General features: G+C 40.5%; 5 protein-coding genes and 1 pseudogene across 7 annotated transcripts; 3 read left to right on the forward strand and 3 right to left on the reverse strand.

Annotated features, from left to right (window-relative positions):
• Window positions 1–1,128: 1,128 nt before the first annotated feature.
• On the reverse strand, window positions 1,129–10,605 carry patz1 (POZ/BTB and AT hook containing zinc finger 1). Of its 3 annotated transcripts, none has more exons than XM_085354413.1 (5): window positions 9,247–10,605; window positions 8,064–8,127; window positions 7,788–7,959; window positions 2,107–2,319; window positions 1,129–1,711 (listed from the first exon to the last, which is right to left on the reverse strand). In XM_085354413.1, exons 1-5 carry the CDS (start codon window positions 10,482–10,484, stop codon window positions 1,233–1,235), a joined length of 2,166 nt encoding a protein of 721 aa, XP_085210539.1. In that variant the 5' UTR covers window positions 10,485–10,605; the 3' UTR covers window positions 1,129–1,232. The 3 variants fall into 3 exon arrangements, with proteins under 3 accessions (XP_085210539.1, XP_085210541.1, XP_085210540.1); XM_085354415.1 differs by lacking the exon at window positions 2,107–2,319 and adding an exon at window positions 5,350–5,508; XM_085354414.1 differs by lacking the exon at window positions 2,107–2,319.
• A 1,740-nt stretch (window positions 10,606–12,345) lies between these two features.
• eif4enif1 (eukaryotic translation initiation factor 4E nuclear import factor 1) lies at window positions 12,346–27,747 on the reverse strand. Its single transcript, XM_085354416.1, has 19 exons — window positions 27,426–27,747; window positions 26,636–26,779; window positions 26,481–26,554; window positions 24,160–24,287; window positions 22,570–22,838; window positions 22,110–22,308; window positions 21,800–21,963; window positions 20,930–21,065; window positions 17,876–18,052; window positions 17,081–17,352; window positions 16,496–16,573; window positions 16,181–16,361; window positions 15,953–16,065; window positions 15,615–15,748; window positions 15,261–15,342; window positions 15,002–15,125; window positions 13,653–13,964; window positions 13,360–13,530; window positions 12,346–13,217 (listed from the first exon to the last, which is right to left on the reverse strand). The coding sequence occupies exons 2-19, from the start codon at window positions 26,726–26,728 to the stop codon at window positions 13,030–13,032; spliced, it is 2,895 nt and encodes a 964-aa protein (XP_085210542.1). The 5' UTR covers window positions 26,729–26,779; window positions 27,426–27,747; the 3' UTR covers window positions 12,346–13,029.
• A 378-nt stretch (window positions 27,748–28,125) lies between these two features.
• sfi1 (SFI1 centrin binding protein) lies at window positions 28,126–39,257 on the forward strand. Its single transcript, XM_085354417.1, has 30 exons — window positions 28,126–28,652; window positions 28,735–28,806; window positions 28,907–29,017; window positions 29,108–29,202; window positions 29,311–29,428; window positions 29,513–29,615; window positions 31,427–31,583; window positions 31,681–31,842; window positions 31,958–32,028; window positions 32,118–32,210; window positions 32,301–32,398; window positions 32,493–32,559; window positions 32,661–32,791; window positions 33,356–33,437; window positions 33,511–33,689; window positions 33,789–33,864; window positions 34,159–34,254; window positions 34,353–34,429; window positions 34,538–34,640; window positions 34,734–34,830; window positions 35,149–35,309; window positions 35,397–35,471; window positions 35,939–36,013; window positions 36,123–36,299; window positions 36,375–36,565; window positions 36,894–37,158; window positions 37,251–37,335; window positions 37,450–37,594; window positions 37,672–37,771; window positions 38,613–39,257. Exons 1-30 carry the CDS (start codon window positions 28,489–28,491, stop codon window positions 38,784–38,786), a joined length of 3,600 nt encoding a protein of 1,199 aa, XP_085210543.1. The 5' UTR covers window positions 28,126–28,488; the 3' UTR covers window positions 38,787–39,257.
• Window positions 39,258–39,305: 48 nt separating this feature from the next.
• On the forward strand, window positions 39,306–46,881 carry sxph (saxiphilin). Its single transcript, XM_085354418.1, has 17 exons — window positions 39,306–39,360; window positions 39,621–39,784; window positions 40,760–40,859; window positions 41,626–41,802; window positions 41,915–42,077; window positions 42,152–42,216; window positions 43,293–43,450; window positions 43,549–43,735; window positions 43,821–43,969; window positions 44,059–44,149; window positions 44,596–44,643; window positions 44,729–44,911; window positions 45,123–45,270; window positions 45,843–45,925; window positions 46,020–46,204; window positions 46,518–46,704; window positions 46,788–46,881. Exons 1-17 carry the CDS (start codon window positions 39,306–39,308, stop codon window positions 46,829–46,831), a joined length of 2,187 nt encoding a protein of 728 aa, XP_085210544.1. The 3' UTR covers window positions 46,832–46,881.
• Window positions 46,882–51,576: 4,695 nt separating this feature from the next.
• On the reverse strand, window positions 51,577–53,658 carry LOC146632479 (tumor necrosis factor ligand superfamily member 14-like). The gene is made up of 3 exons (XM_085353514.1): window positions 53,482–53,658; window positions 53,067–53,094; window positions 51,577–51,974 (listed from the first exon to the last, which is right to left on the reverse strand). Exons 1-3 carry the CDS (start codon window positions 53,656–53,658, stop codon window positions 51,577–51,579), a joined length of 603 nt encoding a protein of 200 aa, XP_085209640.1.
• Window positions 53,659–54,788: 1,130 nt separating this feature from the next.
• LOC146632480 (zinc-binding protein A33-like) lies at window positions 54,789–56,203 on the forward strand (annotated as a pseudogene).
• Window positions 56,204–57,290: the final 1,087 nt, after the last annotated feature.

Genomic DNA, 57,290 nt, shown 5'->3' on the forward strand with positions numbered 1-57,290 from the left:
GCATTCAGGTACACTGTGAAGATCACAACAATAAATGGCTTCCCTCTCCTTAAAGGAACATTTCACAAATAATTCAACTCAACACATAACAAAGGGCTTTTTAAGTGCTTCCTAACACCTACCAGTCCTACTCACTGGCATAAGAACTGACACTTGACACACTGGAAGCAAAAAAAAAAAAAGGAAAAGAAACAGCATGAAATGCACATCAAGCCTGTTATTAATATTTCTTCTTTAGCATTTAACAGATTAAAAAAAGCCCTGCTAGCAAACTTTAAGCCAAATTAAATCTCTTTACTTAAGAAAAAAAAAGTCCTCTCTTAAAGGTAGTAAGTAAGGTAATGAATACAGAATTTAGCCCTCTTGTTGCTCTGAGGTAAAGACATCTGTTTAAAGACTTAAGGGGAGCGTAAGGATATAAAGCATTAAAAATTCACTGTGATGGCCATGGGTCTATTAACCAAGTACACCAGAGTAGGTGAAGTGAGCAAAAGGACAAAGATTACTTTACGTTTTAACAATGCAGTAGAGAATTCATCTCAAACATGGGGATTTAACTGTGATTGGTAAATCACACATAAAAGCTGAAAGCCCTTTTCAGACGTGCGCTCCTTTGACTGAATGTCTTGGTCACTTTTCTTTAACAATTACCAAACTCGTTAGGTCAGACCTACAAGCGTTTATCCATCATGAATTCCACAAGAGAGACCTTGCTTCTAATAAGGAGTGTGGTTAATTACTCAATAACAGCAATACTTAATGCCACAAGCACAAAAATCTACTTACGGGAAACAGTGGGCTGAGTCTTTACACCAAATGGCTCTCTGTCATAGGAACATTAATGTTAAAGTGACCCATGTCTGAATTGTCTGATTGCCATCACTTTAACAAACTGATAAATATAATCAGGGTCTGAAAAGGGCTTTAAAGAAAACAGAACTTCGACACATCCCTAGCGGTTAAAGGAAATAAAGCCTTCACGTAATTTCTTTATAAAGCAAAATGCCAGACACATACATAATCTGGAAAAGTAGAAAAGGTAGGAATTATATGGCAGTCTTTCACAAAAATATTGGATACACATTAACCAACATGACAAAAAAAGAAAAAGAAAAAAAAGTAGTCTTGAGGCAAAGATATTCCCAAATACAGAGTATCTTCTGTGGGCAACCCAGCTTTGTCCTAAGAAAAAGTGGCTTTCCTGCAACTTGTAAAGCCTCAAGCAAAAAAGGTCACTTTCCTCCAAAATCAATTCCACTTTGACCCACCTCAGCGTCCACCAGTGAAGAGGCAAAAGCTGATTGAACTATCTGAAAGCCAAAGGACTCGAGCAGAGACATGTTTTGTTGAGGGGAGAAGGGAGACGTCAGGGAAGGGGCTATATCACTCAAGCTGGACCCCGAAACGCCCTGGACCTTCTGGGCTTTGTGAACTCTGTGCTGGTGCTTGTTGAGGTAGGACTTTGTGCGGAAAGCCTGACCACAGATCCCGCAGATAAATTTCTTCTCAGGGTCTGTCTTGGCTTTAGATGCCTCTGGAGAGACCAAAGCCCCCGCAGAGGCGCCATTGCAGGGCAAAGAGGGCATCTCGAGTTCTGGTCCGTCGGTTTTGTGTGGAGATTTAAGCTCTTCGCTGTTGGACAAATCCCCGAATGAAGGATCTGATTCTTCCGATTCCAGGTGAGGACATTTACCAGCGTTTTCCTGCCCGTCTGAGGTAGATACAGCATGGACATGAAGAGGGAGGTGAGGCAAAAGAAAGGGGGGGGGGACAAATGGGAGAAAAAGAGAGGCATGAATTAGGCTTTAGGCTTTCTCAAAAAACATCTTTAATCCATTTGTTGGCTGGCACCTGAAAAGAAATAAAATGTAAACTTCGGGGGTCACATGAGAAAGCACCAAGCACGGGCAGAACCAGTTACGATGACTGAAAGACATGAATAATTAAATACAGTTCTTTCCAAAATGTGGCTACAGCATTTAACTACACAGTCATCTAGCTCAGTCCATTTGCCCGGTGTCCACTGAGAATTCTGCTGTGCTCATCCAACCAATAGGCCATGCTAGCACCATGCCCCCACCCACCCTCCTGCTGGACTGTACTGACCTGTGACAGGCCCATGGACGGGGAAGCCAGGCACCCCGCCAGAGCGACACTCCCAGAAATATGGAGCCCCACCTGGCTTCCCCATGAGCAGCTCAGGCTGCAAGCAGAGGGTTGAATGGCCAGGCTGGGGAAGAACTGGGTGTCCAGAGAGCCCATGAAAGCGCCCCTCTGCCTCAGACGAGGTGAGAAGCAGCTGGCGACTGGCGCACAGGTCTACACAGCACCCAGCCAGGGAGAAAGGAAGGGGGAGGGACAGATATAACAGGCCGGTGGAAACCATACGGACAAAAATACCTTTACTTCATCACTAGTGTTAATGCTGTTTGTACACAGTATACTAGACATGTACAGTACTGAAAATGAGCCCATGCTGAGTGAGTCCCTTCACTAAAGCTGGCGTTGATGAATGAATTAACCTTTTCCTCAGCTCACAGTCAACAAACAATAAATCCCTGGCTGCCTGACTGCTTTAATCAAACTGTGCCATTTCATTATAATCCTTGCTGAAACTTGATTTGTTAAACACAGGTGCAATTAAAAAACTACACGGGATCCTTTGATTGCACATGCTGGCTCACTAAAGCAGCTAAAGAATGGAGCCAGCAATTAATGTCACCAGATGCATCTGCGAATCCAGCTGTATCTTGTCACAATGCCCCCCCAGGGAGAGAAGTGTAACGTTCACACGTCTCACTGGTCCTGTGACACGAAGTGAAGGTTACAGGTAAAAGAACAAAAAAGAAGTAGAGGGGAAAAAAAAAAAAAAGGGGGGGGGGGGGGGGGACGTGTGCTTGTCAGTGGTGTCGGTAAATGTCTGTATAACCAGGGGCGCACATAAGTGGTCCGCAGGTGCGCATTCGCTGTCAAAATAAAAGATGCACACCAGATAAGAAGTAGCAACGCGCGTTTGCGCACATAAAATTTTCTGGAGGACAGACATTTGTTTAGAACTCTTAAAGATGTCGAAGAAGCTCCTTTAAGCAATTACTTTGGTGTTCCTCCACCTCCAAAGAAATGTCAGAAGGAGTCCGAACCGCAAAAGAAGAGCGTATTCTCGGAAAAGTGGTTGCAGGAGGTGAGCTGGCTTCAAACAAATGATGAACGCACAGAGCTCTAGCGGACAAAAACAGCGCCTTTTATAAGTACGCGAACGCGCGTTGCAACTTCTTATCTGGTGCGCAGCGCGTCTTTTATTTTGACAGCGAATGCGCACCTGCGGACCACTTATGTGCACCCCTGTGTGTGTAACTGTATTTCCCTGTATTTAAGTTTTACAGCCTTTTCTGCTGATGAAAACCTCCCGCATTCATTCTATACTGAAGTTGTGAAGAACTAGAGAAATTGAAAAGTTCATGTCTTCCTATTATGTATTATTGAAATTTCTAGGTTTTTTGTTTTGTTTAAAACAACAACAACAACAACAACAACAACAAAACCCAAAAAACCTTGTTTATAAATAAAGGACAGTCTGACCAAATACCTAACAGAACTTGTTCTTTAATTTTACACATTTAGCAAGTAGAAAAACTGAGACCTACAGTCGAAACTGCACTTCTCCATATTATATGTTAATATCTAATTGCTTAAATGTTTAAATGTCTTTACACCGACAGAAAGGAGAGTTTTGCTGGTCCAGTACACTTAAAGATCAAATTGGCTGTATGTGGCCTATGAGGTAAAACAAGTTTAACTTATCTGGTATAAACATGCTTTTTTTGTGTCATTTCAACAGAAGCTCACTTTCCTTTATAAGGTTTAGAAGTTTAAAAAAAGAAAGAAGACCAGCTATCCCCCAAACTAGATCCTGACCAATATTATCAGTTAATATTGTCCAATCACAGATATATAATCAATAACGGTGGGCAACTTTTCAGATATATATATGGAAGGCTTCTTTTAATGAAATATAGTAAATATAGTGCTGCAAGTTTGTGACATATATTGCTGGAAAAAAAATTAAATTTTTAAAGTAAGAACATCATTTTCCCTTTTTAGTATCAGAGCTTAATATATAGTGTAGTAATAGTGCTTTCTAATAGCTCTTTGACTAAAAGGTATGCATTTTCTGAAAAGACAGTTTGAAGTTGCTATTATAATTGTGACTGCTGCACTTAATTTTACAAATGCCACATATAATTTCAAAGCATCCTGCAGTGGTTCTTGGGATTCTCATGCTTAATTTGCACCTGTGACAGGTAAGAGGTGTGAATTTTAGAACCCTGTTGATGTTTCCACTGACATATTATGTGTAGTTGTTAATGTAATCCATTATTTTAAAAGCCCAAGTCATTAAATTGTAAATCAACAGAAGACAGCATTTTCTTTGATATTACATTTAACCACTTGTGGGTTCGGTTCACAGTTTCTCCAACAGAAATGGCACAACTACGAAAATTTCAATGAATCCAGGGCAAATGGAGCACACGTTAGGACGATCATGCAACACTGTGCATAGCCCAACAACAGTTGATGAACCAGCCAAGCAGATACAGACACTGTTAACCATACGGCCATGGCCATGCTGGACAGACACACGCGTACAAATAAAAGAAATGTGAATTAGTATGCGACCTGCTAACATGGTTGAGAGTAAAAAAAAAAAAAAAAAAAAAAAAAAAAAAAAAAAAAATGGTCAGCTTAAGAATTACAAAAAAAAGGATAGATCTTCAGTTATTCCAAGTGGCAACAGGAATATGTAGGCAGTTTTCAAAACAAAACAGGGTTTAAAAGAATAGTTGTACGTACACATCACATTAGAAATAAAGCCTAAAGTTTGAGATGAGTCCAGGATGTTAAAAGATAAATTAGTTCTCCAACTACCAAACAGATTTAATGCTCTAGGGTGTGACAATAGTTTCCCGCAGCCCTACCACCCCGACCTTTGGCATGAGTCACGAAGCTGGCCTGAGCTCACTGGCATTTCCAGCTTTTTATGTAACACTGACCGCATGCCTAATTAACCTGGATATCATTAATAAAAAAATAAAAAAATTGGTGCCACAGTTAGAGAATAATTACAGCAACTGTCGTCACAGAGACGTGCAATACTTGACAAATGAAGGTGCAATAGTAAATGTTTCAGCAAAAAGCTTGGAAGCAGGAGCTGATGTATGCGTGTGTTAACATATACAGAGATGCAGCAGCATGTTTCTCCCCCCCCAAAGAAAATAAATAAATAAACGGCCGCAGAACAAATGAAAGCCAGAAACATGAAAGTTTGGGATGGGGCGGGCGGCTGCTTGCCTTCCACTGAGCACTGGCGTCCCATGTGGTAAGGGTTGCCGTTGTGCATCTGCAGTTCCCCCCTTGGCTCAGGGAAGGTGTGCATTGTGGCAGAGGGGGGCAGTGGAGAACCGTGGTGTGTCTTTATATGCACCTTAAGGTAGGATGCGGTGGAGAAACCTGGGACCAAAGGAACAAAGAAGAAGGAAGTTGCTTGACACACTGACATCCCCGCCTGTGAGAGAGGTGTCCTGAAACAAAGGCGTACTGTTCGAGTTTGCTCCCACTCCATGATTCATTTCTGGATGTGTGGTGAACTGAGAATTGTACTGCTCCACAATGTCAAACAACAGAGCTTCAAACAGTTTTTTTTGTATTGTCTGGACTTGTAAAAATAAAGACAACATAATAATACTACAGTTTTACTAAGCCCCTGGGAGGAGAAAGGGCTTTTCCCATGGATCACAGTTCTTACAGATGGAATGACTCCTTTAAAAACACACTGAAATCAGTCTAAATATAATTAGATTTCTCCAATAAATTTTCAACAGTACTGAAGACACACGTCAGAACAGTAAATAATCAGGTCAGCCAGAGGAGTCCAACCTGCATGATCACTACTGGCCTGTTAGAGACTCTACTGAGTCTCACTCTCTGTAAAGGCCTAAAGATGCAAAAACCAGACACGTGAAGAAACCTTCAACACGTATGACTGAGACTGTAAGCACCATATGAAATTCAATGTTCAGACATGCAATTGCAAAAAACTAAAATCTGAACCCTCAGCAATTTCCAGGATACCTGAAATGACCGTCGTGACTTTAGTAGATCATTATAGCAACTTTTGCTGAACACCTGATGAGGACAAGGTTATGTTCAGAGTTTTGATTTAAAATCGACTGCAAGAGTAATTTTTTTGTCATTTCTTTTATTTAAGTGTGACACACGCACACCATCTGCTGAAGAACTGCATTTCATACATGCAACATGTTGAGCTGCACATGACTAATAACACTAAAAGAAGCCGTGAAGTTACAGCAACCCAAACTGTATGCGTCACCATTGCTGCAGGACTTTGCATGCATTCAGTTGGAGATGTCGAAAATGTGAAAACCTGCCCTTTATGTTCGGTCCCCAACCAGCTGCCAAGTCAGTTTTACAATACTGGAACCGCAGCTAATAAAACAGACTGACCAGTTCACTAATTTAGTCACAGGCTCTTAATCACCAGGAATAATCGAGTGATAAAATCCACTTTGTTTTGATCTGGCCACATCTCGCATCAGGCTGTGAAAAAGTATGAGGCGTGAATGCACAGAGTAGTCTTTAATATTTAAGTGCGTCGAGCTTAGTTTCACACCAGTTCTGTGCTGCTGTCGCATTAGAAATGAACTGCGTCGCTGAGAGCACACGGAGCGCTTAAATAAGATCAAACAGATCACACATTTTTGGCAGCATTGCCAAATTCCCTCATTTGCAGCAGAGTGGACTTCCAAACTTTTTTATATTCTTTATCACCCATTTATCTGACAGTGTCTTCGACTGATATGAAATGACGCATCAAACACCCTCTTATACGAGTGCACGGCCTGGAGCAGAAAGTTGGTCAGCACTGTTCTGAACCCCCCCAAGTCTGAGATCAAGTTTTAGGTTTTTCAATCTAGCCAATGATAAGAAAAACTCGCTTACTTAACTGGAATTACAGTACGCACTTCTGGGCTGTGAGTGATTAATGAAGCCTCCCCAATATAGGATTTTTAGGACAGAGAGATATTTGGCGATTTAAAAATCTGATATTCCAATATGCTATTCCTTCTTTTTTTAGACAAACGGATTTTGCCCAACAGTTATAGTTGCTGCTGTTGTTATCAGGGAACATTCAGAGTAATGGAGGAACAACTGATGGACGTTTTTCCCCACTTGTCTTCTTATTTCCATTTATTCACCATTATAAATGCTGATACTGGCTGATAATATTGGACCACCAATAAATCGGTCAGGCTTGTTTGTAAATCAGACTGATCTGTCTATGACTGTGATTCAGATGAAGATCACAGCAGATTTTATGGATAATCAACAGAGAAAAATTTGAGATGTAATTTTACATCCATGTAGTGAAGTTAATCTTCACAAACAGATTCACTGCCAGATTATGTTATTCAACTTCAACCCACAAGCTACAAGAGCAACCAACTAAAAAAAACAACTAAAATCTCTTATATAATCAAAATCTTACTTTTAAATATCACAAGATCACAAGGCAGTACATCAACCATAACTCTAGACTCGTGTCTTATTTTTCCTAAAAGCACATTTACCAATATATCAAATAATATCAGTCTGTATATTGTGAACATCCAGGACGTCAGCACCCTCTGGATATTGATCAAGATAGGGGGTAGAAAGGTTTCAGATTTCGAACCCGAGTACAACGCTGTTTTGTTTTTTGAAGGAATTACCTTTGTTGCAAATGCCACAGTAGTTATGAGTTCCTTCACTGTGTTTCTTGAGATGGTCTGTCATGTAGGCAGCTCGCAGGAACTTGCCGCAAACTTTGCAGGGGATTTTGTCCTCGTGGCATGCAAGGTGAGAGCGGAGACGATCTCTTGTGGCAAAAGAGGCATTACAAATCTGAAAGACAGAAATCACTAAGCTAATGCCTCTCACAGTAGAAAAAAAAAAGAAACTCATTAGATGCGGCTATTCACTAAGTAAGACAGACATATTGATCCTACCTGGCACTTGTGAGGTCTCTCTGTTGTGTGTACTTGTTTGATATGTCCATTCAGGTGGTCTGGTCTGAAAGAAAACAGTGCAAATTAAAGTCTGTGCATCATGAACTGATATGCCTGAAATCAGAACTCCCTGTTAACCTGTATGGAACTCTGTATATTAGTACTATATTAATTTCTCAATTGCATGAAAATCAATCACGAGAAGGAAGCTACTCAAATTAATTACATTCATTCATGTCTCAGAGAGCTGTCCTCCCACAGTGTGCAAGCTGGCAACGAGGTACAGGTGAGCTGTATGACATTAATATAACAAAGGAGTCCTTAAGAGGCTCCTTTGTTTTAAAAACAAAATAATCAAATCAAGGCTGAAGGTAAAGCAGCCTTTTCCTCAAAAGAGGGTTTACTAATAACATTAACAGTGTCACTGTTCTATTGAGGGGCTCTAGGAAGCCAGACTGGTGACCCTGTATGCTCACCAACCTGAAGCCAAAGTAGCTTAAGAGAAAACATAAAAGTATGTCTTCACAAAGGCGGCCAGTAAGAACTCTTCAGTCATACCTGTGCTGAGACACACAAGATTTCTGGAAAATTTGTGGAGAAAAAAAAACAAAAAAAAACTGCTGCTTTCTTCATCATGTCAGAAACATTAACCTCCAAAGCAGTAGGTGGAGGCAGTGAGCTAAAACCCAACCTTCAACTGGTTTGAGTATCTGAAAACAAAACATAGTGGTGATACTTTAACGATTACTTACACTGGTTATCCTGAATTTGACAGCTGTGGCAGGACGCATAGTGGGAGGTAAAGTAGTGATAATGTTATATGAAAGGTGCATGCATGGCTGCACGGCAGTAGTTAGAAACCATGGACAAGATCCTTAGCTGTTGGAAAGATGGTGGCGTCTGTGCATCTCTAAAAGCTGCTTTGACTGTTATATATAGAAGCACTCACTTGATACCGTCACATAATGGACTAAATTACATGTGCTGATTTACACATGTACCTTTAATTATATTAAGGAACAACAAAGCACATTTCTGTCTGGGATGATCTGGAAATTTAGGGCATTAAGACCCAGTAACAGCACTGTGTGTGGTTTTTGTTTTGTTTTTTACAACTCCCAACAGATTCTGACCAATTATCATCATCATCATCATCATTATTTATACATCTCATTCAACTCACCTTGAAAACCCTTTACCGCAGCTTTGGCACACATAGGGTTTGCCAACTGAGCCGTCGTGGGAGCGCACATGGTACGACATCCTGTCCTTGCGTTTGAACCGGAGCCCGCACACATGGCAGGCGTATGGCTTCTCCCCGGAGTGGGAGAGCTTGTGTCGGTTCAGGTGGTACACGTCGCGGAAAACTTTCCCGCAAATGTCACAGCCGACGTGCCGCCTGGTCCTCTCTCTCTTGCGGCCGTTGTCCAAGGCGAGGCCTCCGTGTAACTGCACGCCGTTTTCCAGCAGCCCGGGCTGAGATAGAAGAGAAATTCCGGCCGGGGCTGACAGGCTGTCGCTGAGGTTGTTTACAGCCCCGCTGGAGGCTCCGTGCTGCGCTTCGTGGTTCTTCAAGCGGGAAGCCTCGGTGAAAGCTTTGCCACAGGTCCCACAGGGAAACAGTCCGTTGTCTTTCTGGGGGCTGTTGTTAAAGTGAACAGCCTCCACGGCTCCGCCAGCTTTCTTTGGTCTCCCCCTGCACCGTTTCGACCCCGGGGAGCCAGCGTCGTGAGGAAACGCGTTCCCCGTTATTTCCGCGGATGGGGAGACTGGCAGTCCCTCAACGGGCTCCAACATTGGCACCGACGACTCGCCGCCGTCCTCCAGAATCGCGGCCGCGTCTTCACCTCCGTCCACATGCATCTGCATGCTGTTAGCAAAGCTCTGACCGTTCACCAGCATTCCCGTTCCGTTTACCAGACCCTGGTGAGCCACCGGGAAACCGAGCTCCGTGGCCCCCGTGGCCTGGAATAGACTGGCATCTCCTCCCCGAGAGGTCGGGACGAGGATTTGTACGTTAGACTGTTTGATAACCTCCTGACATATCTCAATAACCGAGCGCATCAAAAGAAATTTGGCAGCTGTCATCAACTCCGGGAAACACTCCAGTCGGACCACGATCCTAGACGTGTACGCGAAGTCCAGGATGTCTTTAAAAACTTTCGGGCTGATCGTATGCATCTCCAGCTCCTTGCCGTCGCCCTCAGTCTGACGGCTGAAGACCGACTCGAAGTACTCGCTGCAGGCGGCTAATACTGCTTTATGGGCAGGGAAGCTTTCCTCGCCGACGCGCAGGATCACATCGCAGAACCTGCCTCCATCTTTCCTCTGAATGTTGAGGTTGTGTAGCATCTCCGCACTGTGCTTGCTCACCTGGTAGGTGTACGAAGAAGTCCAAGACGGCTCTGCTACTTTCTCCATGCCGAATTCATCCAATAACAATGGTTGTTGGCGACAAAGGTCGGAGAAATGGCAGATTATGCGTGAGGATTTCGATCAACCGAAAGCAGCTAGCTACAAAATCCAAAACCAGCCGCCCCTCCCGTCGTTTTAGCATCTAACGTTAAAGGCTAGCAGTAGCAGCAGCAGGGAAAAATGGCAGCCCCCCAGCTTCCTGTGAACTTTGACCCTGCTTTCTTCAGGGTGGGGGTCGCTCGCTTTGTAATAATAAAAAATATATATCGATATCAGTGCTTTGACAATGAATGTGTATTTTTTATTTTTCTCTGGTGGGATCGGCGCTGCAGCAGTACTCCGGCGCTGCAGAGGTCTTTCATTTCTTCATGCCTTATGTTTGTACGCAGGTCTCTTCCTGCCTGCTGTCTGTGAAAACCCCTCCCCCAACCAGCCAACCACAACCCCCTCCTCCCGTCACTCTTTATGAGCGCTGTCTGTGAGCCTATTCAAAACACATGCAGAGCACAACGCACCAGTCACTTCAGGTAAGGGTCGAGCTGCACAAGGCAATACAACTGTACTTATTAAATATACATCTCCACTGATGAACTGTAGCAATAATTTGGCTGTTTACCAGTTTTAGAAAGGGGGGGTTAGTTAATATTCCTCAAGTGGAAAAAAAAAATCACTAAATTACCGAGGTTGTCCACTCATCTGCTGACACAGAACACTGCAGGCTATTTACCACAACTCACTGGGCGACTTCAATAGTTACACTTTGCTAGAACCAGATTGGACCCCTTTTACTTGTAGAATAGCCATAATTATTCATAACAGACTTCAACAAGGTGCAGGAAACAGATGTTGGGTCATCATGCACCACGTAGTTGCTGCAGATTGACATCCATGATGTTGGAGCTGGTGACTGGAGTCCACTAGAGTAACATGGCAGTGATTCTGGTGTCAAGTTTGAGAATGAGCTTTGTGTATATCATCCTGCTGGAAGCGGCCATCAGAGCACTGGCACACAGTGGTCTATAAAGGGATGGACATCAGGAAGAATACTTGTGTAAGAAGACCCAAGTAGATCAGCAGTTTCTGAAATGTTCAGTGCAGCCCATTTAGCATGACATGTTCAAAGTTCAACCCCAATCTGATGCTCCATTTAAACTTCAGGTGATCTTCTTGATTACATCTACATGTCCAAATTAGGATGTTGCCATGTGACTGAAACCAGTATCTAATCAGACAGCAGCTGAATAAATGTACCTAATAAAATGTTTAAGTGTATATACCCACAAAGACTGAGTGCAACGATCAATCCACACACCACCACCTTAAATATTTCACAAGTACTCAGGATAAAATAAATTTAAAAAGCAACCTCAGTTTCTCATAATTAAAGATCAGATTTACACTGAACATTTAAGGAGATCTTGTAAATACAATCTTTTGCAATCTAAAGTTTACCTTTAAAAAGTTTAAACTTTGACCATTTTAGTAATTTCTAAACTAACAGTTTGTACTGAAATTGTGTTTGAATTACGAGTTCGTGACCCTTAGCCATGTTAAGGTGAACAAAAACAAACATCTCAGACCAGTGTGAAGTACTGCTTCTGAATTAGACTCATAATAAAACAATTATTTTCTGTTTCACAAAAGTACAAGTTACTGCAACCATGTGTCTTGTTAGTGTGGAAAGTTTTACAACTGAACTCTTAGTGGCAGGTGTAAGCATTCAACCACGTAAACATTTAATTGCATTAAAGAGGAAATACAAAAATGTTTAATCAAGATTTTATTTATTAATTCTATTTGTGCTTTTTATAACTTAATAGCACACAAACTGAATCCCAACCACCCTCAAAAAGAAAAATGACTGCGAGCAGTGCTGCCCCCATTAGTGACCAGTAGGATTGGAGAGGATACAGTTCAAAAAAGAAAAAACCCACAAAGGCACAAACAGCTTGCTGCATCCCTCAGAGGCATCTTTAATGCTCCACTTCTAGGGGAAAGGGCCACTATCTATGCCATGAAAGGGAAGATGTATGCGCTAAAATTATGCCAACATTTTTCACCGTGTGACCCTCTCAGTACGATTCGGGTGATGCAAGATTATGTGGCTGCGACGCGACAAAGGAATGCTACTAGCTTTTGCTGACTTTGTCGCAGTTTTCAGTCGAACTGCAAGATTGGTACAGCTCCCCTTTACTAAGAAAAGGGGGGGGGTAACAAAACAAAACAAAAAAACAAAAACAAAAAAAAACCTTATCTATATACACTGAGAATAAGATTTTTTCCCATGTCTGTACAATTGGGCCTATACATTATTTACGGTGCAGTCTCGTACAAAAAAATATATTCACTCAGCTGGCAAAACGGATCTCCATCACTTGCCTCTTCAAAAGCAGTAACTTCAATACTGAAGTTAAAGCATGGTTTAGTTACATCATCCTGTTCTGTGCACTGTCTTTCAAATTAAAGTTCACATTTTCACAGTAAACAAGTGGAGATGGACAAAGAGGGGGGGGGGAAGAAAGAAAAAAATTCCAGCACAGTGTTTATTTTCTTATGGCCGGAACTCTAATTCATCTACACTTATGACCTTGGCTGGCATAGAGGGGAGTGGCTGCTCTAGTACATCTGATCCAAACCACTTGGCGAGGCCTAGAGGGGGGCTGCCGCCGTGTCGCTGGGAGCCATTCGTCCGGTGGGGGCCTTGGCTCTGTGACTGAGTGCCAGGGACACTGGGATGTACTGCAAGACAAAAGTATTCAATCGACAAGTCTTCAAACAAGATAATTAAATACACCACATTTTAATAACATTTGTGAGGATAATTCTGCCATAGCCACATAGTCCCACTGAATTTGAATATTTGAAATTTTCCTCCACTCACTTGGTCGTTGCTGTTGTTGAAGTTGCTGTTGCATTGCTGCTAACTGCATTTGAGTACTGGCTCTGGAAGGTAGAAGTGGATGCCCAGTTGTACTTAGTGGGTACAGTGGTTGTCCAAGCAGGGCAGGAGGCAAGCCTTGAAGTTGTGCAAGGTCATGTGGCGGAAACATACCTTGAGAGTACAATTAAAGATCAGAAACAATTAGGTTTAATGTTCAGAACACTTTAATACAGTTTTTAGTGTTTTTATAAAGCAAAAGGATTTGAAAGAAAAAAAAAAAAAAAGCCAGCAACCTGCTTGCACAAGAGCAGGTCCTAACTGCTGGGGCTGGATACCCTGTGCCAGCATACGTTGCACCACAGGGTGGAGCTGGGGAGGAGGGCGCACCATAGGTACGTGGGATAGCAGCGGTACTGGGTAGACAGGACGAGGGAAAGATGAGGATGGTCCTTGAGGTACCATGGCAGGTGGATGGTGTCCAGTAGAGCCAGGCCTGAGGCGCTCTTGTTCTTTGCTAGACAACGTCTGTGAGCTGGTCTTTACTCCCCCTGACTGAGCTACATTACCATCCACTGCTTCCAGGTATAGATTTGGGGAGCTGCTGCCTGTAATCATACAACCGAGATCTCAGTGTTACAGGGTATGTGTTCACTCACAGGTATGAAAGTGAAAGTTAAATATCAAACTAGTTCTGGGTACCGTATTTTTCGGCCCATAAGGCGCACCGGATTACTAAGCGAAACAAAACAGTCAGATAACTCAAATTTTACTCGACTCATTCTTCTTGCTTCCTCCACTTCTTTACCATTGATTCATCAATATTGAATTCTCTCGCAGCTGCTCCATTCCCATGTTGTTGCAGTATATTAATGACTAACCTCATAATGTGGATGGATTATCTCAGTTGTTCTGACAGAAATTTACAGCATCCTGCCATGCAATTGCATTTGTCCCCAACCATCAAGAACCCTCATGTTAACTTTTGAGTGGAAAAAAGTTAGCATTCATCCTCCAGCTTCACTGTGTTTATGTTATGCTAACATAGCTATGTCGCTAGCGATCATGTAGCACATCATATACCAGCTAGCCCAACTTCAGTAACCCTACAAATGCTACTGATGTTTAGTTTTCTGTCTTCATTTCAGTCAGAACATGGTACATCATGTTTAGGTGGAAACTAGCGAGCTAACTTCCTGCTAACTTCTAACTTTTAAATTTAATAAAAAAAATTCTGTTTTCATGGATGCCTGGATGTTAAACTTAATTGTTACACCTGGTGAAGCAGCAACACTGATCATTTTACAAAAGGTGAAAGAACAGTTTTTAACTCTCAGTGATGCCGCAGAGTTTTGGACCTAAAGAGGACTTTGTTTTGGGCCCAGATTACTCCGTGAGGCTCCTGACTGGTAGCTGTAACGCTCCGACAATCCATCAAGCAGTCCGGCTTCGTAGCTTACCAAAGTCGTACTAAAACATTTGACAAATTTTTGTGCGCCGTATACCACATAAAATTGGTTCGAGGTAAGTAAGCACAACCAGCATTCATACATAAAGTGCACTGGATTATATGTCGATTTTGAGAAAATTGAAGGATTTTAAGTGCGCCTTCTAGTCCGGAAAATACGGTAAATTAATACTGCACCATCGTGAGAATGTGCTGCTGAGTCGTCCTTTGTCTCTGAGCGATTTGAAGGTTCATCTTTGCTCTTCTCTTTTGTTGCGTACATTTTGCGGATCACAGATGTGGGTGTAAATGAAGGGGACAACTGACATAGGCAGGGGAGGAAGAAAAGAAAGAAGTTAATATTAGCAATAACAACAGGTGCATGAATTAGAAATAAGTCAAAACAACTTTAAAAACAACACTGGGAAGAAGTTTGCAGAGTTACGTTTATGCTTACCATACTGGTGACAGTACTTCCTGGAGAGTTTCTTCCAGCAGGCTGAGAGCCTGGTCCAGGGGAACGATTAAGACGCTGCGGTCTGGACAAAAACCAAACACACTCAGCCATACAAATTCCAACCAACATTATTTATTATCCTTGGAGGCATACATTATATTACCACATATTAAGCCAGTATATTCTTCAGCTTTGTTTATAAAGAAAGTATTTGTTTTGTAAAAAGCAGTCAATAGACTTCAATAAGACACATTAAAGTGCATGTCACTCAATTTGCTGAAATTGACTGATATCATAACCATTTAAAGTCTCTATACTATGTGGTATTTAAACACGATTAAAGCCAAAACAAACCTATTTCGGAAAGACTTGTCTTGTGGTTGTTTGTAGCCAGATTGGAATTGGTGGTGGGCATGGAGAGCAAGATCCTGCTGGAATGCCAGTGCTTCCAAGTCTGCTTGGTTAATAGGAATAGAGAGCGCCCTCATCTGGAAAGACAAGGTAGACCCAACCCAACTCATCAAAAGTCAAAGTTTTAGCTCAAAGGCCTATAAATGTAATTTTTACTCCATGATGCTACTACTATCAATATGACTGTTACAAGCAACATGTATCACAACATATACATTATAATATTTAAACAGTAGTTTACTGAAAGCATATTTAACTATTTACATATGAACCAAACAAACCGCATGAAATCTCATCTCAGTAACCTGTTGCTGTGCAGCAGATCCAGGACTGATTGACCTGTGTATATCAGCAAACTGTTCTGGTAGCATGGGCTGAGGACCAACAGGAAATCCTTTAGGTAGGAGAGGATGAAGAACTGTTTATTGACCAATTTATGTGCTAATCCAATTTAAAGAACTGCATGCCATCATTCTTCCTAGTTCCATGGCACTCCTCAGTAAGCTTACCTGCAGGAGGTTGCAACCGACTATTGAAGTATTCAGGTGAGGGTGCCCTCTGTGGAAAGAGAGGGAGTGAAGGGCCCTTGTGTAGTAGGCCACGTAGAGGTGCAGAAGTCACTGGGGCCTCGGCGCTGCTCAGCAGATTGCCAAACTGCGTCGGGGAGCCACTACGAACTCCCAAGAGCTCCTTTAGAGAGAAAACATTTTCCAATAACTTCTCATTTACTTTATGATTTTGTAGATTTATTGTGAATAGTCAACAGCTAGCCCTGACTGATTGTAGGAACACTTCATTATCCTCAGGACAGCAACCATACCCACCTGGAATATATTTTTTTGTGGCTGTGCAGGTACTTGGGCATCAGGCAGTGTCACTACAGCTTGATCTGCAGTTTGCTGCTTTGTACAGGAGGGAGGAAAATTGGGGTAAATCAAAGTAGAACAAAGTAATCAGTCTGCTACTCTACATTCTGAACTGCAAACAAATTAGCCTTAGTCAAGTCACCGGCAGGGAGGAAAAAGTCAACTGAACGAGATAGACGTGTGCATGCAATTCCACGTCAAAGCGTCCATTCTGCAAGTGAGTAACGCTGTTAGATTCATGTTCCGTTATATTATTCTGACAATTCTTTTGCCCAATTCAAGAAGCTAGTACTTTTGTTTTCTTCACTGACTTGCACAAAGGACAGTTTACAAGATGACATTGCACTGCAAAAAAGGGTATACAAGCTACAACCTCAACAGTTAAGCAAATTTATGCCCATCATTTTCTATCCTAATTTAAAATAAATAAATAAAGAAGGGGGGGGTTCTTAAGCTTGCAGGATGCATTGAACAGGGCCCGAGTTCACCTGTTTTACTGCAACATGCAGTAAAAGATAATTATAAATATGTAGAAATACTTACAGTGTTTGTGTTGGTTTTGGGGTGAGGTGGCAGAGTTCCACTTGCCTTCATGCTGCTGACCAGTTTATTAAAGGCTGACATGTCTGTGTCACGTGAGCGCGGACGGGCACTCAACCCGCCAGTTAAAGCCTCTTCTAAATGTTCAGCCATGAAGGGCGTTCCATTTCCTCTCTGGGCAGGTGGCACCTTTCGTCTCTGTGGTTCCGAGTCTAGCCTCATTCCCTTCATTTCTCCCTCCACCTCCTCCAATGAGAGTACAACTCCAGAATTAGCTGGGAACAGATTATACAACAAAATTCAACCTTCTTGTATCAGAGCTCCGTGTTAAAAAGCAAATTACCATTTCATTTAATGGATTTATTAAATTATAAATTGTGTTAAATTAAATTCCACAGTATCCTGCAACCGCTTTCAGTGTGTTACTGCAGACAGAGGTGCAGCTGAATGTTAAAACTCAAAAGCCTGAAATTCAGCTTCTCTCTACATATACCCATTTTTGAAAAACATGATAGCTAACTGCTGAAATCTCCCGAGTTCATCTAGCTATTGTCAAGGATCATCGACGTGTGCACCATGGCATTCAGCACTTGCTTGTTTTTGGCATTCTTTTGCCATACCTACTCAAAGGCAAACGCATGAGCCTGCTGAACTGTGACTGTCACTCGATGAATAGGAAAAAAAAAAAAAAAAGTTGGTAATAGGATGTGTGTGGTTTGGAACAGAAAAGGTAGACTTAATCCACATGACACTGAGTAGAGCTCAGCTGTGGAAATGGTTTAGTAAACAGACACTCACTGCTGTCCCGAAGCCGAGCCTTATTGGCAGAGAGCGTAGAAAGCAGAGGTTTCAGGTCTACTTTGGCCTTATGCAGCAGCTCCAGGATGTCCACCTTCTCCTTGCATTCAGAAGACTGAATAGGTGCAAAATATGAGGCATTGCCTCGGCTGGGGGACGTGCAACGTGGCTCGAGCCCTTCAGAGAATCAGAAGGGGAATAAGATTTAGGATATTTAACAGCAATCCAGATCATTTCGGGAGCGTAATCTTTGTTTGTACTCAAATAGCATCACATATGATGCAATAGCAGCAGGTCAGGATTTTGATAATATATCCCAAAAGTGGTGTGCAAATGTCAAGGGTACATTTCTAAGATTTCTTTAAATCGTGCAAGCTATCCTGATGATTAAATAACAACTGCTTGGGGCAGACAATACAGCCTCAAAATGATATTTCAAGGAAATCTTTCATATCTGATACTGGGAGAAGGAATACTCAATGTTTAATCAATGCCTGCAGCTTGCAGACAGCAAGCAGCATTTATTAGTACAAACAAAATGAAGGGCAATTTCTATCCTTATCCAAGTGCTATCGTAGGTCCTTCATTTTGACAGACTGTGCAATATGCACAATAAACACATGCTTTAAAAAAACAAAAATAATAAAAAAATAAAAACATTTTATCATTCCTGCTGCACTTTGAATATATACAGTGGGGCAAAAAAGTATTTAGTCAGCCACCGATTGTGCAAGTTCCCCCACTTAAAATGATGACAGAGGTCAGTAATTTGCACCAGAGGTACACTTCAACTGTGAGAGACAGAATGTGGAAGAAAAAAAATCCATGAATTCACATGGTAGGATTTGTAAAGAATTTATTCGTAAATCAGGGTGGAAAATAAGTATTTGGTCACCTCAAACAAGGAAAATCTCTGGCTCTCACAGACCTGTAACGTCTTCTGTAAGAAGCTTTTCTGTCCCCCACTCTTTACCTGTATGAATGGCACCTGTTTGAACTCATCATCTGTATAAAAGACACCTGTCCACAGCCTCAAACAGTCAGACTCCAAACTCCGCCATGGCCAAGACCAAAGAGCTTTCGAAGGACACCAGGAAAAGTATTGTAGACCTGCACCAGACTGGGAAGAGTGAATCTACAATAGGCAAGCAGCTTGGTGTGAAAAAATCAACTGTGGGAGCAATCATCAGAAAATGGAAGACATACAAGACCACTGATAATCTCCCTCGATCTGGGGCTCCACGCAAGATCTCATCCCGTGGGGTCAAAATGATCATGAGAACGGTGAGCAAAGATCCCAGAACCACACGGGGGGACCTGGTGAATGACCTGCAGAGAGCTGGGACCAAAGTAACAAAGGTCACCATCAGTAACACACTACAACGGCAGGGAATCAAATCCCGCAGTGCCAGACGTGTTCCGCTGCTGAAGCCAGTGCATGTCCAGGCCCGTCTGAAGTTTGCCAGAGAGCACATGGATGATACAGCAGAGGATTGGGAGAATGTCATGTGGTCAGATGAAACCAAAGTAGAACTTTTTGGTATAAACTCAACTCGTCGTGTTTGGAGGAAGAAGAATACTGAGTTGCATCCCAAGAACACCATACCTACTGTGAAGCATGGGGGTGGAAACATCATGCTATGGGGCTGTTTTTCTGCCAAGGGGACAGGACGACTGATCCGTGTTAAGGACAGAATGAATGGGGCCATGTATCGTGAGATTTTGATCCAAAACCTCCTTCCATCAGTGAGAACTTTGAAGATGAAACGAGGCTGGGTCTTCCAACATGACAATGATCCAAAACACACCGCCCGGGCAACAAAGGAGTGGCTCCGTAAGAAGCATTTGAAAGTCCTGGAGTGGCCTAGCCAGTCTCCAGACCTCAACCCCATAGAAAATCTGTGGCGGGAGTTGAAAGTCCGTGTTGCTCGGCGACAGCCCCAAAACATCACTGCTCTCGAGAAGATCTGCATGGAGGAATGGGCCAAAATACCAGCTACTGTGTGTGCAAACCTGGTGAAGACCTATAGCAAACGTTTGACCTCTGTTATTGCCAACAAAGGTTATGTTACAAAGTATTGAGTTGTATTTTTGTTATTGACCAAATACTTATTTTCCACCCTGATTTACGAATAAATTCTTTACAAATCCTACCATGTGGATTCATGGATTTTTTTTTTTCCCCACATTCTGTCTCTCACAGTTGAAGTGTACCTCTGGTGCAAATTACTGACCTCTGTCATCATTTTAGGTGGGGGAACTTGCACAGTCGGTGGCTGACTAAATACTTTTTTGCCCCACTGTAAAAACTGGTGTGTATAATACCATTTGTACATACAAATTACTCTTATAGTTATTCAACCTCTGCTTTTTATCTTTTGTTATTCTTCATTTTTCTTTTTAATAATTTTCTAATATAAACAATTCAGCTTTTCTTTCACCCTTGTGCTACTGTAACTAGTCAATTTCCCCAGTTTAGGATTAATAAGAGTAGATATATCTAGTGACAAAGCAAAATATACAAAAGACACAGCATAAGTGAAATGTAAGCACAGAAACAGCTTAGGTCATGTTTTTTTCCTAGAAATTTTAATCATGACTTAACATTAACTTAACAGCCTTTCAGCACTTCAGGAAACTGTAAATAGTTTCACACAAAATTGTTTTGTTTTTTTTTTGTTTTTTTTTTTTGTTAAATAAACCCAGGCTGTTGTAACATTGGTAATAGGTTTTTAAATCAGCTGCTTTAAGCTCAGCTTTTTCCATCACGTAGCCACATTAGTAGTTTCCAACCACCGTTCGTGCTTCCTGTCATACAGAGTCATACAGAGTGCAACTAGTGAACGCTCCAGCGAGTCATTTGTTTAACAAGGGGTTTCACATCCCCACCTGTTAGCACCTTCTCCTTGCATACCTTCATACCCTTGTTTTACTGTGTTAACGTCAGATGTCATGTAAAGACTTGTCTTATCACAGAGGTGACAAGCATGTGCCCTACAACTGCTTTTACAGAAAATAGATTTGATTCAGTGGTCAAGAAATCAAATCACTTACCAGCAAGTTTCTCCAGCTCTTCATGAGGAGTTGACCTCAAGCTGCTGGACCGGCTGCATGGACTCTGGTTACTAGAGAACCACTGGCTGAAGCGGCTAGCTGACGCAGGGCCCTCTCCCAAAACATCCTCTATCATCTGTAAGACAGAAATGGGGGCCTGTGAGACAGACTAGGATACAAAAATCTGCATATTGAAGGGTGCAAGAACAAATGTGCCACTTACGTTTGCAGCGCTTTCCATCGATTTAGCACTAAAAAGGTGCTAGAAGACTGAGGGCAGTGTCACTGAATGCACTGCTTTTTGACCTTGTTCTCATTTACCAGCAAGTATTGAATCTAAAAATGCTAAAAGTAGTTTGCAGTTGGGCTTTTCTAGTTCAAACTAGAAACTGCATCCAAGCTACAATGATGGGCATAAATTTGGATTGTTGATGCCTTTTAAACATCTCATTAACCCCATGCAAAAGCCCAGAGAAGAGAACATTGATAGTGCACCATTCAGTGACATGACTCACCAACTAAAGACCAAATTCAGTGAGGTCAAGCTAGTGCAGCAGAGGTAATCTTGCACTGATACAAAGTATCAATACTTAGTTTTATATGACTAAATGCACAATTTGTGAAATTCAGATTTATTTATTTATTTTAAAAGCCACAAATATCAGGCTTGTAAGAGTCTTGATTGTATCATTTGTTTTTAAGTTGACAGTTATGTCTGGTTCAGGGGTGAGCAAACATGAAAACCTCTACTGTTAAGCTTATCTGGAAAAATTAAGATCACACTGATATTTTAGAAGTTACTAATGACACCCCATCTGTGAGCTTCACACCAATAAGCAAAACAAAACCATAGTGCACCCCAGTACTTACAGAGGCCAGTCCTGGCATGGTCTTCTCTAAATTGAAGAATTCATTGAAGTCGAAGTCACCAGCTGAAGGCTCTGGAAGAACATCAGTGTGGGGAACTTCCTGATCAGCTGTCGGCTGCAAACCCACATCTTGCTCCTCAGGCTGTCCGCCATTACATTCCACTACTGCATACAAGATGTGTGACAATAAAATTAAATACAAGTCACAATTTTAACATGAAAAGTCTTACTGAACTGACTTTCAAAATACTACTAGAAATGCAATAGTCCCTAAAAATGTTAGCAGTATTTCCAACAATGTCTTGACATGCCTTCTTTCAAAGATTCTGTCCGCTTCCTTGAACGCTTAGATTTGCGTTTATCATCTTCCAGGATTTTGTCATCAAATCCAATAAGCTCAATTGTCTCCGACTGGCTGGTGGGACCCCCCGAGAACCACTCTGGCTCCTCTTCTGCATACGAATCATTCCTCCTCCTTTCGCTAAACACACGCTTGTCACCAAAATCTCTCTGCAAATGATTACACGGGACAAACAATATCAATTTAGAAATATGGGATGGGACAGTTAAAGAGTAACTGCACAGAAACACTTTTATAAATTTAGTTCAAGTCTTAAGAGAATTGTGTTTTTAGACAGTTTATTAAAAAAAAAAAAAAAAACAAAAAACGTATCGTGTAAAATAAAGTTCCAAAAAATTTAAGTGCATTCAATATCACATTAGAACTAAATGCAAGGTCATTTGCATCGACTGAAAGCAACAAACACCAACCCTGAATCTTTTATCTTTCAAGTCTCTCTCACGCTCCTTTTCCTTCTCTGCACGAGCTTCTCTCTCAAAGGCACGGGCAGCAATTATGCGTCCACTGCCAATTCTGCGTGTCCCTCCCATACGTAGAGTATCATTTTCTTTGTTTTCCAAGGGGCTGATTGGGCGGCGGATATGAGGGGCAGCATTGCCCTGACATCCACCTCCGAAGCTACGTCGCTGTGGGCTCAGTACTACATCCAGGTCATCTTCCTTTAACCGCTCACGGGGATCTAAAAAACAGATGGGGGGGAGGGGAAAAAAAAAATAAAGTTTTTTGGAGTACATAGACTACATGAACAATTCCACTGCAGCAGTTTAGAAATCTTGTGCAAGGCTGGAACTTAAAATCCTAAACATTCATTGATCAGAGCACAGTTAAGTTTCTAGACAACATTGTTATTACAAAACGCAAAGATGAAAGGATAACCATCTACCATCAGTAATAGAGATCGAAAATGTGACATCATTTCGGGGGTAAAATCGCAAAGGATTGTAGGTACAAGTGGCAATTGGTACTAGCGTGCACGGGCTATTACAAGACAACAGTCACAAAGAGATAAACAGAGACACAAAGAATGGCAAGAAGCTGCTGTATTATTTACTGCCATAGCCGGTCGCATGACAGCCACGGGAAGCAGACAGGTAAAGAGATCGTTTTTTTTTTTTATCAGATTCCTTCGTGGAAGAAAAATTGTTCAAGTCATGTTTCCGACTGGGTTAACCTGGGTTATACAGAGTTTAAAGCTGCTACCACAGCAAGATTTGCTCGGTTGACAGAGGGAGCGACATCAAAACAGCCACGAAAAGTCCCGCATATATGTGCCCAAGTGTTGTATTGAAGCAATCAAGTGATGAATAACTGTTTTCCAGTATGTTGTTTTGCAATGATTTTTTTTTGCTGTTGATTTTTTTTTTTTTTTTTTTTCAGCGAAGCAGCTAATAAAGTACAATGGAATACAATTTTGCCTCTTTCTTGTAAGATTCTATAATAAAATGAAACAATAGTGCCAGTTATAAATAAAGACAATAAATTGAATAAATTATGAAACACTTATTTTATTTCTATTGGATCTAAAAATGTTGTGTAATACTACAACCTGAAAAGACAAATAGATTGTGTTGGCCTGTAAACGAGATACAGAAATTTTTTTTAATGACAGCTGTAAAATGAAATAGTCCAAATCAGAAAATAGATACACCAAAGTAAATTGGACCTGGGCTTGTTGCAGGAATCTGAAGTTACTAAACACTTCGTGAGTGTATGCACTCACACTTAAGACATAATTATAAATATGTGCGTGATGAAAGTTGGGCAGCACGCTAACGTCTTTAGTCCACTCTGTATGCGCATATGGTCTCTTTTTTGTCTTTTTGTCAAGTCTATCTTTGTACGGACCTGCCTTGTTCTGCTTCGTTTTGTACATAACTAGGGATTAAAACCACAGAATTAATGATTACTGGAAATGCTAGCGCTTGATGCAGTGTTTTGATTTTGCTGCCACTCGTACCTACAACGCACGATAGTCACATGGTTTGTCGATCTCCATTTACCTGGGATTCTTCGTTTTAATGGAACTCTGTCATCCATGTAGTCCTTCTTAAAACCTTCCACAGGTGAGCTTCGCTCTGAAGTGGGATATAATGAGGCATGCCATTTCTCAGGGTCCCAGACACCATCACTATTTAAAAACAAACAAACAATAGCCACACAAGACTTAAGTCCATACTTTAAGTCAAATTTCAAATTAAGACAGACAACTACAGCCTCAACTGGGATCCTGTTTAGGAAAAAAATAAATAAAGAGTAACAATGAAAAATACAATACACAGGTGAGGCCATCCATTTCAACCTTTATGCTGTGAGCACAGAATACAACCCAAAAGGAGGGTGCAAGAAAATCAGATCTTCAAAATAATAAACTAATTGATACTGTTGCACTAGCAGTGTTTAACTACTATAAACATTTTTTCCAACAGTTGAGACAAATCACATTTAATCTGAAGTCATTCGTGAACTCTCCCATAAAGACATTACACTTAATGACGAGTTCTGACACTTCAGTATCCATCAATAAAGATGTGATTAGATGACAACTAAAACTGTTTGAAGGGTTTAGCAAGAGTAGCTGCCTAGGCAGAGACCACCCTCACACCTCACCACACTAACGGTTGCAAACATAAGCAGATCTAAAAAATAATGACAAACTGCTCAGTTCAGAAAAGATCTTCGAGGGCAACTCCTAGTAGGCTTTGAAGGGGTGAAGAGGTCTCTCTTTTTTAATGATTAAAAATAAAACCCCAAAAAACAGCTTGACCCACCCTTTAATGAGCCCACTTTTCATATAGTCATAACTAGGGATGGGTATCGTTTAGGTTTTATCCGATACCGGTGCCAAACTGGTACTTTTGAAACGGTGCCGGTGCTCAAACGGTGCTCAAACCGGTGCTTAAAGAATGGAGAACACAAAATTGGTCCAAAAACCTCTCATGTTCAGCTGTTTATTTGTAAAAAGATAACAATGTTAGCCTTTTCTGCAGCTATGGGGCATATATGGTATCACTCTTGGCTGGAAGCAGTGCTTAAACAATGGAAAAAAAACACAAACTTTGTCCTAAACCTCTCATGTTTAACTGTTTTCCACTTTTTCTTTGGTCTTTTTAGCCTTTTTGGCCAGGGTGAAGGGAGTATCTGCCATCAAACAAGAGGACAGCCACATGTAGCTATGATGATGTTTGCTAGTTCACCTTACATGCATTAATGTAATAACGTGGTTAGCCTACTCAACGTAAATTACACACGAACAACATGAAGCTACTCACGCAGAGAAGAACGGCTGCTGCTGCCATCATCATCCGTGATCATTTCTGCTACACTGGCAGGGCTAGGGGCCAGGACTCTCCTCTTCGTGTTTTTGGGGGATGTTGCATAACAGGCAACCCACCCGCAGTAGATGTGCTCGGTGTGAGGTCTCGCAGCAAGCTATCAAATACGGCACATTTCTCGGCTTTTAAAAAAAAAAACGCTATGCGTCGCCAGGTGTTTCATCGGATTTGAGGTGTTACCTCCTTTGACAGTATCACAGTATCAGCTTAAAGCACTTGTTGCAGGCTGCTGAGTTTGCATATTTTGCTGTGAAGTACAGCCAGACTTTTGACCGCTTCGCCTTGGACATTTTTAATCTGTAGCTCTGCTCTAAAAGAACGTACGTTCCTGGGCCCGCCTACTATCCTCGGAAACGTAAAATGATTGGCTAGAAGTGTATCACAGCTCAAGAAAAAAAAAAAGCACCGAAATGTGCGCTGCTTTTCGGTCTGGTTACTACCATTTATGTCAGAACCGGTGCCATCATCGGTACCCATCCCTAGTCATAACCACTGTTCCTGGCTCTAACAGCTATGGGACAAAGATACAAGTCTTCTAGCGCAAGCGTTTGTTTAGCTTCTCAAGCAGACATCTGAACAAATCTTTGACTGTTGTTTAAGAATTACCCCAAGGAATTTAAATGAGCTCCGAGCAAGAGACAAGCTGAAAGTACACGTGACTTCCAAAAAGCAGGAGCAAGTCTTCTTGACAGTTAAACCATGTCAATGATTATTACAAACTTTATGCAAATTTTAGTTAAGACCGTGAACATATTTGTGTAGAAACTCCTCTGCTGTACCTTGTTTAATCAAAGTAACTTTTGATTACATACACTTCAGTTCCAGCAAAACATACATTTGAATAACTGTTGGTCTGTGTCAAAAATCAGTATTTCACAGCATAGAGAAATACTAGTACTTTTCCTAACTAGAATTCACCCATGCTTTCTCATTTGAGAAGCATAATCTCCTCTCCAGTATTACCCAGTGTGACTTTTACAAATTCATACCTGTCATATTTCTCAGAGAGACATTCAGGCCTTTCATTGGAGATTGGCAGCTCTTTGATTTCCAAAAGCTCCTCCTGCAAATAAATTGATAGTCTAGTTTAATTCACAGCAACATCTAAACTTGATAAACAATGACACAGCTGGCATTTTGTCACCTTAGTGTATCTGTAAGGAGCTGTGGCTGCCAGCTTAGGCTGGTCGACAGCAGCTTCACCATTCTTAGGCACTACACAGGCATCTTTCTCCATGATGGATTTCAGTCAGTGCAGACAGTGTCTCAGCCACCAATGACTCTACACCTGTGGATGACAAATTAACATTTACAAGTCAATTATACTCGACTAAGGCCACTAAATACAGTCTTAAAGGCCAATTACTTCAAATGAAAGGACGCATGTTCCGAAGATTTAAAAAAACAAAACAAAAAAAAAAACAAAAGCACGGCTTCCTTCTGTTGCTGCAAAATATATCAGATGTATTGGCATCTTAAACTAGGCAGCACGAGAAAACAAAATTATAGAAAAGTTGTCGTGAAGAAAAACTCATGGAACTTACCTGCACCGGGCAGTTAAAGAACAACCCTAGAGTCTCAGGTTGTTGCTGGCTAATTAGCAATTTAATTGACAGCAGCTGAGAACTGACATGTCATTATATTACAAAGCATTTACGTCAATTTACTAATTGGCTATCGCATTTGAGTTGTAAACGAAGCCGTTTTGCAATGAAAGGATCCAGCGAGTTAAATACATGTAAACATTTTAATACAAAACATTCCCCATCATTTCAGCTTTAGGAAATAAACGCTACTAGTTAGCCAAGAGATTGATACAGGGTTAGCCAAACGATGGTAGCGTCCCACACAGTTAACCATAAGGCGAATTCATGGCACAAAAGTTGTGTAGACAACCGACTTGCAAGTCAAATTTTGGCAAAAGACGGACTTACTCAGTTTGAATGCTGTGGGGAATGCCGGTCGCTAACGGCCGAGCTGATCACGTTAGTTAGCTGGCTAGCCTAGCCTAGCACTTTCAGCTAGCTAACTAGCTGGGGGACTGGGGATAAATGCCCACCCAGCGAGCACAAAATCGTGAGCCGGTAGAGTTGTCGCTGTGATTTCAGGGAGCACACACTATAGAGGGGTAACCTAACACAATAAGACTGGTCCAAAACAACAAATTAAATCACACGGAACCGGTGAAATCTCAAATAATAGTCTTCTCTTTCTCTGTTTTCTAAGTCGTAGCAGAAATTTTCCTCTGATCACCGCTTTAAGAAGGTCCTGGCAAAGATTACGCCGTGACCAGCGCGCCTTTGTAAAAATTAAAATTGGCAGGTGTTCGTTGGCGATAGTTATTTTGAAATCTAAATCAATATATGACAATTAATTTCCCAATAAATTGGTTTATACGTATGTATATAACATATTGAAAATGTAAATAGCGTTGTAGTGATTTTTTTATACTACGGTAAAAGGCACTTGACAGGCATTATTAGAGACGGCCATATTTTGTCTCAGGATTCGCTCGATTTGTGATTCTCCACCGCTTGTCTCCTGGTGGTCCGTATGAAAATAAAGACCCCGTCCTCGCGGGCAGTCAACGACTGACATTTCGTGTCATCGTCGTTAAACTGAGGGGACCTTAAGTACGTTCTTCCCGTGTGAAGTAAACATTTCAGAATGTAAACTGTTGTAGAGGGAGGTGTATGAAAAACACCACCCCATATTGAGAAGTTTATTAAGCAGACCTTGACTCTTACAACTACCACAACCAGTTTAGTGTGGAGCGGCAGCGGAGGTTGTTGCTGTTGACAACTGTGTATCGAAGACACCAAGTGGTCACGTGATAAGGAAAAACAAACGCGCGGCACTTTGTAAAGAGTTTTAACGTGAGGATAAATGAAGGTAATTTTGTCATGTAAGCTACAACAGCCTTCAAAGTGTAAAATGAGGATGATTGTATATGAGAAGTGATACGATTCGGTGCTCTGTATAATAGCCGCTTGAAAAATGCAAAGTAGCGGCGGAAACTCAGATCCAGTAAGACCCCGTTTAAACTATGTCAGATCTCGTGGCGAAGCAAAACAAGTGCGCAAAATTCACATCAGAAAGGTCGCTTACAGAGTTGGATACAGCTGGAACAAAGGTGGAAGACTCAAGGAGCTGAGAATAAGGTGCTGAGACTATTCCTTGACCCATTGTTATCATGTTACTGTCTTCCTGAAAATTAAGTCTCCATTTTTTTAACTTCTGCAGGCACCTTGCAAGAAAGTTTCTGAAGATATGGATACAGAACACCTTTGGCCGAGTTCTTCCTCATGAAGCAAAGTAACCTGTTTCATTTATTTTGGAAATTGAAAGCATTTTCAAGTTTGCCATCTGGTTGCCCTCGTTTTCCTACCTGCTCACTAATTCCAGTGTTTTCCAGGTCGCATTATAACAGAGTGGTACTGAGAAGAACCTTTGAAGGATGGAGAGATGAGTGGTGGTCATCCAGGAGGGAGTGGAGTCTGAACATGCGAGCAGACTGTCACTACAGGTCATTACAGTACATTATAGGACATTATGAAGGACTTTTATAGTTGAATAACCAAAGTCTGTTCATGTATTCATGCTGCTTTTATTTCAGGTATTACCTGTGCAACTGGACTCTCCACAGCTGGCGAATGTTTGTGTGTTTGCAGAGGGAAAAGAAGATGCAACAGCAAAAGGCTCAGTCATTTGGTGTGACTTTTACCATTCAAGCGTAATGTTGGTTTGGGGATTTTTTTTTTTTTTGTCAGATTTCATAATTCACTGACGTGTCATCACCCACTTTGTTTCTATTATCAGCTGACAAGCAGCGGATGCGTCTGGTGTTGGACAGATGGGAGGTTTTCACAGAGATGAGAAGACTGAAGAGCAGAATGCTGGAATCAGCTCTTGAGCAGTACAGGCTCTCAGCTATGCAGTGAGATTTGTGTTAGCAAATGAAAACTTCTAGCATTATGATTTTTACCATAATATTGGTTTTACCTTTGTTTTTGTTTTGCAGCTCAGTGTGGAGCTTGTGGCAGACTAGATTACAGCACCGTCGAGACCTTCACATTTTGGAGGATCAAGCACAGAAACAGAGGGCGCTAACCTTAAAGACAAGGGTAAGGGCGTGATCGAACACCCCTGTGAATCACATGTTAATATTATTATCAATAGTAATAATAAAAATAACAACAATAACTTTTTTTTCAATACTGCACCTTTCAAAACAAAGTGACAAACTACAAAATGTTTAAGAAGAATTAAAAGTGAAACAACATAAAGTGTAGGAACACTGACATTAGAAGATGTTCAAAGGCAGTAGATAAAGACAAATCTTATTTTTATAATAATGGATTGGATTTATATAGCGCTTTTCAAGGCACCCAAAGCGCTTTACAATGCCATTATTCATTCACTCTCACATTCACACACTGGTGGAGGCAAGCTGCGGTTGGAGCCACAGCTGTCCTGGGGCAGACTGACAGAAGCAAGGCTGCCATATCGTGCCATCGGCCCCTCTGGCCAACAACAGTAGGCGGTAGAGTAAAGTGTCTTGCCCAAGGACACAACGACCAGGACAGAGAGCCCGGGGATCGAACCGGCGACCTTCCGGTTACAGATACGCTTCCCAAGCCCCTGAGCCACGGTCGCCCCTTATAAAGATAAAGACAATTAAAATTATAAACATGTAAATTAAAAGCAATTATGAAAAATTAAAATAAATAAAAAATTATCACCAAGAATAAACGAAGGACAACATTCATTTCAAAGCAGAGGCACAGTAAAAACTTGCTCATCAAAGTATGTCTTTAAGAGAGATTTATGGTGATGATAGATGATAGTAAGCTCGGCAGTCTGATCTACTCAGTTAGGCTGTTCCAATCTGTCAAACTAATTAGATAAAGATGACCCAAGGAAATACAAAAAATAATAATAACAATAATATATTGATAATTTCATCTGTTGTTATTATTGAATTTTAAATTAACTGTGATTAATCACATTCTTTAGAAAGTTGAGTTCAATTTTAATAGCCACACCTCAGCCTGATTCAAGGCAGACCTGTTGAATCAAGAAATAATGGAAATGGAACCTGTCAGACGAAGTCAAGTAGATTCACATCATACCACCATCTCCCTTTGGAAGGTTTGAGTCCCGTTACATCTGGCATAAAACTCACACAGTATTTCATAAAAGAAACATTACACCAGCAGTCAAACATGGTGGTGACTCTGTGATGGACCATGAATTCTGCTCTTTACCAGAAAATCCTGAATGAGAATGTCCAGCCATCAGTTCATGCTCTGAAATTCAGACGCACTTGGGCTATGCAGCAGAACAATGATCCAAAACACACCAGTGCGACTGAATTGAAATAATTCTGCAAAGAAGAGTTAGCCAAGATTCCTCCACAGGGATGTGAAAGACTCATTATCAGTTATTGCAAACACCTGATTTTAGTTCTCGTTGTCAGGGGTGGCACAAACAGTCATTAGGTTTAGGGAGAAATTGCTTTATCGCACAGGGCCTTGTAGGTTTGGATTATTTTTATCCTTGATAAATGAAATCATTACTTAAAACTGCATTTCATATGAACCTCAGTTATTTTTTATCTAATATTAACATTTGATCTGAAACATTTAAGTGAGATAAATGTGCAAAAATAAATCAGGAATGGGAAAATAGCTCAGTTATACGACAATCCTGTGAAAACTAACTCTTACTGAGTCTAAGTCCTAAACAGCATAAAATACGACTGAATTGAAATGCTTATCTAAGCTGAGGTGGTTGTCAACTTATATCATGCCCATGGACGACATGCTCCCAGGGTAAAATGTATAAAGAAAACCAAAGAGTAGTGAACCTTGAGGTATATTACTCCTGTGTGTTCTCTCTGGTGATGAGTCACCTGATATATTTTGTATTGAAGGCTTGGCTTCAGTGGAAAGAGATGCAGACGGCTGCTTCTTGCCAGAAAGAAAAAGAATCCAGAGCTGCGTTTCATTATATCTCCGGATTGAAAAGAAGAGCTTTGCATCAGTGGATAAGATATGTGTCGTATCGCCACACCAAGAAAGAAACACAAGGTCATTATAAAATACCCACACAGCTTTCTTGAAGCATCATTATTTTGCTATCTCTTAACACATTTTTATTTTTTGTTCTTTTGTGTTTCGCCTTCAGTTTTGGCTCAGCGTGCCTGCTCTCGCCTCCTGGTGAGGAAGTGTTGGAGTAAATGGAGAAATGCTCTCGATTGCAAACACAGTGAAGAGACCCGTTTGCAAGCAGCAGCCAGTTTGGCCACGCAGAGCATCCAGTGCAGAGCACTAGTGCGTTGGAGAGCTTGTATCCTGATCCACCTGTAGAATGGATAAAACTTGGATAAACTAGTTTTTCTACCTGCTACTAAATCAGTTTTAAGTTATTAGCACTGTTGTTTGATTCTTGAGCTCTTCAGTAGATGTGGCATTGTGCAGAGAAGAAACTGAAAGAAAGAATGCAGCAAATCAACACTACCAACATCATTTAATGGTAATAAATAAATAAAATAATGGACCCACTCATAAGCAAAGATCAGCACGATCAATTCATGTATTCATCTCAGCACATTCTCATTGCAGCGTGCTGGATTGCGAGGGTTGTCTCTTAATGTCGTGTTGAACAAAACATATCGACTGAACAACCGTATGGCTATCCAACATTGTCAGCAAACGGTAACTGATCTTCACACTGCAGACAGTCAGTGTTAATCTCATTGAAGGTTTCAAAGCATCTGAAATGCTTTTTTTTTTTTTTTTGCGCAGATGACTCGTAAGTACTGGAAACTATGGCAGGATCGTGTGGAGGAAGCTGAAAACTTCAGTTTTAAACCCCTCATAGAGATGGCCCTGAGTAACTACAGGTGCTCTTACATACATTTCCCAATCCACAGGGCTATATTCACAGTTCTTTGTTGTAATACCGGTGCTACAAATGGAATTTGGTTCTCGTTGCAGCACTTCACTGCTTAGAAGACATTTTCACCACTGGAGAGAGAAACTTGCTGAGCAGAGATACATGCAGGTATTTTCAAATACAATTCAAGACAGCAGAGATACAGATGCTTTTACATTACAACACAATCAACTTGTTATGTTTTGTTTTTTTGTTTATTTTTTTTACAGGAACTGGAGCGTCGTGCAGACATTTGGTTTGTAGACCGTATGCTACCTCGGTGTTTCCAGTCTTGGGTTGAGTTTACCCTCCACAGCAGAATGCTTCAACAGAGAAGACTCAAAGCTCAAGCTTATAATCGGTGAGTCATCACCTTTCTCCTCTTCAGTTATGCAACTCTTCCCAAGAAATTAAAATAACAATATACCTTTTTAAATTTGGCTGCTTTCCCCTTTAAGGTTCTTATTTTTTTGGCTTCTCTGGGCCACTTTCAGTGTGGATGCTGTTTTTAGACCCTCTATTTTTAGATCACTGGTCCCATTCTGAGTGGTGGGATGCACGCATACAGATTCACCACAGTCTTTAAACAGAAAGCAGACATCATCTTCTGTGCCAAATTGACCCCAATTTTATTGAGGATCATTTTTGCTCGTGGGAGCTGGTCTCTGGCTGTAACTCAAAGACAAAAAAGGTAGTTTTCTATGGAACTGTCTGTGGTATCCAAGCCCTGAGGCACCACAATCAGGAATCATTTCCCAGGCAGTCAGAGTATCAGATTGACTTTATTTAGGCATCTCAGGGAGAACATTCAGTTTGCACTATCTAGACTTTGGTTTGTACTGGTTTGTGTGTAGACTTTGTAGTTTTCAACCTCAGTGGGTGGATGAATATGTCCAAATGATCTGTCTGTCCACTGTGTTGTCAGGCGGCGCCAGTGCGCCTGGGTGTTTTACACCTGGTGGGGGAAGTCGGAGAAGCTCAAGGAAGAGATGCTTTCTGAGCGGCTGGTACGTCAACTGCAGATGAAAACTTTGTTGTGGTGCACTGCACTGGTGATAAATAACATTTAAGTTTTTCCAGGCAGTTCTTCATGACGAGAGATGCCAGAAGCAGAGAGTCTGGACGCGATGGAGGCAGCGCACACAAGAGCGGATCAAAGAGGTGGAGAAACAGGAGGCTTCACGTAGTCTGTATCGTCGCACACTTCTACACAGGACGATGATGCAGTGGAAGGAAAACAGCACTGAGCTACGAGACAGGTGAAGCTCAAGAAGACGTTTTGGTGAAGTTGTTGAATAATTTGGGCTTGAGCTAAATGTGCTGTCGGCTAATAGAATCGTTTATTTGTTTTACTTCAGGAGAAACAGAGAGCAGCAGGCCTGCCATCAGGGTGATTTGCGCTGCTTAAGAAAGGCTGTAGAAAAATGGGAAAAGGTGATTATTTTACATTTTTGTTGAGTCTAGTCTGCACTCCATCTGTTACTTTAGTCATTGTGCAGTAAGGAATCAGTGCTTAAGATTTGAAAAAGACTGAAAGAATTTGCTTTTTGATGTGGAAATGTGTATCTTATAAATTCTGCTCAGCATCTCTGACAGCATGAGACTGCCTAAATGAGACCAAAGCTTTGGAGTGCCATTATGAAAGCTGATAGATTTTTCTTCCCCGCTTTGATTTTTATTATATTCATGTGTGATGTATCCGTTTTCTTTTTTCTCTGTGTGTGTCAGTTTGTTCAGGTCCAGAGAGCAAAGAAAAGCAGGCTGGAAGAGGTTCAGAGTTGGCATGAAGTTAAACTTCTAAAACACTCCTTTGTGTCCTGGAAGGTGCACATCTTATATCAGTTAAAACCACATGATTTTATTTGTTTAGGGTCATGAAAACAATGTTGAAGTCTATGCATTGTGGCCTGCTGTATTCACAGAAACACCACCTGCAGATGTCTCAGATCTATGACAATGCAGAGGAGCTTCACAAGCAGCACACTCAGTGTTTTCTCAGGTAATAAAGACAAATACTGTGTTTCATTCTAAAATCAGAATTTCATTTCTTCTGTTTAGAAATCCTAGGTGTTTGTTAGGATCTTAAGTTTCAGTCATGTCTCTCCAGAGTGGCGCTTACTGAGTGGAGGGAAAATGCAGAGCAGCGAGCAGAGATCCGGCTCGAAGAGCAACAAGCACAGAATCACTTCGATCACTCCCTTCAGCTTAAGGTTACAAAGCGATCTGATGCATACATGTTCAACATCATCAGGCGTCTTCATATTTTCAACACCGATTGCTTTCTTTTCACTAAATCTTTCAAGGTGTTTCATACGTGGAGAGAAGCAACAACACTTGCGGTGTCAAAGCGCTTCCAGCAGAGGGAAGCACTAAGCAGGGCTCAGCAGTCTATAAATGAAAGTAATGTCATATGGTGCCATTTTAACTCCTTTTAGTTATTTATTTTTCTTTAAACAAACTTAACTTTGCTCTTGTGATTGCCACCTACCTGTAACCATTAAGAGCAGTGGTAAGTAATTTTGATATTCCAGCATGTCTTTCTTAGTCTTAGAGTTGTTTGGCTGTCATGGAAAGATACCGCCTAGACAAATGCAGCAGTTACCTCAGCAGTTGTCAAAGATTTTGTACCTGTTAAGTAACTGTTGCATCAGAACTGTGTTGTCTGGTTACCAGGTGTATCCAAATTGTTGTAAACTTTTTAATGATTTCTGTGTTTAGTGCGGTTGCTGCAATTTTTCAGACGATGGAGGAATCGGACCAGGGAGGCTCGGAGGGAGAGGATAATCATGGAAAAAGCCAGGAGACACCATAACTCCAAACTCCTTTCTAATGCGCTGAAAGCTTGGAAAGAGCATCACTACCAGCACCAGAAGAATAAGGTTCTAACTTCTTTTATCCCTCAATGCATATACATCTATACTGTCATCAAGCTGTAATCTAACTTGTTTAAAACTGTGATTTTGTAGGTGATGAAACGACAGGGACTGTTATTGCTGAGATTAAAAATGTACCAGATGTACTTTGAGCAGTGGAAAACAAAGGTTTGTTGATTTTCCTTTTTTTGTGGTCTGAACAGACTGATTGTTCAAAAGAAATGAATATCTACCATTTGCTTCTATTTTGCTTTTACTGCTAATCATTTCTGTTAGGAAAAAGAGTTATGGGAAAACAGCAAAGTCAGACTTTAAATCAATAGATTTGATTCATCAAATCAGTATTTGGTGTGGACAGTCTTTACTTTTAAAATGGCATCAGTTCCCCTTACTTCATTTGCTCCCAGGTTTTTATGGCACTTTGAAGGTTGGTTTATTTTTGGCCATCTGAAGACCTTGCCACATTTCTTCTATGGATTTAGGCTGTCTCTGTGTATTCTGACTGTGCGATTTTTGAGATCTGTCTGTGTGTTTATTGTCGTCATGCTGCAAATGTGGCATTTCTAATGAATGAGTATTGATTGGTTTTGATTGAGAGCAGTTAAACAGGCTTTGGTTTTTCTTTCTGCTAACAGCTGCAGCACAGACAGCGAGAGGCGAAGCAAACGGAGAGAGCACTCTGGCACTGGTCCCTCACACTTCAGGCCAAGGTAAATAACCTGCCTCCACATTCTTTTCTCTCTACACCACCAAATGCATTGCAGAAATGGTGCTCACAGGGTCTAACAAGCCCTCTTATACTTTCTGGACCTGACGCAGGTGTTGTATGGGTGGAGGATTTGGGTCACAGAGCAGCGGAGAAAGCAAGAACATGCTGCCAGAGCTGCACTGGTCTACAGAGACCAGCTGCTGAGGGAGGGGGTGACATGCATCCTCACATATGCCGCTCATATGAATGATCTCACAACAAACCTAACACAACACAGTCAACTGCAAGTAGGTTATTGTGCATTTCTTGTGATTTCTAGACCTAAGATTTCAGTGCCTCACTTCTCTGCTTGTGTCCTGCAGAGATCACAACACCTCCAGAGAGTTGTTAAACGTTGTGCTGCACGGTGGAAGCAGCGGGCACTGTGCAAACCCCGAAGAGAGCAAGAGACGAGAGGGCAGCCAGCAAAAAAGAGTGTGAGCTTCTGTCTGAGCAGTGTTTCATCTTCTGACTCAACAAAGCAGGAAGCTGCAGCTGGATTGCACAGCAAGCTGTGAGTGTGTACTTCACTCTGACAAGCCGTGAAACTGTTCCACACATGCAGTTTGACTTTTTTTTTTTTTTAGGCTGCATACCCAAACATTGCAGCCTTTAGTCCCATAAAGGGAAGAGAAGTTATCAGTAAAAGAAACATTGCTTCATGTTTTTTGATGGTAAAATCCTTTTTCCAATGCTGTATGTGGTAATACATGAAAATAAAAACAGAAGACAAGCATCTGAATATCGTTTGAACTATAATAAACTTACTTAAATTGAAGCATTGTGTTAAAAGTCAGTGTAGGAATCACTGATTAAAGCTTTTTCTTTTCTGTTTACTCAAGTACCCAGCCACAATCTGCCGTCACCAACATTAAAGCAGCTCCAAACTCATCTGAGTCCAGTCGTCCCACACAGAGAAACCATCCAGCGTCAAACTGCCCCCATGCTGATGAAGTTTTTGTTGCCTCTCCACATCAGTGCAGTGTCATGTCAACTGTGCCACCTTCTGAATCTCTAATGTCCAACATGGACTTTTTTCAGCACACCCAAAACCAAGAACCTCTTTTACCTCCTTCTGCTTTCATGACTACTGGGACACAGAATAAAGTAAGATAAGATACACCTGTTTGACATATCAGCAACTATTTGTTGCTGTATTAAGTAACTCAATTTGGGTTAAACCTTTTTTTCTTTTTAAGTTCAAATCAAGTCTTGGAGACTCTCCAGTTGAGCGTTTTCCTCAGTCTGTCACTTCTTTAGATCCCCACTCATCTGTATATCCAGGTATAGACCCTGCTCTTTTTTCTAGAGTATGTTTTCAATATTTATAAAAAAAAACAAAAACAACAACTTATTAAATCACCAAACTCAAAAGAACTGTTTTGTTGCTTTTTCAAGAAACACGTCTGAGTGCATCTGGTGGAGAAACTGAGGTTCCTGATGCTAAAAATGCAACAAGTGATTCAACGTCAGCTCTGATGAGCGAGCTTCTCAGGATTCAACAGGACATGAAGAGTTTCCAGCTGGACAGAAAGCAGCTCCGGTAGAAATCTGTTTTTCCACTCTTCTTTTCTTTGCAATATGTGATGTGAAAATAGCACCGGTGTTTTATTCACTCAGGGCATGGCGAAAGCTGAAAGGGGTGTTACAGAGTTGGCTGCAGACCAGTGGAAAGGACGAAGTGATGGAAAAAAATGCTATCTGTCAAGAGTTGAAGGACGTAAGGACACAAGATACTTTTGTCACTGTTTATGTTGAACATAAACTTACATTGTTTGCTGTTACGCTATCTTGATTTAATCATCACAGCCCAAAATTTGGTGCCTTTCACATTTAGGTTCACATAAGTATTAAGCTTAGTACCCCAGTCACACAAGTGTAAAGACTAATTTTACACTTGCGTTCCCTAGCGAACGGTGGTTGCTAGGGAACCACCAAAAGTGCATATTCCTCAACTAGTTGAGCCAGGAACCACTCACCAACCTCTTTTGGAGTTGCCAAGCAGTCTCTACGCCTGTGTGAGTGAAGCTTTAGAGATTATTAATGAAGTGAACTGCCTTTTGTTGAAAAAAGTATTTTTGTTAGGTAATTCCTCGACCAGTTCTAGAGTAAGATATTTTAAATTCCTGACATTTCAAATATTATGCAATTATTGAATCTACAAAGTGTATAAGCACTTATAACAACAGATATCTTACGCAACAAGTAAGTGTGATAAGGTAGGAAAACAGATTCAGTTATGACATACATTACCCTTTTCATTTTTTAACTATCTGTTATAAATCTAAGGGTTCACATTTATTTCCTTATGGAAAGGAAAACTTTGCAATGTGTGCATGTGCAGTCTTAATCATGATGCTAGTTACCTGAAGTAACTTCTGAAGTTTCTCTTCCTGATGGCTCAGATTTTCCATGCATTCTTCTACAGCGTCATTTGACCTGTAAATCTCTGTCTGTGGAGGAAAAGAAACTGAGCTGAGAGGGTGGTGCATTCAATTAAATTATTAAATTATTGTTCATGATACTGACTGTGTCACTCCTGGTGATTTTTCATTTGACAGTTGGAGGAGCTCATCGACAGGCTGTCCACTAAGCTGGAAAAACAGAAACCGGTGATGTTGCTGCACGCAAAGAGAATCCAGCATTTGCAGACTGTCCTCCGGAGTTTAGGACTTCATGCTCCTCATCAAAAAACAGAAGAGTCAGAATCTCAAAACTCTGCATTTCCAACATGACAGGAATAATGGAGAGCGTGACGGGCTCACCTGCTGATTGTTTGAACTGTTGTTCACTTGCCAGCATCACATTTTAAAAAAATAGTCTGATCTTAGAACTGAATCAGCACATGCATATTTAACTACTCTGTGCTTATGTCTTTGCTGCCCTCAGCTGGTGGGGACCAATTTGAATGGTTCTTATTAATTATTGTGTAAAATGTCTTCGGCATTCCCAAAACATAAACGTCAAGTGCCTTAAAGGAACACTCAGCTCTATAGCTGTAAATCCAGCAAAACATTGGATAGGGGTCGTCCTTGTTGCAGATGGTGCAAAATATTTTCCATATGTGTGCAAAGAGTGACTTTACTGTTTTCGGAGGAGGTGCCCTTACGCAATAGGTCTGCTATTACCCTGTTTGTAGCAGTGCTTCTAGTACTTCAGAAAATCACTGAACTAAAATCACAGATTTTAGTTTAACAGAGAGGACTGCGGTCTGTTTGCAGAGTTATTATATCTTTGATCAAGAGCAAGTCAAAATGCAAGGATTTTATCCCATTTTACTCTTTTCCATCTTTGTGTGCTCTGTAAGTGGTAAGTGTTGTTACTGAACTAGGTGATTATTATTGTTTCTTGAAATATTTTATGTTCTTCAGCCTCGTATTGTTGAGGTGTTTTTGGTTCCTGTTACCATCTGTTTGGAGCATTTGCTTTTCAGGACATTAATAAAACTGAGTTTAATAATATGAATATTGTAGAGTCTTTTGAATTTACTGAAAGTTGGAAGGACTGTATGCATTCTTATGGCTGTTATTTTCTTTCTTTAACCATTTGAACTGCTCCCTTCATGGCAGCTAAGAAGATGCGATGGTGCGCAGTGTCAGATCCTGAACAGAGGAAGTGTGCAGAACTAGCTAAAGCTCTGGCAGCAGTGGTGTCACCAGCCACTCTGGCAGCTTTTGCCAGACTTTCATGCATACGAGCATCTAGCACAACTGACTGCATCAATAGGATCAAGGTGAGCAAGTCTACAATGCAATACACAATAAAAAGGCGTTTTAATCCAGCTTGGAGCAAATTATTTAAAGTTGCTTGCATATCAGTAACAAGGGTGATGAGCAGAGATGTAGTAAAGCTGATTCACCTTACCATGAAAATATTAAAAAGAGCTGTTAAAGCTAGGATAAGAACCGAGGTGATGATTAGTGAGCAGCAGTTTGGCTTCATGTTGAGAAAAAGCACAACAGATGTCATGTGTGCTTTAAGAGTGTTGATGGAAAAGTATGGAAAGATGGAAGGAGTTGCACTTGTCTTTATGGAGATAACATGATAAGGCGCCAAGAGAAGAACTGCGATACTGCACGAGGGAGTGCCAGAGAACTATGTGTGGATGGTGGACGACATGTATGAGGACAGTGGTGAGATATGTGATTGGAGTGACTCCTGTGTTCATGGTGGGGCTGGGTTTGACTTTTAGCCCCCTGTTTGCACTGGTGATAAGGCAGGCAGGTGAAAATGAGGTAAATAAAAATTTACCAAATGCAAATGAAAGTCACGAGAAGCAAGACAGAATATGTGTGCAGGACTATAAGAGAGAGAGAAGTGTAATAGTGAAGTTGCAAGGAGAACTACACTAATGAAATTAAGCTGTAAAATAAATGGATTACAAAACTCAATGATTACATCCAGACTGTAGTGGAGTAAAATTAGAAAGCACCATAACATGGAGGACACAATAAAGTGCAAGTACATTACCCAAAAGTTGATTCTGTTCATCTGGACGTAGCGTTTTCAGTGGGAGAAACGTTTCCTCACTCATCCAAGTCAAGTGACTTTTTTAGTCTCAGCTGACTGCAGGTTTCCCCAACCTTATAAACAGTACATTGCACATCCCTTCTTTTTGGGATAACTGTGTATTAGCATTGTATTAATTGAATTTGCTGAGATGTAAAATTAACTATTTAAAACTCTTTTTGTCAATTGTTTGTTTCAGGCTAATCGTGCTGACATTGTAACTTTAGATGCAGGAGAAATTTACTCAGCTGTCAAGCAGTTTGACCTTGTAGCCATTGCTAAGGAGATCTACAGTGATGGTAGGTTTAAGCTCACTTTTCTGAGATGTATCTTCAGCACTGATCTAAAAAGCGGGTTATTGAAAAATACGTTTCTCGAACTTAACCCCATTCAGAATGAGCTTGGAGCTTAGAATGAGCATAACCATGCAAAATAGTACCATCATACTGTGAAAATGTTCTGACTTTAACACCCTCAGAGTACAGGAGTGGTTTGAAATTTGGCGCTTTTTAATAACCTTTTTTTCATATTTTTGAGCAATGTAAGAGCTAGCTTCATGGACAAAATGAAGGTAGAAAATAATTAATAATAATTCACAAGAGAAAACTTGAAAAAGTAAATTTTGTGTCAATCTTTCAGGGCTGTGCAGGAAGAGTGACTAGTTACAACATGCTGTAGCATCTGAAAGGTCCCCTTTTTACCTACATTTTGATTAGTCTTCTAGCCGTAATTCCTCATGCATATAATCATTTTCTAGCATAGTTTATATATTTAACACTTTCCAAATTGCCAGTTAAATATGAAATTATGTTTACTGAAGGAGTTAAGATCTTGGTAATGCTAAAGGAGCTGCATCTTGAGATTTCAGTTTTAGATTGGGACACCTGGAGTGGACATTCTGAACTTCAAAAAAACAAAAAATAGAACCTGTGAAAAAGCACCCAGTCTTGACTCTTAAAAAAGGAATCTTTTTGTATAGCTTCAATAACTCAGGTGGGGTTATTGAAGATTTGGTTGATACTGATATGAAAAGACCCACATGTCTGTTTATATATTTATCTACAGGAGGCTGTACTCTGTCTGTGGCTGTGGTGAGAAACAGCAGCTTGGACATACGATCCCTGCAGGGCCACAGGAGCTGTCACAGCGGAGTTCGATGGACAGCTGGATGGAGTCTCCCGCTCGGCTTCCTGCTGTCCCGAAACTACCTGAGCTGGGCAAAGGAGCATCCGCTTAGTCAGGGTAATCGGACTGTAATCAACTGTCAGCTGCATTTTTTCCATAAATGTGTTTTCATTTCTGATCTGGGTTTTCAGTCCCCCACCCTGACTTGTTTTTTCTCCTCCTCTGACAGATGTCAGCACTTTTTTCAGTGCCAGCTGTATTCCTGGTGCTGGTGCGATGGCACCTCCTCTGTGCACTTTGTGCCAGGGCCAGAAGTCTTACATACGCCAGAAGAATTACCACTGCGAAACATCCCACAGCGAGCTCTTCTACAACAACCAGGGAGCTCTCAGGTCAGGCTTTACAAAAGGTCAACCAGTTAAAACATCAGGAAACTGTTTTTATTTCCTGTTTTGCTCTGTTACAGATGTCTCAGGAGGGGGATAGGGGATGTTGCATTTGTGGACCATTTAGCACTTGAAACTATTGAAGGTACGCATTTTTTTTATATTGTATTGAAATAAAAATATATATGGGGATATCCCAAAACCAGCAAAATGTTTTGAAAATGACATTTGCATAAAGGGGTCTATTAATATCATATTTATAAAAAAATGTTAAGTTCCTAAAGTCATGGCAAACTGACTGTTGGTTGTTATTAAACAATAAAACTAAAGATGACATTACAGTTTGACTGAACAGAGTCTTTCTGATGACAGTGGGTGATATAGTTGTTCAGTGCTAACCACAATAGCACCCCACAGCCTGTGTGTGTTTCCTCTGGTACCCCGGCTGGTCCATATTCATGCTAGGGCAACTGCTGAGCCTAATCAGCTAATGCATGTGAGATAGATAACGTGCTTAAAAGAAAAGTGCTAAGCTGCGCACAACCTTGGGACTGAGCCAATTATCAAATTTTTGTTTTGTTTTTCATGATCAAACTTCTGTATTACTTTGTATTGCTGCTATGTTTTAGCCATAAATAAACTTTCCTGATCTTTGTGCTACAAACTGCTTTCACCATAAACTGAGAGGGGCTTGTTCCTTTATTTTACACATAGTCATCAGGACTAACAGGTTTTAAAAGATAATGTACAGAAAAAGCTTGCACAGAAAACCAAAATATAGAATATAATATGTTGTTCATCAAAATGTCCTTCAACTTATTTTCTTAACTGCTTATTATTCGGGGTCGCTGAAAGGCTGGGGCCTAATCCAGCTGTCAATGAGCAAGTTTTGGGGATGCTCTGATCTAGCCAACAAAATCTGGTCCTCTTCAAGCTCACTCAAATCCTTATGCTTGCCCAGTTTTCCTGCTTCTAATCCATCAACTTTCAGGACAAAATGTTCTCTTGGCACCTAAATATATCCCACATATTAATAGGTGCCAAGATAAAGAAACAGTCAGCGTTATTCACTTATACCCCACCTGCAGGGGGTATAATGTTATGCCTGATCGCTGTAAATATCCTGTTTAAATCAGTTCAACCACCAAACTGCAGAAAGTTGCACTGACCCACCCTTAAGACTTGTTTACCTTTCAGTTTTTTATTTGTCTCTTTTGTCAGAGAGTGAGCGTGATGAGTTCAGGTTACTGTGTACTGATGGCACACAAGCTCCCCTCAGCCAGTACAGAAGCTGTAATCTGGGTCGTGGTCCAGGAGGGGGCATGGTCACCAGAGTTAATTTTCGCAAGGTTGTTCGCAAATTTCTAGCAACTGTGCAGGTAAATAGTTTGTTCAATTTCCATCTCTGTGCCTAAGGGTCATAGCTGTTACTGTACCCACTAACTGATTGTTCAAGCATTTTTTATTAATTTGTTAGACGCTGTTTGGTCGGCAAGGAAGAGAAAGGCAGCGCTTCCAACTCTTCAGCTCCTCATCTTTTGGAGAAAACGATCTTCTCTTCAGAGATGTGACTGAGAAACTCGTTGTCCTGCAAGACGACATAGATGTCAGTCAGGTGCTGGGGCTGGATTATGTGGCGCTGCTCAAAGGACTTGGGCATGAAGGTGCTTATTCTAGTATATGTACGGTTGTACATTTTTAAACTCAGAACGCACAGGCTTGGGTTTTACGGTGTCTTTGTGTTTGCAGGAAGCTCACTGGAGGACAGTGTCATTAGATGGTGCTGCATCAGCTACGCAGAGCAGAAGAAGTGTGAGCAGTGGGCGCTCAGCATAAAGTCTGACCCACTGGTGTGCGTCAGAGCTGTCTCAATGCGTGACTGTATCGAGAAAATTAAGGTAAGCCATCTAGACTGCAGATTATTGAGATGTTTATCAAACTCTCTAGGACACTATACAAGCTAAAATGACGTGTGCCTTTACCACAGAGGGATGAGGTGGACGCTGTCTCGCTGGATGCCACGCATTCGTTCATCGCAGGGAAGTGTGGTCTTGTCCCCGTTGTGACGGAATATTATGGTAGGACTGTTGCAGAATATAATAATGTAATGTAATTATGAAGCAAACACACGAGGACCTCTGAATGGCTCAAAATAACAGAAATGAAGGTTTAGATTGGCCTAACCAAAGTCTGGGTACTTTGGCATAGCCTCAAACATGACGTTTATGCTCAAACATCTTCTAGTGTAGCTGAATTAAAACAATTCTGCAGAGAAGTATGGGCCAAAAGTCCCCCACAGTGAGGTGAAAGACTCATTGCCAGTTATCGCAGATGTCTGATTGCAGTTCTTGCTGCCAAGGGTGACGCAAACAGTTAATAGGTTTAGGCAATTACTTTTTCACACAGGGCCAGTAGGATTGCATAGCATTTTCCCTTGTAAAAAAACAAAACAAAAAGTCTCATCAGATTAATCAATAAAGCGCGTGCTTTTCTGTGTCACTCTTGTGTTGTTGGGTTTTCACAGGAAAAAACTGCGTGCCTGCTGAAGGATCCACTCACTTGGAGACAGATGGTGAGATGAAGACAAAAAACAGCTGCATAATCAGTCTACAATGATCTTATTTCTACATAGAAACCACGTCTGCTGCTCTGTTCAGTCTTTCCCTCAGTTGTGGGTTTAGCAGTCGCAAAGCGCTCCAGCAGGAACATATTCATCGGGAATCTTGGAGGCCGTCGCTCCTGCCACAGCAACACCTACAGCCCTGCAGGCTGGCTCCTGCCATACAGACACAGCTTAAGCCTGGCGAACAACAGCAGCTCCCCCTGTGATCCTGACAAAGGTAGTGTTTTCAGAAAAATTCATGGGAAATCCTGATTTACTAAACTTATTCACCACTAATCAGTGTTCATTCAAGTCCACTTCTTAGAAATATCTTGTTCATGTTTTCTGGACCTTTGCACCCCACACTGCTGGATCCTTATCCTTTTAAATTAATCCAACGCTGCTTCGACCCTCACGTGACTGCAGTCTGCCACTTTGTGTTTTCCTAGTGTACAATGAGGTGTTTTGGAAAAGTTGTCTTCCTGGATCTGAGGGTAATCTTTGCAAGGTATGCATCGGAGGCACAGGGGAGACTGCAACCAAACGCTGCACTGAAAATCACAATGAGCGTTACTATGGAAATATGGGAGCTTTAAGGTATGTGTAGTAAAGTGTATGTCCTGCGTCAAATATTATTAAATCTAGTCTTTCTAAGTTCTATTGTCCTCTTTTTTCGAAGTATCTTCCGTCATCATAATGCGCATAAATCTGAATAAACTAATTTCGTTCGTCTCTATGGGTCATCTGTAGACACATACTAAAGTTGACAGAGTTTTTTTTTTTTTTTAAACAAAGCATTTTTGGAAATCAAGTGGTTCAAATGGGTTTTACTATCATTCTTCCATCCAAAAATATTATAACAGAATTTCCACATGACCATGGCGCAACACTAGAAAACATAACATCAGTGTGAGACAAGTGAAGAATATAAAGCCCCTCTACTTTTTTCTCTTTCTACTCATCCCCAAACTGCCTCAGCAGATGGTTGCCTCTCCCTGAGCCTCATTCTCCCAGAGGTTTCTTACTGTTAAGAGTTTTTTTCTTCCCACTGTCACCAAGCGATTGTTTGAAGTCTGATTCTTGGGGTTTCCTCTAATATAAATTAGTGGTGGAAACAGAGTTAAACCATTTTACTAAACTGACCCTTCAACCCGTTACTCATTGCTCAGGTGCTTAGTTGGAGATCGCAGCGGGAAAAGCTATGGTGACGTGGCCTTTCTCGAGCAACACAGCCTTCACACAAACATCCTCGGTGAGATATTCAAAATCAAACCGGTGATGCGATCACTCACACTAACAGACTCTAACTTCACATGACAAATGTCTACATCTCCTACATCCTGCAGGTCTGAACACCACTGGCTGGGCAGAGGGGTGGTCATCGTCAGACTTTGAGTTGCTGTGTGCTGACGGTCGCCGGGCCCCATTGTCAGACTGGGAGACTTGTAATCTGGGAGTCATCCCACCAAACACCGTCATGACACGGCCCGTGCTCACAGCACGAGTGTACGACTTCCTTATGAAGTCACAGGTCTGTTTAGATTTTATTTAAACAATCTGTTTTTAAAATCTCCCCAGCAGCAAACTACTGCCAGTACATTACTTTACTACTCAGTGTGTTTTTTATAATCATTTGCTTTGACTTACCTCAGCTCTATTTCTTTATTATAAAAGTTTTGCAGAATGCTTTTTATCTTCCTGCTTTTATATTTGCTCAGTGAAGCTCTATGTTTTAATGGCATAGCATCATTTTTGCACCAATATGCAGCCCAAAGTTGAGTCGAGGACACAGGTGGATAATTATACCTCTAAATGTATTTATTACTTGTTTTTTGACCATATAGGAAGCTCTGGCCGTCAACTCAAACACAGAGTTCAGGCTCTTTGAGTCTCATCAATATGGAGAAAGTGATTTGCTGTTTAAAGATGCAACGCAATGCTTTGCCCACACGAGTCACATGGACTACCGCTCCATCCTCGGAGAGGAGTTCTACACCCACGCAGACACGGTCTTCAACTGCACACACTCTGGTACGACAGCAGCCCGACAGAGTGGCCGATTGTTGCACAATTAAACTGTCACTAATGGGTCTGTTTGCTTTCCTTTCCAACAGATATATTGGAGTTTTGCAATCAAGATGTGTGCAGCATATTTTAATGGACCCACCAACAAGAACAACGCAACCTCTGTGCTTCAGTTTTTCCACTCTTCATCCACATACTTGTTGTGTCTGCAAACCATCACTTTTTATCATCATGTTCACAAAAAACTCAATAAAATGTTAAAATGTTGGGATTTTTTTTTACTTTTTACTACATTTAGATGCCATCTGAACTAAAAATGATGAGGGATGTGTAATCTTTGTGTTTTTCAAAGACACAAAAACTACATTTAAGCATGACAGTAAATGCAAGAATTCATTGTCATACTGATTTTATCTTATGACATTCTCTCAGCAAAATGTCACACATAGAACCTGTTATAATGCCCAGCACTGCTCTTATCTCTGTACTACATATATTGTGCTATAATTACCTCTTTTGTCAGATTTGTTGTGTGCCTTTAACTTAACTTTGTTTGTTATGTTAAGAATTAATAAGTTTCTGCTTTTCTTCTGTCATTATGGTAAGCAAAGAAAGCCTAAAGAGCCACTCCATGAGGCTGCACCGATGACAGAATGACATTGTAGTTTGTTTAAGTGTGTATCATTTGTATGCTTTCACCTTTAAAGCTGGTAAAATGATTTGTTTAGTATAAATTGTAATTTTGCAGACAGGTGAGAAATTAAAGGATCACCTTGAACCCTTGTTCAAGGTGATCCTTTCCAGTGGTTGGCACATGTTCACTTCAAAGATAATACAAAGATAATACATTTTAATGTACACTACCAAACCTCATTTAATGTTTTTTTCTTTATTTTCATGACTATTTAAATTGTAGATTCTCACTGAATGCATAAAAACTATGAATGAACACATATGTAGTAAACAAAAAAGTGTGAAATAACTCAAAACATGCTTTATATTTTGTTTTTCAAAATAGCCACCCTTTGCTTTGATTACTTCTTTGCACTTGTTGGTCCTTTTGCCTTCACTCTGGAATCCATCTCATCCCAAACCATCTCAATTGGGTTTAAGTCAGGTGACTATGGAGGCCATTGTGGGGTCACTGTCCTATTGAAAAGTAAATGTTGGTTCAACTAAATGCAAACTAGATGGGATGGCATGTCGCTGCAGGGTGCTGTGGTAGCCATGCTGGTACAGTGTGCCTTCAATTTTGAATAAATCCCCAACAATGTCACCAGAAGAGCACGCCCACACCTTCACAACTCCTCCTCCATGCTTCACGATGTGAACCATGCATGTAGAGACCATCCGTTCACCTTTTTTGCGTCGCACAAAGACAAACCAAAGGGTGGAACCAAAGATCTCAAATTGGGACTCATCAGACCAAAGCACAGTTTTCCACTGGTCCAGTCCTTGTGTTTCTTGTCCCAGGCAAATCTCTTCTGCTTGTTGCTTTTCCTTAGTTGTGGTTTCTTAGCAGCTATTTGACCATAAAGGCCTGATTTGTCTCATCTGAACAGTTGATGTAGAGATGTGTCTGCTACTGGAACTCTGTCTGCCATTTATCTGGACTCTAATCTGAGGTGCTGTTCACTTGTGATTTCTGACGCTGGTGACTCGGCTGAATTTATCCTCAGCAGCAGAGGAGAGGTGAGTGGAGGAGTAGAGGGGAGTCTGTTACAATGTAACCACATCATTCGGTTTCACAAAGTGGCAAACATTATTCATTACATATTTAGTGGCGATTGGAATAAAATCTTGTGGATATAGCTTTTGGTGATAACGGTCTATAAAATCGATCCACCAGATGTCAGTAGATTGCAGTCAATTGAATTCTGTTTTCTTCCTCCTAATTCAGGTGTATAATCCTAACTATGGTGTCTACTGTAGAGCAAACATATTTTAGTCTTAAAACTAAAACTAGTTTTAGTTTTGAAATATTCATTTTATTTTATTATTTTTTGTTTTTATCCTAATTCTTTCCTCTTCGTTGTCTTCGTAAACCACATTGAATTGCTTTTGTATGAAAGGTGTTATATAAATAACTAAATGACATTCCCTGACTTTGAATTTAGTCAACTACGAGAGATCAAAAACATTAGTAAACAGATTACTAGGCCATGTATCAAACGAAGGTATAATCATTATTATTATTCCACCTTTGCTGTTGATGATGTGACCAGTCAAAATGTCTGTGGTACAAAGTACTCGGTGCAGCTGTTGATCTGAACATGCAAACCACACAACAAACTATTAACAGGAAGTGTTGCCGTGCTGCCAAACATGCACACCTACTCTGTAACGTGTGCGCTGTGGTCTGAGAGTTATTTGCTACAGTCAGAGGCACCTGCAGCAGCTTAAGAAGCACATAGCTAATGAGCCAGTGAGGAAGCTGGTGTACCTGGAGAGAACCCATGCAAACTTCACACAAGGCCCCGGCCAGATGGTGGAATTGAACCCAGGGCCTTTTGCCGTGAGGCAACAATGCTAATGACTGTTTGAAAAAGCAAAGATTTCATCTTCATGTTCTTGAAAACTCAAAACAGCTTTTTCACCACAAAAGCTGTGCAAGGAAAAGCAGAGAAAACACAGCAAACACAGTATGCTACCAGATTAATTTTGATGGTGTTATACATTGAAGACCAAAAATAAGGTGCGTACTGTAGAGCAAATTACAAAACAAATATAAAATGGAACTTTTAATCAGAAATGTAGAATAGAAAAACATTTCAGATAAAAGTTAAAAGAAGAGAATATCAGCTGCCAGTCAAAAACAATATATTTTACTGCTGCGAGGTATTAGGAGTTTATTAAAACAAAAAATCAAAAATACAACTCAAGCAAAAACACCACAATCTATGGTACAACAATCCCATGTGTATAGAGATACATGAGTTATATGTTTATCTGTTGCTCTCGTTGACATTAAACTGCACAGCGTTTATAAGTAAATTACCTAGAGGCAAATTAATATCCAGTGATATCCATTAATATCCATATACCAGTGCACATGAAAAAGAAAATACACCCTCTTTAAGTTATTCGTTTTTACAGATCAGGAAATAATGAAAAAAAATCACCTTAATCTTACTAGATTTCTTGTAGAACTTCAGATAAGCAAACACACATCACACAATATTACATAGCTACCTTATATTGTTACCAAAAACTTGAAAAACAAACGTTGACTTCAGAAAATGTGTGTGAAAAACAAAGTAGACCCTTGCTGTTTTCATGGCATTTAAGAGGGTAAGTAGCACCCAGGAGCTGCTAATCAGATCCACTTAATTAATTGATCATCAAAGTATAAAACAGTAACTACGAAAACTAAGTAATACAATATCTTGCAAAGTTTTTTTGTTTTTGTTTTTTTAAAGCTCTTTGAAACAGCCGCAGTTGACACACAGTGTTGTACATCATACATGAATGAAATAGTGAGAAAATAAAGCTAAAAAAGTAAAAAGCAACACAAGGAATACTGTAATGATCTACTGTGGAATAAGGAAAATATTTTACTGCTACTCATATTCATCATTATTATCATTGCATTAAGTAACTTTGCATTAAGTCATTGCCATTGCATTAATTAAAGTAATTATCATTTCATTAATACATTTATTGAAGTTGTTGGTATTACATTAACCTTCTAATTACAGGTACAGCTAAGACCATTTTATACACATTGCATTTTGTGCTTGTTGGAGCTCGGTCAATTAATTGGAGGTTGTAAGCTTTGTTCGGCGCAATGTCCGGACAATCTATTGTGTAAGTGACTTGGAGCTATAGAAGGTTACAAAACACATATAATACATACAATCTAGAAACAGGCCTGAGCAAAGGCCTGAATGTATTCAGCTTCTTGTTGCAACCTGTTGCATTTGAGTTTGCTTAGTAATAGGTGACAGAAGATGGGTCAAAAGGAGGACAAGTCCACGGGGGCCTCCAGGGCCTGAAATCATCGGCATATTTGGAAAAAGATGTTAGAAAGAGGAACTTCTGTGTCTGCCTTTAGCTCTGAAAATTGCTCATTGTCTGTACAAGATGCAAATGATGTTCTTAAAATACAAATTATGTTCTTAGAACGCGAGAAGGGGCGTTTAACCCTGACGTTATAAAAGCAACTCTCTGTGTATTTTTGGGAGAAGAAGTCTGCTGATGTGATGCTGTGTGCTTCTTCCCACGCGTGTGTTTTTAATAAACTCTCTATCTGATTTCACTCTACTGGGCCTCTATTGGTTTGTCTTGTGCCACATTTTCGAATTCGGGACACTACTTTCTGGTCTCCCTAAAAACAAACTAGCCCCCTACTACACTCCAGAACTTAGGTACACAGGTTGTGACCAAGGCCAGAAGAGAGTATGAACAACACCAGCTTTTAAGTATCTCCATTGTCAGCCTCAGAACAGATTCTTTATCTAGTTTTTAGGTTTTTGAAGTTGTCCCTAAAGTCAGACGTAAAAAACCCACAGTGCGAAAGCTTTCTGTTACTATGCTGCACATCTGTGGAACAGCCTTCCTGAAGACCTGAGGACAGCCAATCATGTCAATGCTTTCACAGCCACAACCCACTGATAGCGCTTTCTTAGTCCAGTTTCTAATGTTTTATCTGTTGGGCTCAGTAGTGACTTATTGACTAATTATTGTTGAAGGTGGGTCTGCAAACTACTGAATCATTTTGATTACACTTTTGCAAAATGCTTAATAAAACAGTGAGATCAATGATTGTTTTCTACAGTCATTGGGTGTAATATGTCATGTTGTTTTATACTTAGACTTAAATCATGTGAGAGCCTGGTAAAGACCAGGTGATGTTCTGATATTTCACGCTGTGTAAAGCTACATCATGAATGCACCAAAGAAATGTTCAGAAACATTATATTGCAAAATGTTTAAATTCGTCCTTATCCTCACAAAAATTCCGTCACCTTTATGCAAATGAAAAAGTCCACCCAGAAAGCTGTTGTTTAAGTCGCTTGAGTTCACCCGTAACTCTTTCTGTGACTGCATGAGGGTATAATGATTTCCATGTAGGTGAGCAGATTTCATAACAAAGTGGTGAAAAAAATCAGGTGACTGGTTCCAGAGCCCATGGTCACTAAAGCAAACCTTGGAATACACATAGTAAAATCCCTCCTCCTGAACTTCAAGCCTACCATCTTTGTAGGCCATGCCGCTGAGAACAGTCAGATTATTTATATGCCAAAGCATCACCTCGTTTTCTTGAACCGACCCGCCTGCAGGGATAAAAGACAAGATGGATGTAGCAATTTAAAGTTGTGTATTTTCAGTCAGACACGGCAAACAATTAAACCAATTTATGTAAAGTTCAGCTCCTGTTTTGGGCCAGTTATGATCTGTTTTGTGAAACTGCTAGTTTCAATGAATTGTTCAAAAGGAAATAGGGACTGCAGAGTTGATCTGACAGAAGGGACAGAAGACACCCGCACATTTGCTTCTAAACTATACCCAGCATTTTATTAATCAGATTTTTTTGTACGCCGTCATAAAAATTTGAATTTCCTGTAGTCACCTCGCCTTGTTCTTCATCCGTCTTGTGCCACCCCATTTAAAAAAGATCTAAATGCCCCTGATAGCACACAGTTGATAATGCAGGACTTTAGTTTTGTGATAATATTCACCAAATCATTATTATTAGTGTTATTATTATTTATTTGGTAAATATTTAAATTAATGTGGCTTCTTCACATAATGTGCCAACAAATGAATAAAATTAAAAATATTCTTCTTAGCTTCTTTTTTCTCTGAAATCAAATCTTGGTGTGTTTATTGCAGTTTCAAAACAAACTCACCGTTTATACTCAGCATATAACTCTGCTGCCTTACATCTGATATATAAATACAGCACGCAAGACAAAGTATTTATCACTGACAATGGGAAATGAAGGCTTTTCTATACAGTTTGACCGTTAATTAGAGAAACAAATGCAAAAATCGTGCAAATCAGAAAATCATGACGACGGTTATTTTATTTATGGATGGTATACACTTGTGTTATTTACAAAAAAAAAAAAAAGTTATCCAACCTGTCAGATGTGCAAAACCACGGATTCTACCATCTTGTTCTGCAATGGAAACAAAAATCTAAATGCTGTTTTTGTTTGTTTGTTTATTTGTTTATTTTAAGTTATCCTGTCAGATGTGCAAAACCACGGATGGGTTCATCTTGTTCTGCAATGAAATCAAAAATCTAAAATGCGGGGAGGGGTATGTTTTGTTTTTTAGATATGCTCACAAAAGATATTCTTAGTCTCGAGATTTTAGTTCATGGTTGAATTAAGGTTAAATGTAATAAGAGACTTGTGTACCTGATCTGTTGTTCAGTCTTGAGACAGCCTGCAATGGAAGTTACAAATTAGTTTGAAAGAAATTGTCAATGCGTCATATTTGATGATAGAGTACAACGTTTACTTGTACAGAGAAGAATTTTTAAAAAATAAAATAAATTTTTTTAAAAGTACAGGAAAATTGAGTAAAATATAAACAAATGACTGTTAAAACGAGACAAGCTCACAACAAATGTGCCCAAAGTAATAGAAGCTTTTGCAATTAGATATGTGCTACAGTAGTATCTATCTTATCAGCTGATATATCACAACAATTGCTTAATTGTTACAGTTAATCAATTCATTTTTATACCTCTAAAGTCACAATAAGAGAGGATAAAAAGCAGGCAATAAATATTTAGATTTAAAGACTAGAGTACACTGAGCTGATACTCACCAATTCACGGTGGTAAAGCAGGTTAATAAAAAAAGCCTGTGCAGCAATGCCATACAGCACTACAGTCAGGAGGACAAACAGCAGCGTTTGTGCCAATTTGTCATCTTTTTGTTGCTCATCTGGATTCTGGGGCACTGCAGCAACAAGTCTGTCCAGTTCCACACCAGTGTCCGCCATTCCTGCAGAGAAAATATCTTCAAATAATAGACAAAAAGTTTCTTTTTGACTCAAGGAAGCCACTCAAACGCAAGGAAGTACTGTGGTTTAAAGTAGCGATGACTCGCCATCCTGAGGGGCACTACCAGTAACACAAATGCATGCACACACTGCAAAACACATTTCCTCTTAAACACAGTCACACTTCAACCATACGCTCTGGTTTCACAGTCATGTGTCGTATAATCAGTAAACATTTTTTTGAAGTTCACATTGACTCCAGAACCACTGATCACTCAAGACGTCCCAGAATATTTCGATTCTGTGAAAACATATCTTACAGTATTACTCATCTTCCACAATATCAAAAGGATCCACGAATATGCATTTTTCAAGATGTAACAATAACACTGTCACAATAATTTTACTTTTTGGTGATATCGCTGAGTTTTGCTACCTTTTTGTTCTGATTGGTACTCTGGTTATTTTCTGTACGCTAGTCTCTTTTTATCTCTAAGGTAAGGATTAGCATTAAAAATGAAAAAAAAAATAGTTTTCTTGTATCTTATTTTGTTTTGTGCTTCCCATCTTCTCTCCTGTTTCTCTGATTGATGTCGCCTGCACTTTATTTGCCTACTTTCCACTGTTTGTCACGAGTAATCAGTCACCTATACATAGTCCTCTCCATATGCTGTGTCCTACAATACATCTCTGACAGGTGTTAGAGAGCCTGCCAGGCAGAAATCCCTGAAGGCAAATTTCTCCCAGTTGCTGAGATATGATCTAACGTTCTGCTTCTCCACCGTTTTTGGTTGACTGTAACAGACAAAAGAACTGTAAATGCAGATAAGAGGCTTTGTAGGCAAAGGTAGCATAAGTGCCACAATAGAGGTGCAACAGAAACATTAATTGGAATCAAACCAGGCATCAGTTATATGTCACAGTTTCACTTTGTGAGCAGTGTGTTTGAGATTCACTATCGGAGCAAAGAGGAATTCTAACTATCGGGGATACTGCCACTTCTACCTGCTGCTGATTTCATATAACGAGCAGGACTTTTAAAGAAGCCACAGCTGGAAGAACAGTAAGTTTCAAGATACATCTTCAGTCTCTAATTACCCCAGCTGCATTTTTTTTCACTCAGAGGCAAAATGTCCTCTCAGTCAGAAATGAATCTCTCTTGTTCGATCTGCTATGACATCTTCAGAGACCCCATCATGCTGTCATGCAGCCACAGCTTTTGTAAAGACTACCTGCAAATGTGGTGGAAGGAGAAACCAGTACGTAAATGCAGAATTTGCATTTGTCAGATGACCCACCCTGTAACTTGGTGTTAAAGAACCTGTGTGAAGCTTTCTTACTGGAGAGAAATCAAAAAGCTTCTTTGGAGTCAGAGGCTCACTGCAGTCTGCACTGTGAGAAACTCAAACTCTTCTGTCTGGACCATCAGCTGCTAGTGTGTCTTGTTTGTAGGGATTCAAAAATACACAACAAACACAAATTCAGAACCATCGAAGAAGCTGCGGAGGATCACAGAAAAGTGCTTCAGGTGTTACTACAGCCCTTAAAAGAGAGACTGAAGCACTTTAAAATAGTTAAAGGAGACTTTGATCAAACCAGAGAACACATTAAAGTCCAGGCCCTTCACACAGAGAGGAAGATCAAGGAGAAGTTTGCAAAAATGCACCAGTTTCTACAAGAAGAAGAAAAAGCAAGAATCACTGCTCTGAGGGCAGAAGAGGAGCAGAAGAGTCAGATGATCAAGGAGAAGATGGAGGCTCTGAGCAGAAAAATAGCAGCTCTTTTAGACGCTATCAGAGCCACAGAGGAGAACCTGAGAGCTGAAGATGTCTCATTTCTGCAAAACATCAAGCCTGCAGTGAACAGAGTCCAGCAGCGCACCCTGCTGGAGGAACCACATGTGGTCTCAGGAGCTCTGATAGATGTGGCCAAACACCTGGGCAACCTAACCTTCAACATCTGGAAGAACATGAAGGAGATGGTCTCCTGCACTCCAGTGATTCTGGATCCAAACACAGCTCATCAACAACTCATCCTCTCAGAAGATCTGACCAGTGTGAGTCTCGGTGAGAGACAGCAGCTTCCCAACAATCCAGAGAGGTTCGACCACCATCCAATTGTTCTGGGCTCCGAGGGCTTCGACTCAGGGACTCACAGCTGGCACGTTGAGGTTAGAAAGGATGGGATCAGGTGCCTCGGTGTGCTAATAGAGTCTGTTAAGAGAAAAGAACAATTACAGACTGGATTCTGGGAAATATGTCTCCAGGATGGACAATACACAGCAGCTGCTTCACCACTTCCTGATAAACTTCTCTCAGTGAAGAAGCTCCAGAGGGTCAAAGTTCAGCTGGACTGTGACAGAGGGAAACTCTCATTCTTCGATCTTGACACCAGCACACACATACACACCTTCAAACTCAGTTTCACTGAGAAGCTGTTTCCTTACATTGGCACGCACAATAAAGTACCAATGAAGATTTTACCTGTGACTGTGAGAGTGGAACAGCACACGCCCTCTTTATCTACAGGTTTTTGGTTTAGCTAGCTCTTATTTCCACTCAGAAATCTCTGAGTTTTGATGAGTTTTATTTAAGAATTTAAACATTTCAATAGCTTATTAGGGTTTTTCTTTTAATGTTAAAAGACACTGAAAGCCTTTTAGATTTTATTACTTGTATATTTTCTTTCTTGTTTTAATATGTTTGTCTGTGTCATGTGTCTATAAAGCCTTTTAGGCGAGATAATGGGCTCTACATATAAACTAACTTGGCTTAACTGGTAATAGTCAGTCTTACAAGCTTTAATAATTGTATCTGTGAAAATGTAGTTTTACATTTCTGTGTGTCATCAATATTTTTTCGTTTTTGGACCAATAACAGGGACTTTTTGAGTGTGGTACACACCTTGATCCATCCAAACGTCAAGTGTGCAAGAGTTGGGTTTTTTACTAAACGTAATAATAAAAAGCTATGACTTTTTTAGTGCAATTTAATGTTTAAATTGGTATTATTTAGATACAAATATACTTTAGATGCAAAAACAAAATGTAATTGTGTATACATTTCAATTTCTATGGTAGTCTAGTGAAGTAATCTAACGAAGCTCAAAAGTGTCTGTAAAACCAACAGATTTGGATTTAAATGTAAAACATTCTTTCAGATGTTATGTACATCAGGTAAAAATGATAAACAACCTTTGACTCTATAAAGTTTTTATATCTCTAAATTAAAATTAGAACATTCACAAAGGCTTGTGACGTTTTAAGAAAAACATGTTCATGCCCTTTACATTTCATGGGTAAAGCAGAGAGACCAGGAAGGCGAATCTAACTGTGGTGATAATTTTTATCACTGACATGAGATTTACTGTGACCTTCACCTGTTAAACATCGAATAATACGAGATCAGACGTGTTGCAGTGGTCAGTAGATTATATTTTTCCTTTCAGAAATTAAAAACATTTTTTTACAAAGACCAACTTCCTTCACTCAAACTCTTTTGCACATTAAGCTCTTAATAGTGCTCACCACAAACAGCAGAATCACTGCTTTACATCGATACACCAGCGCTGAGTGTGGACTAACACAGGACTAACCTGTTGACCAGTTTCAGTAACCTCCCACAGGAGAGCAT

Source organism: Diplotaxodon limnothrissa, linkage group LG5 (genome assembly GCF_057381915.1).
Source record: "Diplotaxodon limnothrissa isolate DT_005_m linkage group LG5, D_limnothrissa_male_GT1.1, whole genome shotgun sequence".
Classification (NCBI taxonomy): domain Eukaryota; kingdom Metazoa; phylum Chordata; class Actinopteri; order Cichliformes; family Cichlidae; genus Diplotaxodon; species Diplotaxodon limnothrissa.

Bases quoted from the DNA above. Each gene is read 5' to 3' on its own strand.
- LOC146632479 (XM_085353514.1), bottom strand. From the start codon at position 53,658: ATGGCGGACACTGGTGTGGAACTGGACAGACTTGTTGCTGCAGTGCCC. The intron at 53,095-53,481 runs GTGAGTATCAGC...CTTCCATTGCAG, and splicing joins TGCTTTACCACCGTGAATTG to GCTGTCTCAAGACTGAACAA. The intron at 51,975-53,066 runs GTACACAAGTCT...TTATCCCTGCAG, and splicing joins AAGACTGAACAACAGATCAG to GCGGGTCGGTTCAAGAAAAC.
- eif4enif1 (XM_085354416.1), bottom strand. From the start codon at position 26,728: ATGGAGAAAGATGCCTGTGTAGTGCCTAAGAATGGTGAAGCTGCTGTC. The intron at 21,964-22,109 runs GCATGTCAAGAC...TCTTGTATGCAG, and splicing joins GACAGAATCTTTGAAAGAAG to TAGTGGAATGTAATGGCGGA. The intron at 15,126-15,260 runs GTAAGCATAAAC...TGCCTATGTCAG, and splicing joins GAAGTACTGTCACCAGTATG to TTGTCCCCTTCATTTACACC.
- sfi1 (XM_085354417.1), top strand. From the start codon at position 28,489: ATGCAAAGTAGCGGCGGAAACTCAGATCCAGTAAGACCCCGTTTAAAC. The intron at 35,310-35,396 runs GTTCTAACTTCT...GTGATTTTGTAG, and splicing joins ACCAGCACCAGAAGAATAAG to GTGATGAAACGACAGGGACT. The intron at 36,300-36,374 runs GTAGGTTATTGT...TGTGTCCTGCAG, and splicing joins CACAACACAGTCAACTGCAA to AGATCACAACACCTCCAGAG.
- sxph (XM_085354418.1), top strand. From the start codon at position 39,306: ATGCAAGGATTTTATCCCATTTTACTCTTTTCCATCTTTGTGTGCTCT. The intron at 43,736-43,820 runs GTGCTTATTCTA...TTGTGTTTGCAG, and splicing joins CAAAGGACTTGGGCATGAAG to GAAGCTCACTGGAGGACAGT. The intron at 46,205-46,517 runs GTCTGTTTAGAT...TTGACCATATAG, and splicing joins ACTTCCTTATGAAGTCACAG to GAAGCTCTGGCCGTCAACTC.
- patz1 (XM_085354413.1), bottom strand. From the start codon at position 10,484: ATGGAGAAAGTAGCAGAGCCGTCTTGGACTTCTTCGTACACCTACCAG. The intron at 8,128-9,246 runs GTGAGTTGAATG...GTTTTCTTTCAG, and splicing joins TGCGGTAAAGGGTTTTCAAG to ACCAGACCACCTGAATGGAC. The intron at 7,960-8,063 runs GTAGGATCAATA...TCTGTCTTTCAG, and splicing joins AGAGACCTCACAAGTGCCAG to ATTTGTAATGCCTCTTTTGC.